The sequence below is a fragment of the Acipenser ruthenus genome, chromosome 3 (assembly GCF_902713425.1).
Source record: "Acipenser ruthenus chromosome 3, fAciRut3.2 maternal haplotype, whole genome shotgun sequence".
NCBI lineage: Eukaryota > Metazoa > Chordata > Actinopteri > Acipenseriformes > Acipenseridae > Acipenser > Acipenser ruthenus.
The window spans coordinates 32,715,238-32,783,852 of NC_081191.1; the positions used below are offsets into that span (position 1 = coordinate 32,715,238).

Sequence of the window (68,615 nt, forward strand, 5' to 3'; positions counted from 1 at the left end):
TGCTTCAGTCATCATTGAAGGTTGGCAGCGGGTTTCGGGGTGGCGGGGGTGGCGGGGGGGGGGGGGGGGGGGGGGGCGGTGGGAGGTGGTGAGGATAATTAAATAAAACATTTCCATATCCTGTAACTTTATAACTGTTGTGTCGATAACTTCTTGTCACTTTACTGTGCCGAAGATTTCTCAGAAATCCTGCCAGCTCTTTCACCCTTTGTCAGATTGGCAGTGATGAGCTTCCACAAGGAAACCATATCTCACAGATAATAACTGTTATATATTACACAGTGACTGAAGAGTAGAACCTCTTGACGAGTGACCTGATTATTATGAATCTGCTGACCCCAATTATTACTTGTATTGGAATTTAACTGTAAGCAGATAAAAGCATGTTAATTGAATACACCAGTGTCTGCGTCTTCCTTATTTAATACTAGTGTCCGTACACAGTAAGTGCACAGTAATAACCTTTTTGATTTTATGGACTCAACAGGAATATATTAAATTAAAGCATTCTTCATGCTTGCCTTTTAAGAGATTTGGCATTGGTATGAAGATTATGAAAATTGTTTATGCAATGTAAACCACCCAATTGATTGACTGCAACATGGTTACTATATTATATTTGAGCAGGTGTAGATTCAGTTAAGAAGCATACAAATTGCAGTTGTTGTAAAACATAAATGAACTTAACTCCACTGTGAGTTACTGTGCTGATTTGAAAGGAGATACTCATGTAAAAGTTTTGAAGACTCTTTCCATGATTCTATGCCTTTATCATGCTTGATACTGAGCTAAATCCAAGCAAAGCCCTCTGGGGAAACTGATGTAGTAACACATTCTGTGTTATGCAGCAAATAACAATTTAATATGTGTATACATAGATATTCACCATAAAACAAGCAAGCAAACAAACAAACAAAACACATTTTGTAGGTAGGTCTTTCTTTCAATTGAATATTGTGAATGGTTTTAACACACACCACATTTTTTTATTTTAGAAGGCACACTGCTTTCATACTGCAGGCCACAATTGCATCTTCACATGGTTACAATTTACCTTTCATTTCCAGATTTCACTGAGCCTGTTTGCTGAGCAGTTTTTTTTTTGTTTACATTTGCATTTCATAGGAAAATCTATCTGATAAGATAGCATTTCTGTATTGACTCTTGCGGACATTGTCTAAAAGGGCTCTATCGGAAGCATGTTACTAAGGTTGCTAGAGTAAACGTGTGTTACTAAGTCAATAAAAGAAGTTGGAGTAAAAAGGTACATGCTGTATTTTATAAGGGCGATGCAATTTAGCACCCCTGTTTAATGCTAACTTATGGGGTATGCATTAACTACAGCATTACATTTTAACTGTACTTTGAACTACAGTACAGAAACATAGTCTTACAATAAAAACAAAAACAACAATTATTGTTATTTGCTTTATTGACCACAAACAATATGGCTGTGAAGCAAATAAACACAGAAACAGAATATATATATATATATATATATATATATATATATATATATATATATATATATATAGATAGATAGATAGATAGATAGATAGATAGATAGATAGATAGACAGATAGATTATTCCAAAGTTGCATATGAAATATAGTTTACCAAAAGGCCTGAATGTATACTGTAATAAATTAGTTAAGAAGGAATAAACTGCAGCAGCAGGAATCTTCCAAACATGAATGCTTTTATTGTTATAACAGGTTACTGCAATTCAGCAGGTTCTTCATAGCAACTGCAAACAGCACTTCTCTAACACGCCACACAGCTAGCATGTAGGCTGCTATTTTAATAATCCCCCAGACAGCAATTTTCAAGTACAGTAATAAGAATACCATCCAATCAGGAGGCTTTCCGTGCATCCTCCCCCTAGCTCCTGCCAGGTGTGCCCAACGATCCTCTGAATACACGACTGCCCTTCCTGCGCTCTGTAGGGGTCAGTGCTAGTGCACCGTTGTATGCATCATCCCAAACAGTAAAACATAAGGCTGCAGACAGAATGTTTCCCGCATATGTGAGCAGCACAGCTGCAGGGTCATGCAATCAGTCCTGCACACGATTTGCAGTCTACTGCAATAGCACAGTTCAGCAAAGTCCGCACAAACAGTTCAAGCATAGCTGCACATAGCAAAGTCCCAGCATCAGCCCTTTGTTACAGTACTATATATTACCAATGATTTAAACTAAAGAAAAAAAACATCTTTCTAGTGCTCTCCCTTTCCAAGTCGACAGACACACTCCCAAACAAACAAACAAAAAGATTTACTGATACTGCACTAATGCAAATAAAGAAAAGATAATATTGTATTCCTTACTGATCACCTTGCTACAGCAATATAAAGCATACCGACTCTCTCCAAACACATTGTATTTATTATATAGATTTACCTTCCAAAAATGTGGTTGACATATAGGTACATTTGTATGTTATGTTGAGGGGATAAAGACTGCTCTGTGAAATCTCCAGTCACAAACATTGTGAGTTTTTTTTATTTTATTTATGTTTTACAACAATTTGTATGCTTCTTAACTGAATCTACTTGGTTTAAAGAGCAACTGGACGTCAAAATCTACTTAAGAATGGTTAAAGAATAAAATCAAGCTTCTGGAATGGCCTAGACAAAGGCCTGATCTAAATCCGATTGAGAATCTTTGGTATGAGTTGAAGAAGGCTGTGCACAAGATAAGTCCTCGGAATGGTCAGAAATCACTAACGAATCATGTCAAAAGCTCACTGCCAAATATCCTAATCGTTTAAAATAGGTTATTATTGCTAAAGTTGCCTCGACTAGCTATTAATTTCATCTTCCTTGTCAGGGTATGAATACTTTAGCATTTTTGGAGTTTTGCAAATGTAGTTCTAGTTCCTTTTTTCCCTCATCCACAAAAGCAAAACTTTTGCTACAAAAGATTTGTCCTATAATTCTTTGTTTTTGAGAAATTTCAAAAGATTATACATTTCCATTGGGGTATGTAAACTTTTGACTATATATAATTGATTTCCATTACACGAGAGTAGATGTTAAAACTTCATGCTGATTTGAACTCGGCTCTCACCAAGATAAGCACCAACTAAGACATAGCTTTACAGTAAACTAATGTGTCTCCATCCATTTGTGCTTCCTTCTATATGATGATGTAGATATCCTTCTGTCAGGTGTTGATGGCTGAAGTGTAATGCTGGCTCCAGGGATCACACAGAGTCACCTCCAAAATTATTGGCACCCTTGATGAAGATGAGCAAAAAAAACTGTCTAAAATAAATAATACCAGTACTGAGCTATATTGTAATTTTCCAACATGTGGAATATATTTGACTTTATTAATCATTCAATGGAATCAACCAAAAATTCACATTTCTCAAATTATAAATTTATTTCCAAAAAAAATGAAGTGTCACAATTATTGGCACCCTTGTTTTCAGTACTTTGTGCACCCTCCCCTTGCAAGGATACCGGCACTGAGTCTTTTTCTATAATGTTTAATGAGATTGGAGAACACATTGGGAGGGATCTTAGACCATTCCTCCATACAGAATCTTTCCAGATCCTTGATATCCTTAGGTCTGCGCTTATGGACTGCCCTCTTCAATTGAAACCACAGGTTTTCAATGGGGTTCAAGTCCGGAGACTGAAATGGCCATTGCAAAATGTTGATTTTGTGGTCAATGAACCATTTCTTTGTGGATTTTGATGTGTGCTTGGGGTCATTGTCTTGCTGGAAGATCCACTTGTGGCCAAGTTTCAGCCTCCTGGCAGAGGTAACCAGGTTTTTGGCTAAAATGTCCTGGTACTGGGTAGAGTTCATGATGCCGTTGACCTTAAAAAGGGCCCCAGGACCAGTGGAAGCAAAACAGCCCCAAAACATCAAAGATCTACCACCATATTTTACACTAGGTATGAGGTTCTTTTCTGCACACACATCCGTCTTTCGACGCCAAACCCACCGCTGGTGTGCGTGGCCAAAGAGCTCTATTTTCGTCTCATCTGACCATAGCACCCAGTTCCAATCGAAGTGCCAATGCCATTTAGCAAACTCTAGGCGCTTACGTTTGTTGGTTGCTCTCAATAAAGGCTTTTTTTCTGGCAACCCTTCCAAATGGCCTATTGGCATGGAGGTGGCGTCTAATTGTAGATTTGGAGACCACAAGATGCAACTAAGTTCTGTAATTCTCCAACTGTGGCCCTTGGATTTCCCTTTGCCTCCCGAACCATCTGCTTCACTGTGCGTGGGGGCAAGATACACTTGAACTTCTTAATTATTGCCCTAATAGTGGTAAGTGGTATATTTAGTTTTTTAGCTACTGTTTTGTACCCATTGCCTGATTTATAAAGGTCAGATTCATTCTCTCCCATTCACAGGGACACTTAGTCTTACCAACATAGGTGTAATTGTTTTGGGGACTTGACTTATATAGTGGGGGAAAGACCTCAGAACACTAACATCTATTATCAATGGACAAAATTAACATATTGGGGAGGTACTTTGATTGGCATTTCCTATTTTCAGGAATTGTTCCCCAGGACAAAACTACTGCAGCTTAGTAGGGGACACTTAGTCCTATTAAGGTAAGGTGAAGTTGTTTTGAGGACTTGGTTTGATATGGTGTGGCAAAAGCCTCTGAATACTTATAGGTGTAATGTAATAGACCTAGTTTATATACCAACTTTGTGTAATTTAGATAGTCTTCTGGCACATTTTGATGTGTAAAAATATTTTTTTAAAGATTTAAAATATAAAAAGAAAATATGAAGACAAGATTTTGTTATTATAATAAAAAATATATATTCTGAGATCTGGCATTCTGCCATTCCGGGTTTTACCCAGTCCCTTTAAAATTGGCTTTAAAATAATTCTGACCATCACAAACGTGATTTCAGGCTCAGAAATCCAGTGACTGTCTGTAAAAAAAAAACAGATTGTCGCTTCAGAAATTGCATTGACTTTGACATTGACATTATCATCACCACAGTTACTTGTCGTATTAGTTAATATTAGGCTCTAATATATATGATATACATAGGGCTTCTGATTTTCGGGTTTAACCGATAAAACCCGATAAAACACCCCTGATACAAAAAATAAATAAATCGGTGGATAGCCAATAAACATCGGAAAAACTGTGGAAATAGTTAACCAATTCACGTTGACTTTACCCTTTCCCCATTAAAAAATAAAACCTACTGCAAAAATAATAATAAATACATTTCCCAGTGCTGCTGGGCAATGTCCCACTTTCCTGACTTGCATCTATCATTGATTTGTTCTGAATACTTTAAACCCACCCCAACTGCCGAGTGACAGCACATTCCTACATTTCTATTGGAGACTCCGCTTGCGAGATTTAAAATTAGATTACAATCAGGATGGAGGCTTGTTAGAGAAATTTAAAGCTGTATTACAGTTAAGATATTGATGATTTAAAACAGAACTGTGGAGAAATGTACAAAAATGCCTACACACAACAACCCCAGAAGAATGTGTCCGTGACCGTAGGGATTTCGTTGTGGAAGACAGCAAAGGAAAGAAGGCACAACTTAAGTGTGCAAGTACTGTTGAGTTACTACTATACATATTTTTACAGAAAAAAAAGAAGAAAAAAAACACTCAAGCATTTTGGAAAGTAACCGAAAACACAAATGTCATATAGTATATCAAAAACGAAAGCCCCGAAAAAAAACGATTTACATAAAACTAAAAAATAGCTTAAAACAAGCACCGAAAAATACAATTTATAAAACCCGAAAAACAGAAGCCCTAGATATACGGTAGCGACTATTTTTCTGTGCTGTTAAATTTACATTATAATTAGGGCTTGAAGTTTTCGGGTTTTATTTTTGATCACATGACTTCCCTTTAAACTTATTTTGAGCCGATTACATTTCCTAATTAATCTCAGAAAAAGCTGTTAATTACAAAACAATGTCACTTGTTTTTAACTTCATATCATGACTCAGGCTCTGTTTTTATTTCAAAGAGATGTGACAAATCACGTAAATTGCTCATCGCTGATCCTAATTGCATTTCATTCTTGCATTTGCCTAGTTTAACTTTTGTTATTTTCATTCGTTTAACAGAGTTATCCAAACACATAAATACGTCTCCAGACTGTGTGCTCTTGGTGCAGGTGCCGTGCTCTGAGTGGTGGTGATTTGTGTGTTCAGGTCTGGGCTGGCTTCTGGCTGCAACTCCCGGCTTCGTATCAGCCGACTGGCAAAAACAAATACAGGCTTTTTTTTTATCAATGGGCACACTTCATTCACCTTTTCCCCTCCTTGTTTCCTCCCATTAACCACAACAAAGGAACCGATTCCAACGTCACGTCCCCCTAAAGTACCCTAAGCCCCGCCCCCTCCGATAGCTAGTTCAATCACGTCTCCTCCAATTAATGACTGAAGCTTCGCTAACCGTACTAGGGTGATGGCTCCAGGTACCGTAACACGGCCCTCTTCCTCAATGGCTAGCTTCCGACTGCCCCCGGAATTAACTGCCCAACCATTCAGTACGAAGCCCGCAGTACCTGTTGTACAGTGCCCTCACCGGTCGAGAGGGAGATTGTTTATTCGGATTCATTCGCTCTTCGTCACAGATACATACCAGTGACAGTAAATATAACACTAACTTCACAACACTGCTCCATGGATGTAAAACACATAACCAGTGCCATTTTGGTCACTCATTAGTTTAATAGTTAATTATTGAAGTATTCATAAACTTGTTATTACACGTATTGACTTTTACTAAAAACAGAAATTACACTATCATTTTAATTTCACACTTCTGGTAGAATATGTTGTGCTGCATACCAAGTAATTATACAGTTTCTTGTCCAGGAGTTTTATAACAATATATTTATATAAATTGTTGTTAGAATTTTAATTGTCTAAAACATCAAGGCATTAAATCGTGTGTATAATATGATTACAGTATATTAAAAGTTCAGTTGAAAACTGTTTTTTTTCCTCAGTAGTCATACATTTGTTTTCTGCATATTCCCCATTGCCATTTGTTAAGATAAGCTGTAAATTGAATTTGATCTCACATCTGCTGCTTCATGAAAACAGAAGCCCTTGTGTTTTAGATATGTCTGGGCCTCAAGTACTAGCAGGGGCAGTAATGAAAAGCTGAATTTAAATTAAAGATTTCTATGTTTGTTAATCAGTGACTCTTGTTTTCTTTTACAATAATTACATTTCATAGTCACAGAAAAAAAAAGATTTTCCAGTCTTCTCCAGATAGCTGATAGGACTGTATTTGTTAGAAATGTTTCTGTAACCTTCGGACGCATTATGGGATGATATTGCCAGTGTCATGTAACCAGTTGTATTAGCCAGGGATTGGCATTATGTGATTATAAAAGCTGAAGCTTTGATGACCCATGGCCTTTGGCAGTGCTGCCCAGTTCTGTCACACTGAGCCACTCAGCACTTAACATTATATAATGCAGATGGCTTTCAGTTGATTATGACCAGTCAACTGTAAATGTTTTTGAACATTTCAGACTCTTATGTCATTATTTATTTAAAGTTGTGAGGGCTTGTACACCTGTTAACATATTGTTTCACATTTTCTTTTTTTCTTTGTAAGTTTAGGATACACATTTACTCAACTGTACCTTCCCTTTCTGGAACTGTCTGTACAGGAGGAGTTTTAGTCCACAAACAAATCAAAAGAATCATAAAAAGGTTAAACAAAAGTACTATTAGTACAGATAAGAGATCATTCAGCTTGTTCAGCGGCCAGGTATTCTACTGAAGATCCACTATTAAAGTCCCTCTTTATTTAAATTATTTTCCTATTTAAATAAATTGTTAATGTATTAATGCAGTATGCCTTAATAGAATCTTCGGTAAATTTTAGAATTGCTGGGTAGATAAGCCATGACAATGGTAATAAAATGCAAACTTCTGTAACAGAAACTTCTGTAACAGATGGGGCTTTGCAGGACAGGTGTTGTACCATGTGCCCAATTGGAAGAAGAGGAATATGTACAGTGCTGAACCAAATGCAATGGAAAAACAGCAAGGAGAGAAATTGGCACTGTTTTCTTCTTATAATTTAGTGCCCAACTATTTAACCCATTCTGCTACCCATTTTTAAAATGTCCAATTATGTTCCCTCACTGTAGCATTCCCCACAACAGCTCAAAAGAAATGAAGGTCAGTGGGTGTCCTGCATTCCCACGACTAAGCCAACTGTTAAACAGCTAATGATGGCCATCCACCGGCCTCTGGAGGACTGCCCTGCAGGTGTCCATCTAAGCTCATCAGGAGCCTGGCCAGTAGGGTCTGCTGTAGCACGGTAAGTAAGTTAGTAAGTTTATTTATTTATAGAGTGCTTCATACAACAATATCTCAAAGCGCTTTACAAGTCAATAAAAATAAAAAATTACAATAAAATGAATTAAAACATAACATGAAAACACAAAAAGCATCAATATTAGTAGAGAAATTAAAAGAGAAGAACACTCTTTTAACATTTTGTCAGATGGTAGTTTATTTCATAATCTGGGAGCATTGTAACTGAAAGCGCTTTCTCCTTTCCTTTTTGTCTTAATTTTTGGGAGGGACAGAAGACCAGAATCAGCTGCACGTCTAGGTACATATAGGGACAAAAGCTCTTTGCCAGGCCATGAAGTATTTTGTAAGTCAAAAGTAAGATATTGTAATCAACTCTATAGCTTACTGGAAGCCAGTGTAGAGATGCAAGCACGGGAGTTATGTGGTCACTTTTCTTTTTTTTTTTTTTTAAGCACCCGCGCCTCTGCATTTTGAACAAGCAGTAACCGTGAAAAGGCATGGTCTGGTAACCCACCAAAAAGAACATTGCAGTAATCGAGTCTACATAAGACAAAATCATGAATTAGCTTCTCAGAATCCAACAATGAAAGAAGACCTGATCTTAGCAATATTACATAAATGATAAAACGACACTTTGGTGACATTAAGGATATGAGCTTCAAAACATAAATCAGAATCAAATATGATCCCAAATTTCTTGCCTCTGACTTTGGGTTTGAATTTAAATTACTCAACTCTATTTTTAGAGAATTGGCAAATTTCAGTTGTTGTTGAGAACCCAAAATCAAAACTTCTGTCTTATCTGAGTTTAAGTGCAAAAACTTTTGAGACATCCAGATTTTTACATCATTCAGACACTCAATTAAATCAGACCGCAGAGGTATCCCCAGGTTTCACAGAAATATAAAGCTATGTGTCATCAGCATAGCTGTGAAAATGTATACTATGTTTATAAAATATTGCCCCCAGTGGTATCATGTATAAAGAAAATAATATGGGACCAAGAATGGAACCCTGGGGAACGCCAGAGGTAATTGTAGATAATCCTGATGCTGAATCTCCCAAGGAAACAAAATTCTGTCTATTAGCAAGATATGATTTAAACCAATTTAGTACAGGTCCAGAGAACCCTACTCAGTTGTTAAGGCGATCCATTAAAATGGTATGATCAACAGTATCAAGTGCTGTGGTTAGGTCTAATAAAACCAGAATGGAAATATACCCAGAGTCTGCATTTACCAATTGGTCATTTACAACTCTAACCAGTGCAGTACTATAAGCAGGTCGAAATACTGATTGGAACTTTTCAAGAGCTTTATTGTTATCAAGAAACATATTAAGATGATGGACTACTACCTTAGATCTCAGCTATAAAAGGTAAATTGGAGACAGGTCTAAAATTGCTAAAAACAGTAGGATCTAAATGAGATCTTTTGAATAATGGCTTAACCACGGCGGATTTTCTTTTGAATTGGATCTAAAAAAACAAGTGGAAGAGTTCATCTACATCACTAACTTATTCAGATCTTGTATTCTAATAAGGGAAAATTATTCCATAAAATAAGTCATTGGTCTAATTGGCACATTAAGATCAGAACCACCCTGAAAAATATGATCCCTAATATTAGTAATTTTACTTTCAAAATAATTAAGCAATGCTTCACAGTTAGCTGTTGTAGCTTCGATATCAGGGGGTGCAATTGAGGATGGGGCAACATGCTGAGTGTAATCATGAGAATTGTATATAATCTCCAAGTAAACGGACCCTACTGTGTTTAGCAGAAAACGATGACAGGAAATTGACTACAATAAGAACAGGTAATTGCATATTTAACATTAGTGTCAACAATTCAAATGAAGAATAATATTCATTGTATTCTTGTTTAATATTGTGATTTGTGTGACAAATAGTGACAAGTCCACCCCCCCCCCCCCCTCAGAGAGCGTGCCTTCTGCAAAATGTATAATTTGGAGAATAAGCCTCTATCAGGGAAATACTGTCATCAGCTCTGAGTCATGTTTCAGTTAAACACAAAATGTCAAGATTGTGATCTGTAATAATTAATTAAAAAAGATTAATTGGATAGAGAGCTAATATTTACTAATGCTAAACAAAGATCAGTTTTTGCAGCTGGCAAAGTTGGAGCAGGCATAGAACAGGAGCCATTTGATTGTATAACTTCTATTTTATTAAGCAAATCAGTCTCAACTGTATTTGTTCTCTCAACCAGCTAACCACTTGTTCAATGATCTTATTCTCCTGTAAATTTCATTACCTTTACCAACAACTGGTAATAAGCCTGATAAATAGTTTTTTTGAATTTCTTTGTCAGAGATTTGAAATTTTCCTTTAGTACTTCAGATCTTCTATCTCTTATATCATTTGTACCAACACATACAATAATCGCAGAGTCTCTTCTGTTGGTGTGAACAATTTAGCAAATTCTCTATTCAATATCCTTAACTTTAGCACCAGGGAGACAGGTTACAGCTCTATTTAAATGGTCTATACAACAGAAGTCAGTGTCTGCATATTGTATGATGGGATTCCCTTATTAATAATACGGCACTCTTACTTTCTTCTGTATCACTAGCTTCACTTCATAAAACCTGAAACCTACTGTCAGACTGATTTCTGCAGGATCCTTATGATTTGCCCTTCCTTTTTTTCTTGTTCCTGGCAGTAAACCAATTTCTTTTCACTGTTTTTTCACTCAGTTCATGCCCTAATTCTGTATTAGTATGAGGAAGACCAGCCTCCTCTAGGAAGTCATTACACATGCCATCGGTCTGAGTGGACCTATTCATAGAATTCAATTCACAGTCCCTTGTGCTCTCTCCTACTGAGTCCAAAACAGTCCACTAATAAAACTATTGTCAATAAATTGTTCATTTAAACAGACTGTTCTAAGTGTATCAATTTGTTTTTCAAGGAAGATCATTTTGAACAGTAATACCCTACTCACAAATAATATGATGCTTAAAACTCTCTTTTTCACCTTCCACCTTCTATCTTTGAATAGGTAAAAAAGATACAAAACAACAATTTCTCCACTGGTATGCTGTGCTTGCTGGAAAGAGATTGCCACACCTGGTTGTGTTATAAATAAGTTTGTCCAGCAAATACAGTTTCAAGTAAGGCAAAAGTCCCAGATGCGCTAAGTGAAATCTCCAGGATTGACAACAAGTGCCCCCTGACTGTATAACTCAACCTGGACACCACACTGTGGTGCTTTTTACCAGATGAGCCACTAGGGGGGCCCTAAATTTGGTACTATTTTGGGTCCAAAAAATGCAGTGTTTGCAGAAGGAGGAATTTGTTTGTGACTTCAATATTATTCTTACTGAATTTTTTAAAAAGCATTTGGATTCTTTTGAGTGATTACATAATTAACATGTCACTGTGAACTGGCTCACTGGTGTGAGTTTTTTTGTGTGGATTAACTCTGAAGGATTTGCTCAATACAACGATTGGTTAGTTTAATACTAATACCTTATTAGAGTTACACAACAGCATGCAATACGATAAAGGCATAATTACCCATTTCAGAGACAACAGTGTAGCAGTCTTCTCTTTTTTTATTCCTTTGGTCTAACAAAAGAGATTTAGCTAAACCTTTTTATAATAAATGCTCTTATTGGGAAATCATTCTAATCCGTTTATCATACTTACTATGTGTTCTTACTGGACTTTAAGCAAATATTTACTATAAGTTTTAACTGCTCTTAGTCAAACTCACTCTTAATAATAATAATAATAATAATAATAATAATAATAATAATAATAATAATAATAATAATATTCTTTATTTTGCTCTTACTTGAATTTGATCTTATTGTATTTTCATAACTGCTCTTATCTGTATTATGATATTCTGTAATGTGATATTTTATCATGCGATACTTTGTACTGTGATATTTTGTAACAATTGTAAGTCGCCCTGGACAAGGGCGTCTGCTAAGAAATAAATAATAATAATAATCATCATTCTTCAGCAATTCTTTTTAGAGCTGTTCTCCAGTACAGCTTGGTATCCTCCCATACCATTTCTCTGCTGGTCCTTCTAATTTCCTGAGATAAACATACTCACAATTGGTGCATTTGACACACAGAAGAGCAGAAGACACCTGCAACCTCCATACATCCTACCCGAATAAGGAATGTGTCTATCACTAACTTTCCACAAGCTTGCCTTTACATTGAATTAAAGAAAATACATACAGACAAAGCATAGGAATATACAAAATGGAAAAACATTACAAAACAATACCTCATCTTGTAACATTACCAACAGGACTAAACATTTGTCCTTCTTAAGAAAGAGTGGCACAATCATTTAGAACTACTTGTAATGAAAAAAAAGCTTTTTTCAAGCTTTGAAACAGAAGATTTGCATAGTCGATCTTATGGAATAATACTGCTACTGAATGTGGCAAATAAGAATGTGCCTTCTTCAGATTACTGAATCTCTTGACATCTTTGGAACACACCTCTTATTTGTTTTCCCAAGTGAAGGTCTGATAAATTATTCATGTCAAGAAGTTGTTTTTCACAATATCAGTTGCAAACATTAGGTATTGGAATAATATCAATTCAATTTCACCAATTACTGCCTCTAGTTATAACATTTACACATTTTGACTAATGATGCTATAATGGTGTGATCCATACAACATGTTAATCCACTGCTGTACTATGGTACAATATCACTATCATGGTTCCTACTGCAAAACGTTGTACAGTGCATTGTGTTACTATTTCTGTGAATGTTGTGGTCATCATTGCTAGGAAGAGGAATCGTGATCACCAGCCCCTTTTCTTCCTTGGCACCCAGTTGACACCGCCTGACTATATCACCCTAGTGGGTGTCACTAGTTCCTCTGCTCTCAAATGGAACACCCATCTTATCAACATCTCCATTAAAGCCTCACAAAGATGTATCACACTAATCGCCTTCTTCCTCAGCTGGCCAGAATCATTCATACGATCAAACAGCATACATGTCCAGTGTGGGAAGACTTTACAAAGACCCAGCTTAGCCTGTAGAGAAGGGCTCTTAGAATATTGAACATGGATGATCCAGTTTCCCACAACATCCACCCATTGTCCGATCGCAGACAACTTACAGCTTTGTCTTTGTTTTATAAGATGTATTAACGTAATTCTTCAGAGGAGCTGATTTACCAAGCCCCCTGCTCTCGAATCTGGATGAAGAAGACAAGAGCATCTAACCTGGCACTTCTAGCATGGGTCTACCTTCTCCCCCAGAGCTGTCAGTCTGGAGCACGGTATATCTGATAAGTTCAAGTCTGCCATAAACCTCAGTCTCCTTTCTTTCTTGTAAATGGTCTTTGTGTGTTTGTTTCTGTGTAATTTGAAAAAAAAATAAACTATACTAGAAAAGTGCATTGGCTCAATAATGATGTATTTTCTCAGTGCACTTATCATCAACTCGGATGTTAACATAGCTGTACTTATTTATGAGAGCCTTAATAAAACATTTTTATTTTTCAAAAAAAAAAAAGTCCTTATTTTGTACGCTGAAATTGCATCACAATGCTTTTATAGTTAACCAGCTAACACTGCCATCAAATGAAGACAGCAACGTCAGCCTTCAGCAATCAAAAAAAAATTTCATACTGGAATTCTCAGTGTAAAAAGCACTCTAATGCTGCTATTATTTTAATAACAAATAGGATCTCTTTTGTGATGTTAGGATGCTAACAGTAACTTCAGATAAGGAATGTCCAAACCTATTGATAGAAAGGTGACCATCCTGCACATAAAAACATCATTATAAAGCAGGAGGATGAGAGCAAGGCTTTTTCGAGAACCCGACATGGAGAGTCTCACCCTGGGAACTTTTTTTGGAGTCACACAGGCCTAATTCCCTCTAGAAGAGGGCACCTTCTGACCTCAATATCATTTGTTCTTAAACCCTCCAGTAGGTGTGCTCTACATGTGAGTGAAACCCAAAGCAAACCAAGAATAGGAAAACCAGCCAAGGGGATTCATTTAACGAGGGGCCCCTGCACAACTGAAAATCCAGCTAAACCACCAGCTGGTTTCAGATGCCTCCACGATGATAAAAGACAGCTCATGATATAGTGTGCTGACGGGATTTACCACCTTCCATTAATACTCAGTACAATTAAGAACGTATAAGTCTTACTTATCATCCCTGCTAATCAAATCTCAAAGTATAATTTAATCTGATAAAAGCTGGCCAGATTTCGTGGATGCTTGCTGTCTGAATACTTACATTACCAGCCTTCTGTCTAGTTGCTTTTTTTCTAAAAAAAAAATATAAACCAATCTTGTTTCGGTCAAGGCTGACTGCAAACTTGAATTACTTGATGGAATCACACAATAGCTGGAAGCTGGAGATAGTGATCAGTTAATGGAATAGCACTTGCTTAATCCATCAACTAAAAGCTTGAGTTTTTTTCCATATTCTTTTTTTTCCAGTAACCATTCCAAACACTTTCTATGATGAGCAACACTGGATTATGGACGCTATTAGCTGGGTACGTGAATGCTTGTCTTTCCTTACTGCCTGACACTGGATGCCTGTGAGGTTCTGTGTTAGTCTGCAATAAGAATCTCCGGAGAAATGTCATGTAATGGACGTCTACATAATCAGTCAGTTTTACAATTGATTTTTGACTTTGACAGTGTGTATTTGAAGAACCAATTATGACATTTTGAAATAAAAACAAGAATAAGGAGTCGTGGACAATATTTGAAACTACAAAACGTGTTACACTTTAGGTAATATAAATATAAATATATTTATGTAAGATATGAAAACAAAATGCCAAGTAAAATATGTAAACGAGTAAAGACTGTACATGCAGGTTAACATCTTTACTTGAAATTCACATTTTTGACAACAGAATTCTAAACTAAGAGCGATCAACCACCAAACCTTTATTTATGTGTAATACAGTAACAATTGAGTGAACAATTGTGCAGTGTAAACTCTTTGTTTTCGGGGTTTTACCAGAGATGAATGATTCAGTGGTGTCCCAATTAAAATGAAATAATAATTCTCTTTAACTCACTTTTAGTAAGCAAAATACAGTATTTAGTGAAACCCCAAAATTCAACAGTTCGGAAATGATATTACCACGGTTAAAATAATAAAGCAAGAGACACGTGCAGTCGACAAACATGTTGCTTGCGTCCCCAAGCACCAGCTACAATCCACAGCCCTCTGCTTGTCAAATCAGTATATCGCACATGCTGCTTCAACATGCTGCTTTCCTAATTAAAGATCAGTTTCAATGGGTTTGGGCACACTGAGAGGTTCTGGGAACGCATCTGAGCACAGTAAAACTGTTCAGTGGAAACAAGTCTTTGTGACTGTGACAATATGACAGCTAATCTAAAGGGGTGAAATTTCAATCCACTGCATCCTTGAGAAAGGTTAAAAATCAACACGTTTTCCACTGTTGTCATCAGGAGCACTATGGGATTCTGATTACAAGATCTAGCAGTCTAGCATATAGACAAACCACTTGAACTCAGATGCAGGTTTCTAGTTTGTTATATCTGAACTACTATATTTAAAAATCATAATCATAAAGGTTACACCTGTGTAACAGGAGAGGTCTGTGCTGGCTATCGGGCACATGTGTACTCCTGCAGGGGGGAGAAAAAAAGCCCTTTTGGGCCTGCCTGTCATTCATGGCGATGACACGGAGAGGTGGGTGAGGGTGTGTCACGTCTTGCTCTCTCTGAGTGGTCGGGAGGTGGGTCTGGTCAGGGTGGTCGACCAATAAAACTAATGCTCTGCTATTCCCTCGGTCTTGCCATTTTAGGAGAAGTGACAGTGGAAGGTCTATACACAGACCTAGAGTAAAAATCTAACGAGAACACCAGAAACTGGACTGAGAGAAAAGGGGCAAGCAGGCTTGGCTGAGGAAGATAGCCGATTACACATTGTTTCTTTTTCACGTACCCCAAGTGGTATGTTATTAGTGTTACTGGGGAAGTCTGGGCAACCTTGTGAGTGATAGTGAGGGAATAAGAGAGCGTCACAGAAACTCAAGCTGCACCAGATAGTGGAGGCTGCGGGATACGACAAGAGGCAGCACCTTTAATTTGTAGTTTTGTTACAGTTTTTTGTTTTCCTATTTTCTTTCATCATTTGGTTTTGTGGAAATTTTTGGTTTACTTCTTGACACTTGCAGGTGTCTCCGAACTGTGCTGTAATACCATTGTTGGTAGTGGCCAACCTTGTGCCTAAAATAAAAAGTTGACGCCGGTGAGGCGGTTTCAAATAAACTTTCTGACTCCCGTGTGTTCAGTGATTCCCTACACCCTCCCACAACCTGTTATTTATAATACACTTGGCAGCAGACACTTGCAGGAAATGTTTATAGTATCAAATGTTTACAGCACCATTATCAGAAGGACAGCTTGCTGTTTTCATGAGAGGAGAATGCCGATATGGCTCAATGTTACTAAATGTGTATCTAACACAAATTGCTGAAAACCCATTACAGAAAATGTGAAAAGAGTACACAGCATTAAATCACTCATAATGTTTTAACACCACTGATGTACACAAATATCACAACAATATTTTATGTATTTTGGTATCCCTGGGCTGCTATCAAGTTGTTACATAAACCCCTTTTTTCAGGTGTCTACCCTAACAAATTGATTTTTAAACAGTACGCTTATAAAAGTTTACCACAAATGTTTTGCAGTTTTCCCTTGGTTATACTATGCATTTACCATTTATCTTGGTTTCCCATGTTTGTTAATATGTTTTACCATACCTCTCTGGGCTTTACAATACTTATGCTTTACCATACTGTGCTTATACACTTTGGTATGCTTTTACTGTCAGAGTATTTAAATGATAATGCTTATAACAGTCACAAGCCAGGTCTGCAAAGGTTAGTACTAAGTGGGCACTATGTGTAAGATAATTGACTGTGGACACAGCTACTGTGTCCTTAGCATAAGACAGGAGTTTGGTGTTTCGTATTGTAATAACTAAAACTGTGTCTGTAATTGTTTGGGGAATCAATGTATTTTTTAAATAATACTTTTAGATTAAAATACTCATATAAATGAATTTTAGCTGTTTGAAATAGCTTTATAAGGTTTTGTTATACATTACTTACCTATACTGTCTCCTCAAAGATTGTGTGGTATTAAATTGTAGGAACTGCATCCACCAGTACTGTGCAGTACTCATGAGAGAACTCTTAACCCATTTTTTTATACACATGCAATATTAACTTCGCTATCAACACCCTGTGAGTTATCAAAGCAGACACACTGGTTTCTGAAGATGGAGCAGAGAAAAATAACCTTTCCACATCAGATGTTGCCATGGCAACAAACAGGATCGCCAGGGTAAACTGTCCAAAGCGCTGTCCATCTCAAAGAGCTTCATAAAAATAAAAAATAAAAAAAAGTTTTTATAATACGAGCCTGTGTTATGCTGTGGACGAGAACCTGCTTAAAATTTCACAAAAAGCTGGTTTAAAGAAAGGTATGAAATAGCTGTTCAGCAGCAACCCTCTCTAAAACCTTACCTAAAAATGGAAGATTTTGGTCTGTAATTAAATACAACATCAGAATCCAATGATTTTTTTGAGAGCAGGTATCACAGATGATGATTGTAGAGCTGCAGGAACTACACCCGTCTTGAGTGACAGATTAATGATGCTAGTAACGTAAGGAGTGAGGTTTTCTACATGCTTACATACTATCTTGGTTGACAAGGGATCAATGGAACACGTGGTAGCATGTGATTTACATATTATGTCCAGGACATTGTTTTCAACTGTCTCCAAGTTACAAAGATTAAAAGGTAAGGAGTGGTTAAAGCTAAACATTTAAATATTGAGCATGATTTGTAATCAAAAGCAAACGTCTCAATTTTATCAGCAAAGAATTTTGCTAAATCATCACAATTTAGTGAGCATGTTGAAGAAGCAACTGCATCCTGTTTGGGATGAAGCATCTTATTAAAAGTTATAAACAGCACCTTAGGATTTCCACAGCTTTCTGTAATCACACTTGAACAGAAACTGGACCTGGCAGAGATGAGAGCACATGTACAGTATAGGTATACTAGTGGTGTTTCCAGATCTCCTTATGAACAATGAAACTAGAAGACCTCCACTTGCACTCAAGTCTGCACCCAGTTTGTTTTAAGTCTCTCAGCTGACCTGTATACCAGGGAGACGAATGGCCATGAGATATTGTCCAAGTTCTAAGAGGAGCAACACGATCAATAATATCAGTCAAGGAGGAATTATAGTTTTCAACTGCCTCCTCAACATGCATAGGAACTATGTTAGTGAGCAGAGAGGATGGCAGATAATCAATCAAAGCAGAGGCATTTAGATGGCCTTTAGGATGGTATGTTATTTCCTTTGATGTTTGATTGGGGGGTGGTGTAGGCACATTAACACTAGCAGTAATAAAAACGTGATCAGAAATAGTCAAATCTTTTATAACAAGGTTTGGAATTACAGTGATACACTGTGACAGAAAGACAATAATTCTTGGTGGTAAATCTCCCTCCTGACCTGTGAGGGCGCTAAGTAATGGGAACAGAGTACCTTGGACTACTTGGCCCGACACTTCGTTCCAAGGTTTAAAAGGAAGTCGGTCATTTAGAAAAGGGGCGGTACTGCGATACACTAACTAATCTACCTGGAAGGGAAATGATGTGGCAGCTGCGGATTGGAGGAACGGCTACAATTGTTTACCAAGGGGTCATGAGTGACGGTATAAATAGGGGTCGAAGCAACGTAATCTGTTCCTCCGTTTTGGTTTATGAAAAGTGACCTGGAAGGACCTGTGTTTTGTGTATCCGTATCGTGAGTGTTTGTTTGTTCTGTCTATTTGTTGCTTGCTAACTCTAAACAGCTAACATGTTCCGGAGCTGTCGCCAGAGGCCAGCACAAACCCAGAACAGCACTGCACTTGTGTTTTGTATGGGTGTATAATACAAATTGGACTATTACTTTGGGACAAACCCAGGGATTACAAATTAAGTAATACATGCTGCTGTATTACTTAACATCATTTATTGTTTACTGTTTTTTTTTTTTGCCGTCAGGCACTGGACACAAAAATATCATTAAACAAACTTTGCACCTGGATTATAATTGTCTGTTCATTGATCACCTGCACCTGCACACTATCAACCACTTTGCCAAATACACCCTGAGAAATAAGACCTAAAGTATGTCCATGGACATGTGCAGGAGAGTACCATAGTAGATGTTTGAGAATCTGGGCTGGTCTTATTGTAAGTGACTCTGCATAGAATGCAAAGTTCACAGCCTACCTCTGTAAAGCGCTTTGTGATGGTGGTCCACTATGAAAGGCGCTATATAAAAATAAATATATTATTATTATTATTATTGTTATAAAAGTGCGGCAAAGCACTGAACTGCAATTATCTGGGTCTGGGTTTGCTATTTCTGCCACTGGCCACTCTTGACCGCTACACCAGTTTACCACATATGGTGATAATAGTGGGATAGTAATTAAGATGCTTACAGCAGGGCAGCAGCAACTGCAGGTGAGTCAACAGCTACTGTTGCAGTTCCTTCAGGCCCTGCAACATCAACAGCAAGTGATTTTGACTCAGCTGGTTCAGACCGTGTCGAGTCCCTGTGACTATTGTGGGGAACAAGGTTACCAGTGGAGAGACTGCTCTGATCTCCCGTCACACTGGTGTGGGTTCTGCAAAGAGTTTGGGCACCGATGGCAAGAATGTCCATAACCGTACTCTGAGGCAGAGAAGCTGCCTGCTAATGCCAGAGCCAGAGCTGCCATCCTAAGAGCCAGAGGGGGAGGAGCCGCTGCTGTCTCCAGAGCCAGAAGGGGAAGAGTCGCTGTTGTCTCCAGAGCCAGAGGGGGAGGAGCCCTGTTGTCCCACGAGCCAGAAGGAGGAGTCGCTGCTGTCTCCAGAGCCAGAGGGGGAGGAGCCGCTGCTGTCCCATGAGCCAGAAGGGGAGGAGCCTTGTTGTCCCACAAGCCAGAAGGAGGAGTCGCTGCTGTATCCAGAGCCAGAGGGGAAGGAGCCCTGTTGTCCCATGAGCCAGAAGGGGAGGAGTCGCTGCTGTCTCCAGAGCCAGAGGGGGGAGGAGCTGCTGCTGTCTCCAGATCCAGAGGGGGAGGAGCCCTGTTGTCCCACGAGCCAGAAGGAGGAGTCGCTGCTGTCTCCAGAGCCAGAAGGGGAGGAGCCCTGTTGTCCCACAAGCCAGAGGGAGGAGCTGCTGCTGTCTCCAGAGCCAGAAGGGGAGGAGCCGCTGCTGTCTCCAGAGCCAGAGGGGGAGGAGCCGCTGCTGTCTCCAGAGCCAGAGGGGGAGGAGCCCTGTTGTCCCACAAGCCAGAAGGAGGAGTCGCTGCTGTATCCAGAGCCAGAAGAGGAAGAGTCACTGTTGTCTCCAGAGCCAGAGGGGGAGGAGCCCTGTTGTCCCACGAGCCAGAAGGAGGAGTCGCTGCTGTCTCCAGAGCCAGAGGGGGAGGAGCCGCTGCTGTCTCCAGAGCCAGAGGGGGAGGAGCCGCTGCTGTCTCCAGATCCAGGGGAGGAGCCCTGTTGTCCCACGAACCAGAAGGAGGAGTCGCTGCTGTATCCAGAGCCAGAGGGGGAGGAGCCCTGTTGTCCCACGAGCCAGAAGGGGAGGAGTCGCTGCTGTCTCCAGAGCCAGAGGTGGAGGAGCCGCTGCTGTCTCCAGAGCCAGAGGGGGAGGAGCCCTGTTGTCCCACGAGCCAGAAGAAGTCGCTGCTGTCTCCAGAGCCAGAGGGGGAGGAGCCGCTGCTGTCTCCAGAGCCAGAGGGGGAGGAGCCGCTGCTGTCTCCAGAGCCAGAAGGGGAGGAGCCCTGTTGTCCCACAAGCCAGAAGGAGGAGTCGCTGTTGTATCCAGAGTCAGAAGGGGAGGAACCCTGTTGTCCCACGAGCCAGAAGGGGAGGAGTCGCTGCTGTCTCCAGAGCCAGAGGGGGAGGAGCCGCTGCTGTCTCCAGAGCCAGAGGGGGAGGACTTGCCATCGCCATATACAGTAATTAAAGTGGAGGAGCTACGGATTTCAGGGATGGAGCAGTCAACGAGACCACCTCCACCGCAGCCCTGGCCACCACCACTGTGCCCCAATCTGGTGCCTATAAATCAGCTTCTGCAACCTGTACGCCCAGACACCCAGGCTTTGTGTCTGGAACTCGTCACTGGGCCTGATTTCCAGATTGCTGCACCACCAGGCGTTGTTGTTCACCCTAACTCCTGTTCTGCTCCTGTTGAACCAGATGTCGCTGCACTGTCACCAGGACTCACACCACTGCCTGTAGCTGCAGCCGCCCGGTCACTAACCTAAGCTCCGGGAGTCCTATCCACGCCACCCGTGTCCAGGGCCGGCCTTAGGGCAAGGCGAGCAAGGCTGCGGCCTAGGTACCCACACCTAAGGAGGCCCCGCGCGCATCACAAATTGTATGACGTCGTCAGAGTCGAAACAGTCTCGCAAGTATTATGTCGGCCTCTCGCAAGTACAAGTCGGGCCATTGTGAAAGGAAAATAAAAAATATGAAGAAACAAGGAGCTCTGCAGCCGTATCTAGACAAACCACCAAATAAAAATCTGCTTCGGGAAGCACAATAATCATCTCCAAAATACTGATTTCTGCTTACCAATGTAACGTTACCACATTTGCACTTTCTGACTGACAAAATGGACGTCCTCATGTGAGTGTACTTGATCAAAAGAAATTTAGGTAACGCTTTATATTGTGTGGCACAAATTAATATTAAATATATATGCAATTGCATATTACATTTACATTAAATTATTCCTTGTTACTTTCCATTAACTTTCCATTTAAGTCAGATTAACTGTATTTTCAATAAGGACATGTAAACAATGGGAAATTATTACATATTTTCAAGGGTAACAAAACAGAATATAAATGGAAGTGTGTGGCAATGTGCCCCGCCCCTGTGTGCAATTGTGTGTTATGTGTTGTATGCGTGCGTATGTTAATGTTGGTGTATAGATTGGTACACGGGATATAAACGGGTCTGTGTTTCACGTATATTTAAAAAGTGTAGATTTGTATGTAGGCACGAGGAGGGCACAAATCACTTCACGTGCTGGTTAAATGTAATATGTGAGCACGGGGTTGCACAGAATTAATTCACGTGCTGGGATTCAAGTGAATAATTAATTAGTAATTGAATCCCAGCACAACAGTATAAATAGGCACATTTTTAGTCAGTCAGGGTTAGGTGTTCGGAAGAGGAGAACGGGTGAGAGAGAGAGGATAGTTAAAATCATTAAAAGTAAACGTAAAGTGTTTGTTCTCACCGTGTTTGTTTGTCTCTCCGTGCACCGTTTGTTTAGTGTTAGTCCGTTTTGTCTGTCTTTTTATTTTGGCTACAAGTGCCGTGTCCTGTGTTTTTGTTGTTTCAAACCTTTTATTTTCTGTTCTGTTTATTAAATGCTGAACGCGATCACGCGTTCAGCCTCATCATCACTACCGTCTCTGTCTGTGTATTCCTTTTCTGGTCTGACGCCACCCACTCTGGCCGTCTTTGTGACAAAGTGATATGCAATTACATTTTCAATCGAAGTTTGGTTAACATTTAGCAAAAAAACAGCTATTTCATATTTATTAAATATTAATTTAACATTAATTTAATATGCAATTGCATATCTATTTAAGATTAATTTATGCCACGCAATATAAAGCGTTACCAAAATTTATTTTGAAAAATGCAACATCTAAGGGTTAGCTGTCTGGTAGGCTAATCAATAGCCTGTCCCTCTTTACATTCCACCGAAGAAAACCAAGACACGGCGCAGGACAGTGCAGCATCGTCTTTTAAAGTTTTACTGGAGGTTTTTCTTAAAGTGAGTAGGCTACTATTAGTCGATAATGAAATCAAGATTGTGTGTATTAAAGTAAGACGGACCACCATGCAAACGGTCTGAATAGGTATCTGCGACAAATTAAATGTTTGGAAGTAGACTTGTAAATGCAGCGTGGTATAAAATAAAGCTGCTTCTTGGCTAGAATATTCAGAAAAAAACGTCATGATGTTTTGTTGGGTATATTGTTTTAGTGTAATTTACACAGCAAAAATTAAATAGCCCTCAAAACTGCAGCTGAATGTGCAGTATCCAAATCTGAAATGTTACACGTGGATTTGATAAATAGATTGGTCAAATATAATTCTAGATTTATATAAAAAGGATAACATTTGCAAATAATTTTTATTTCACTTAAGTGACAGCACACATGCAGTATGGCTTGCCTACTTGATTACTCTGAAGGTGAAAAGTAGCCTACCGTTTTATTGACATAATGTGTGGGGGTATTTTTTTTTTATTTTAAATTGGGATTTATTTTGGGGGGGATCACCACCTAGGGCCCCACACAGACTATGGCCAGCACTGCCTGTGTGCCCTGTCGCCGGTTCTGTCCCTAGGTGGGGGCACCAGAATGTGGATCGACCTGCACTCTAGCCCACCCTCAAAGACAAGAAGAAGGTCTGAAGATGGACAAAATGCGGAGGAAATGGTTATATTTTAAAGGGGGGAAGGGGTGGCCTTGGGATGGTCGTGTGTGCTGTGCACAAGAGAGAGTATATGTGACAGGGCAGTGAGTATGTTGTATTCATGTGGTTGAACTTTGTAGCTTTAAGAGAGTGATGTTAAGTGCCACAGTGCTTGCAGGGATGGTGGAGGAGTTATGGAGAAGTCCTGGGTTGTAGCACTGTACGTAGTCAGGGAGTTACTTTGGCAACTTCAAACCTCAGGCACAGTTACCTGGTTATTAGACCACATGTGACTATTTCCCTGTTTGATTTACAGATATGTTGTTTTTTAACTTTATAATTGTGTAGTATGTTCTATCTCTATTATATATGTCGCATTTCCAATTTAGAGAAATAAATTGATTTATGACACACCTGAATGATTATTATTGTATATGGACACCATGAAGGTGGATTTGAAAAAGAAAAAACAGAAATCATTTTTAGGGCAACATTTTTTTTTTTTTATTAAATACTATAAAGCCATAAATATTTGCGAACAGAATATTTGGCGAATCGCACCCATAAAACCTATTTTGCTCCAGAAATATTGGCAACTTGTTGCAATATATGAAGTATGTATTGTTAGTGGAATTTGATATTTTGAAAAAAAAACGCATAATAAATGGCTCGCAGATATTTATGGCTTACAGTATCCTTACGCCAAAAAAGGGAACAAAAAGTAGTCCCATTTATAAGTTTGAATTAAACACTTAGTAAAGCTGATCCACCAGGAAAAGATCCACCAGGAGGTGGCGTTATGCCACGACACTCTAGATAATACTGTATGTCTACCCAGACCTTCCACCAAGCCGGGAGCCGTTTTGCTTGACAGAGCTTCAGATTTCATACATTTTTCAAGGTCTGTGTTGGCGAGGGGTGGATAATGTGTAGAGGAGTCTTTTTGTGTATTTTTGTAGCGTTTACAAAATCGCAAAAAATGAGGGCTGCTCTGATTTAGCAGATTAATCGGAACAATTAATCAACTAAAGAGTTGATTGCAGATTTTTTTTTTTTTTTTTTTTTTTTTTTTTTTTACAATTTAATCGTGCATAATTTTATTTTTGTATATAAAATTAAAACAACCAATAGAAGATCTGCATTTCCTCCGCACCAGTCCAATCGTAAGTGAGCGGAGGCGGGACATAAATATGCTAGGCCTTAAGCAGTGTAACAATAGCTGAATTTTGTGCCATATTACTTTTTATAGATTGTTACTAAGAATTATATTGAGAATATTGAAGTAATATTTCGATTTACTTTTTACAAATAAAAAAAAATATCAGACAATGGGGGCATCGTAGTCGATTTGGTTATGAATCAATTTTCAAAAAGAACTTTCTCAGAAAATAATGGAGATTGTTAAAAAAGGGAGGAATATATCATAAATACCTGAACTGAAACAGGAAGGGATATACTCTTCCAAAATTTAAATTATTAAAAGGTATCCGTGGCTTACCGGTAGCTGTCAATTAAAAAAAATAATACTGCTGGAACTTTTTTTCAGTACAGAAAAGGTGACATGGAACAGCACTGGCTACAGCAATCTAGCACCATTTTCACACAGAAATGCAGCTACTGTGCCGTCTCTGAAACGTTTTAACAAGTGTGTAAAATACCCTTTCACAAAGCATGAAATTGCGCAATCTATGCCGGTGTAATACCGTCATGACCCTTTCACACAGCCAAAGGGATCGCGCGAGTACAACTTTCAAACCTGTCAATCAACAGATTGTTCTCACGGCAACAACAGACTGTTCTCGTGCAATCTGAAACACTGACAAGACCGAACACATGCACGCAGTGTAAAGAAAGAGGTGCCGGTGCACAAGTAATGACAATAAACATGTTTATTTGAGTATGAGTACAAACACGAGTATTGTATGTAGAGTATCACGTATTCTACATCACATACAAAGTAGTAGTATGAGCAGAGAAATTAATTAAATGCAACCACAGGACAAATAATTAAATAAAAAAAAAGCCTGTATACATGTTTTGTTATGGTTTTGCATTAAATGGTTTAAAAAACAAACAAATTAAAAGGCATTCAGAGGACTCCAGAAGGACGATATTGATTAAAAAACAAAACACACACACCAACATGAACATTGGTTTGATCCACGGTTTGCACTATTATCAGCGATGTGTATGCAACAGAAGCTGCTGCTAGATTACAAAAACGATTAAATTAAACTTAGCCTAGATAGTATGTTTTTATTCTCTATTAATTAAATTATATTCATTGAAAAAGGCAAGAGAACCAGATCGTTATTATTTTTATTGTTTTGGTTTAATATAATATAGCAGGCTAATGTTCCTATTGAAGTAGGCTACAATATATTTTTTTCATTAAAAAGTTGCCGTTGTTCTTTGTTGAAATTAATGTTCAGCTTTCATATTTTGTTGTGTACTACTCATTTAATCAAACCAAGTAGTGTAAGAAGTTGTTTGTATCGTTCATGACGTTTTTCAAATCAAGTAAGCTTATTTGTGTATAAAAAACGACGAGTTGCAGCCAGTGTCAAGCACCGGCACAAATTAAGCACTGCATGCACGCCACTTAACAACCTATGCTATAGTGACATGGCATGTTGACTTTGAAACCACACCCACTATAGTGCTTCAGTGGCGGTATAGCCTTTCACACAGGCAGTCATGACGGTTCAGTGCCGGTTCAGGAAGATGAAGTCAGCACAAAAACATAAGCGTTCCCAAAGTCCCCTGCAAGCCACTGTTACACTCTAAACTTTTGGACAAACCCAGACTGATGTTCAAATGGATAAGCAGTTGTCAATAGCCATAGTATTCTCGGGTACCTCTAACAAGATTTTGAACGAATTAATCTCCTTGGTGTCTCAGGTTTTGCTAGATGCAATACAAACGGTTGTTCTGTGAATTTGTTACATTTACTAAAAATATATATATTGTAACCAGCCGGCACTCACGGTCGTTCGTTTGCCCCTTTTAAAGCAGACCCAGGACACAGGAAATGGAGTTTAAGCGCGGTTGCGCTATTTTTAATAAACAAACAAAATAAACACCTAGCTCCGTGTTGGAGCACTGACTATACAGGCAGGTCCCTGACTAGCTCGCAGGATGGCTAAGCCGTTTACCTGCCAACCAAACACACCAAACCACGCAGGTTTAACACAAAAACAAAAAGGTTTTTACACTACCTTTTCTTTGTACGCTTGAGCACACTGTCTAGCGGGCTTCTAAACACACCAGCAGCCCTGAACAGACTGGCTTCGTTTAAATACCCTGCACCTGGCTCTAATTTATAATGATCACCAGGTGCAGGGGTTCCAGCTCGGAGACTATTCCAGCTCGGAGACTAACGTAGCTTGAAATTTTATATTCTTCCCCTTGGGCATATTTACATTTCCATAGCAATCCCTTAGTATTTTATTAAGATGTGCATTTTGCACAGTTGAGACATTTATTTGAATTTGTTTCTGTTTTAGCCAATCCTGAAAGACGCTAATTACCCACTTTGTCATTTTTTTTATTTCTTTCCGTTTTGCTATCTTCTAATTTATTTAATTGTTCTTCGTCTAAATCGGCATGTCTTCTTAGTACTTTGGGGATTTACTTTGGTGGTTCAGTTTCTTTAGAGACATTCATATTTTCAGGTAGTTGATCACTCAGTTTTATAGTTACTTACAATAACTGTAAAAAAAGATGGCTACCGGTACTATAACTTCAGTGAGACAACATAGTGATTTCTAATAATGTGATGAGGCTCCAACTGTCTGTATCCATCCAATATATGAACAGCTGGAACCTTGCTCGACCAATCACATGGCTTGTTTCATGTTCCATTATCAGACCTGGATTATAAGTATGCTATAAAGCCCGACAGGGTGTCCGTATACGTCCAATGTACAGACATCTCGGGTGTGCTTTGAAGAAAAAAAACAGAAATCATTTTTAAGGCAAAAAATAAAGGAATCAAAAAAGTAGTCCCATTTATAACTTTGAACTACACACTAAGTAAAGCTGAGTTCATTTATTTAATTGAAATATGCTGTAATGGAGTGAACACCTTCCATTACTGAAAACACAGATTGACTTTTTAAAATACACACTGACTTTTCTAAAAATAATGCAGAAATAAAACAAAAAGGTCTTACCTGTCAGGGAAGATGGGAGCCTATAAAGAGCAAAATGTTAAAATCTGAGCCCAGGTTGTACAGGGGTGACAGAGTTCACAGAGCGGGTGCACATGCTCAGTGAACTCACAACGTCCCTGGCTAAAGAAAACTAAATAATTAAATGTACAAATTAAATACGTTATTTAAATGTAATTTGAAGCCCTGATTGTCAATTTATAACCAGAATATCACAGCTAACAAATTGTGAAGCTGGTATTGTTACTTACTTGCTGCGTGCTCTGTGTGGCTGGTGTGCTGTGTCAGCAAGGGAAGGGCCTATTTCAAAGGGTAGCGGGGGTACGCCTAATGTTAAGTCTATAGATAGAGAAGCAGATATTGCAAAACTGAGGTTTTAATGGCTTAACAGATCTGTCCTGGACCACTGAATTCAAATGTATTGCCTATGAGTAAAACAGTGTTTTGAAAGTTGCTGATTTTAAATCAGTCTTGTAAATAGTTTTTATGTGTTTATGCAGAATGGTATATTCTGAGAGAGGCGCTAGGATTTGGGATGTAAATATACCTGGTCCTAGACCTCACTTGAGAGAGAGAGAGAGCTAGAGAAGGTTTATGCTTATTATAGAGGAAAGGGACTGGGGTGTGATATCTGTTGCAGTTGCCAGCTACTACATATATTTATGTTTTTGTTTGTATTATTTTATTTTATTTTATTTGCCAAAGTTATTTATTCAGGTGAAAGTGAGCTCACCCTGCACTGTTCCTGCACTGTTCTAGTTTGTATTCTAATAAAACACCAGCCACCTGGTTGAAACTATCTCCTGTGTAATCGCTTCCTCCTTGCACTGCAACATCTTGTGAACTGGTCACTTGCACATGCAAAAGGGAGTAAATATTTATTTTGATAAGCGTTGAATTGTACATTGGCATTGAAAACATCCACCAGGAGGCGGTGTTGAGACGGCACTGAAATAAAAAAAAAATAATTCTCAGTGCAAGACCTTGTTTCAGCAGAATGAAGGACAGGAGTTTACAAAAAAAAAATAAAAAAATCAACACCTACTTGGATTTCTTTGCTTTTTCAAGGTCTGTGATGTAGTGTTTACAAACCGGTACAAAGACATTATTTAAATTTAAGAAGTCGGGCTGAGTGAGTATATTGACAGCTTCCAGTTCATTTAATTGTTCTTCGTCCAAATCGGCTTCTCTACTTACTACTTTTTAAGTTTTTTTTTTGGTGGTTCAGTGTCTTCAGTTGGTTTGTTTAATAGTTGCTTACTGTAACTGTAAACAAGGTACTGGAAATTCTGTGAGGCAGTGCTGTGTTTTCTAATATGTGATAAGGCTCCAACTGTCTATATGCATTCAATATAGGGATGGTTGGAACCTTACTCGACCAATCACATTGCTTGTTTCACATTCCATTGCCAGACCTGGAAATTACATTTTAATTATACCCACAGTGCATTTCTACTCTGTTGAAAGGTGAAGCTTGACATCAGATCCCAAAAGCCATAAACCCTAAAGGTGCAAAACTTCATTTATATAAATTATTATTGATTGATTCAAGTGACATGAGGAAGTTGTGAAGAAGTAGTATTATTTCAGTTTGCATGGCAAGTATTGCCTTCAAATCCTAGATTTTGACACCTACTCTAGGAATACCAATGCAGTAAAAATGTCAAGCACAGGTAGGTTTATAATTAATGGTAGCAAGATTGATATCATAAATGAAAAGATGTATTCTATTCGGGAAAAATATTGAGGAAGTTGATTTAATAACAGATGTAGTATAATTCTGTATAAAATGCACTGCTCACAACCTAGTAATGATAAGGTTGAGTTTGCAGTGTTTTTCTTTTCCCCTGAGCACACAGCACAATTCCCATGAGTGGTATAACAGCTGATGAAGCCAAGACAGCATCTTCCCTGCTTGATGAATTATTCATAGCACCCTGCTGGCTGGTGCAGCTGAAACACTCCACATATCTCTCACAACTGATTCCAGACATGTTTTTACATAAGGGTACTTTAGGTTTCTCGCCCACCTTAAAGAACTATATAGGATTGGTACAATATGTTTTATATATATATTCCTTGTCCAAGTGATTGACGCAGACTTTTATTAATGAACGCTGGCCCTTTAAATAAGGGACGTCCTAAAACAACTAAAAAGTACAGTAAATGAGGTTACACCAGGCATGGGCTACTACCAAATAACTGAATTGTTAGGCAGTTGAACAAAAAACAGACCAAAGTCATCGCCTCTTTGGAGCAGGCAACTTTTAGGGTGGCTCGACCTGGGCCAGCTACGTTTACACAAACAAAACAAACAAACAAAAAAAAACACCTAAGCAATTTTAGCCAGCTCAAAAGTGGCTAGTGTTAACGAAGTATAAAAAGGTAAAACTAATCCTGCGTGGATTGTGTTATGTGGAGGTGTCAATTGTCTTTTTTTAATTCAAGATCTGGGCTATTTTGCTGGTGAAAAGGGTCAGCTGTGCTGTAGGTTCTAGAAAACACTGTGCAAAATCCAAATAGAATGCCTCCCCTGACCATAACTATAAGGCAATCAAGGTGTTGAAAAATAACATTTTATATATAATTCTAATGATCAAATTTGTATTAATTCTTTTGGGTAGTAAGGGCTATTTATATAGAAATATCTCAAGATATATGTTGTCTTCTGTTTCAAAATGGAATTTTATAAACCAACTTGACACAGGGTTGAGCAGGTATGTGTGCTCGCTACTTGTGAGCTTTTTCATCTGATGTTAAAATACAAGATGGACAAGTTGTTACATCCCTAGATTTATTAAAATGACAATTTAAAAATGCTCCATTTGGAATTTCTTGTATGTTAATCTTTTTCAATACAGTATTTACACATTACATTCCTACATCTTTCTGTATTACTCTACTGCCCTCTAGTGGTCTTGTGGTTGCTGTACATTCAATAACCACGCAGAAATCACAATGTTGAGACTACCTACAGTGTGTTGTGGTCAAGCCGGATTAAAGAACAGCTACAGGCATTTCCACTACACCGTACAGCATTGGGCCAGAGAGAAACACCAGAATGCAGATGCCTTGTCCCACCGCCCCTGTGCTAAGAAGGGCTGCAAGTATTGCCACCGTGGAGATGAGAGGGAGACCACAATACCTGAGCTGGAGGGAGCCGCGTGCCAGGTGCTGTTGCCGGTGGAGATGGGGGGCTGGAGGGTCTATCAAGGCGGGGTCCTGGACCTGAAGCCCGTACTGCAGTGGCTTGAGGAAGGAAAGAGACCCCGCTGGGAAGAAGTTGCCTCGATGTCGCAGGCAATGAAGGGACTGTGGGCCCAGTGGCCCAGGCTTGCCCTCAGAGGCGGGCTGCTGCAACGGCGCTAGATGGAGCCGATGACAGGAGAAGAACGGTGGCAAGTGGTGGTCCCCAGGGGGTTGACAGAAGAGGTGATGGCAAAACATCATGGGGTGCCGGGCACTGGGCACTTCAGGGTCACAAAGATGCTGCGTCCCCCTCGCCAGGCCTTCTACTGTCGCCTCTGCAACGCCTGCACTGCTCAGAAGGGCCTCCTGGGTCAGTCCCGAGCCCCCTTGCACCAGCATCAGGTCAGTTCTTCAGCAGATTTGGAATTCCGGACGAGTTACATTCCGACCAGGGCAGGAATTTCGAATCCAGTGTTCCAAGAGCTGTGCAACCGGCTGGGCATACAGAAGACCCGCACCACCCCCAGAGCGATGGACTGGTTGAACGGTTTAACCACACACTGGGGGTGCAACTAGCGCTCACCACGGCTAGAGACCAGAAGGGTTGGGACGTGCACTTGCCCCTGGTCTTGCTGGCTTGCCATTCTACTGTCCAGGAGTCAACCGCCTGTACTCCCGCCTTGCTCATGCTGGGACGAGAGCTCCTGCTTCCGGATGCACCGGGCGCACCAGCTGGGCCGGAGACTCCAAGACCGCCGGGAGACAGCACACAGCTTCGCCCGTCGAAACCTAGACCGCTGGCCGACGCCAGAAATTATGACCTCCGGACGCACGGGCGTCATTTCAATGCTGGGAATCCAGTGTGGTTGTATAGCCTGAAGAGAACCAGAGGACACTGCCCCAAGTTGGAGAGTAAGTGGGTCGGGCCTTGTAAAGTTATGGAGCGGATGGGCGAAGTGGTCTACCGGGTCAGGCTGCCACCCCGGAGCTGCCTTGTGGTCCTCTATTGGGACAGACTGGCCCCCTACCTGGGCCGGGCAGCCAGCCACCCTCCTGTTGTCGCAGTCACCAGTGCCAGCATCCGCCAAGTTTCCCCTACCTTTGGCGCCGGGCCCTTCCTGAACTGTTTCCTCGCCAGAGGCTTGGACACCTCGGCTCGGGAGGGCATTTTAACTGCCAGGTTGCTTCTCTGGCGAGGAGTGGTTCAGCTCTTGCTGTTGCCAGGCAGTCAGTAAGAGTGATGTGCTACGGTGCTTGGTGAGAGAGTGGGTCGGGGGGTGGGTTTAGTCTGTTTGATATAAGAGAGGGGGAATTGCACCACAGAGCAGGTGGTGAGAGCAATTGCATGAAGACAGACCGTACAGTGTCACATCAATTAAGGCCTACGAGAGTTAGCCAGAGATAGAGCCGGTTAGAGGTGGTGAGGGGGACTGGAGTAGGGAGGTACTGGGAGTCTAGAGATAAGTAATAAGAGAAAGGGGGGGGGGGGGGGGGTTGTTATGGTGTGGTCTCAGCCCATAGGGACCAAGTGTTATTTAGAAGAATAAACAGGACTTACAGGACTTCTGCTTTGTACTGACAATTACAGCATCTGTCCATTCCTTTCCAAAACAAAAACAAAGTTTATAGAGACCCTGTGTCATTACATTCTCCAGATTATGGAGCTGGCCATATAAAAATGTGAGAAAAGTCATCAGCGTGACCCATCTCTTTACTGTACATATTAGGAGCATATTTTTTCAGGTAAGGGTGACTGTTTTGGCAGGCATTAATGAGTACTCAACTAAACTCTTTAAATCAACCTTCATTAGCGCAAGTTTTGGAACAATAAATTTGGTATAAGAAGCAAATATAATCAATATTCTACCGACAAAAGCATGATTAAATTGTATTTTAAATTCTGAGATACGTAACAGTATGTTGCATTTTAGCTGCACTTCCTATGTTTCAGACATTCATATCTAAAACAACATTAGTGTGCACTGCAGTTAAATCGTATCTTAATACATTGTCTGAATTGTCGTGTAAGGATCTACAAAACACTCAGAAGGATCAATTACATTGGGTTTTTTCATTTGAATACTGTATAAAACAATTCAAATGGTTTCTAGAAGACATTAACATACATAGAGCCTATAATTACAATATAGCAAAGACCATTGTTCCTTTGCAAACGAAAAAAAAAAGTTAATGTCCTATTCAAAAGTAAATGTGTTAGACGATTTTAGAACAATCATTTATGTACAGAGGGATATTAGAACATATATTACAAAAGTAGAATGCATGACTATACAAATGAAGAGGTACACCTCATATCAATTTCTGAGAAATAGTCATAAAAGTGGTCAACAGTATTTATCTTAAGAAATAAAAAAACAAATGAAAGAAAAATAATTTCCAAGTTAAATGTACAAAATACATCTAAAAAGAAAGACTTGGAGAAAGTATATTCCCATTAGAAAGCCATAACACCTTAACTACTGGCACAGGTTTTTTTCCACTTGTTTGTGCCTTTGCAACAATTGGATAATGATTTTATAAAGGCAGAATACTTCTGAAATGTTTTAAAGGGTCAAGCCCTCAGTTCAGACACTTAAGATTCCTAGCACTAAGAAACACACTGACAGGAATCAATGACAACAAACAAAGTAAAACCAAGATAACAACACATTGTCCATATACTTTGTGTAACACAAAATTTGAAAGCCTGTCAGACTCATTGATGCCTTTACCCTTCATATTATTAGTCTATTGCAACAACTTGTAATTATTTTTATCTTATTTGACGGCACATGGAGCCCATTTGTGTTATACAGCTGGTAACTGCAGGCGGGACTGTTCTGGTGGTTTCCGATCTCCAAGCTGCAAGTGATTCCATGGCTTCCTTTGGATTGCTTGGTGCCAGATCATAAATAGCATACACTGTTGCCAACTGCACACCCCAGGGAACACCTACAAACAAGACAAAATAGACATAAATTAACACTTCAAGTTAAAATCTAACAACACAGCATCAAATAGCCTCCACATTTGAGATACTGGTATAAATAACACACTGTTTTTAGAATTAGTCATAAAACACCAAAACGTTCACTTTTTACCAACCCAGAGAATGTTCCTCATGGCAAAACAACCTGTCTTTCAGAATTAGTTTCACATGAGTTAATAAATCAGTTTTCTGTGTGTATGTAATTAAAATTATTTCAAGAGATGCATTGTCAGTAAACACTCCACATTTAGATTCAAAACACTAAATTAAATTAAAAAAACTGGGATAATCTGCTTTAAAGAGGGAGCTCTGTCAGAGGCTTTTATCATGTTTTCTTTACCTTCTGCATTAGCATGTCTGCCAAACGTGTTGATGACTGTTGCAACATTTTTCACAGAATCAACATATCTTTTCTTCAGACCCAGCTGTCCTAGACGCCCTAAAAAAAGCAAGATGCAAGTTCTATTTGTATTTATTTATTTGTTTTAAAACAAGAATTGTCAGTGGGTAGGATTATTGTACTTGCCTATTAGCCGCAGGACAGCAGCTACTGTAACATCTGATGTAATCCCCACTTGTTCTATTCCTTTTCCTTGCTTTACCCATTTGTTCATTATTGGCCAAAGCTCCTTGCTAAATAAATAAATAAATAAATAAATAAACAAACAATTGAAACACTTTTGTAAATATGGGAAAAGCAACACCAGCTTTTATACTGGTTAATATTCTCTCTCTCTCTCTCTATATATATATATATATATATATATATATATATACACACACACACACACACAGAGTGAAGTCCGTTTATAAGAATCACATCCGTCCCGGGTGTTTCGATTCTTATAAGCGGTTGATTCTTAAAAGCAGACCGATATGATTACTGTGGTGCAGAATTAAACTTAGTACGAGAATGATAAGAGCTTGTTCCCTGGCTGCAGTGTAATGGGTTGACCACTAGATGTCATGAGTTCCCACGAAAAATCCACAGCTGCTTTCCTTAATGAATTATGGATAATAGTCAATTGGTTAACTGCTTGTTAAAGTTAATGACACCTCGATAGAAATGGCTTATCCAATAGCATTGTGATGGGGGTATAGAGGCGTTAGTAAGAGATCTTGTGTTTGTTCCACACGAAGTACGTTAGTTAGTGCTCCAGCTGAGAGCTAGGTTTATTTTGTTTATTTTACATGTAAAACATCTAAAACTTTGTAAATATCATTTTAATTGTAATAATAATAATAATAATAATAATAATAATAATAAATATATATATATATATATATATATATATATATATATATATATATATATATATATATATATATATATATATATATGGGCAGCTGGCTCTTTGAGCTAAAATATATATATATATATATATATATATATATGGCCACTGATCATTTTGACAACTCCTGGGGCAAAAACAACTTTTTGGCCGGGGGTCTGGGGACCCCACCTAGGCCCCCGTAAGCTCTGGGGTTGACATGCTCTCAGATGCATTCTAAGCCATTTTGGACCACTTTCAGAAGCAAATTTGCACTTGACTTTGTAGAAGAGAAATTCAGAAATGACTTCACTTTCAACTTGTCATTTTACCAGATGGACCAACCTGATAAATCACACAAGGCTGGTTACTCAAACCTTTCACATGTATGCCCAATTCACATAATATTCATTTTATAAAACCTCAGCGCAAAAATCATATGCAATCTCTGCTTAACTCAGTCTGATGTCGTAAATACAGGGAATACAGTTTTTCTGTTACAAATTTCAAGGACTTTTCAAGGATCATTTTGACAGTTTTAAGACCTAATTTAAGGAGTTTGACATAATATTCAATATTGATAACTAATAACCAACTGTAAAAATAAAGCTTTTGCATTAACAGTTTATTTAACTATATAATAACAAAAATGTAAATCGCACTCACCAAGTATAGATAAGCTCTGGATCAATAAACTTTCTTATTCAGTAACACAGAGTCAGTTTTGGTACCTATAGGTACAACCAATCAGTGTTTTATCAATGTTAGAAGCAATAGTCCAAGAATTTTGTGCCTCAATCATAAGCGCCTAACTTTGTTAAAAAGTGGGGGGCAAAATGAAGGACTAACTGCCGAGCACAGAGAGACATTTTTTACAATTAAAAACCTCTAAGAAACCAAGAAAACCTTGCTATTGTGAAGTTACAATTTTAGTAATTGCAAACCCACAAACTTGGCCAGGTGTTTCAGCATAAAATGTTCAAGATGTACTTACTGAGCATGCATTAATTACAAATACATGCAAGTAGCACCAAATGGCACAACCACTATCAATGGCATATCTACACCTAGAATTCCCACATGTAGTTTATTAAAGGAAAGTGTTAAATAAACAAAGAAAAGCAAGTAATGTTCTTTTGAAGTATTCCCTAAGGCAGTTCAAAATACTTGCCATGTCAGAAGCATTGGTTTACGAGAGAGAGAGAGACTTCATTCTGAAGCAAATGCAAACACATTAGTGTTTTGCTGAATAAAACAATTTCAACAGTATATATTTAACAGTATAAACTTAGTTGCAGGAAGGACCAGTGAGGAGTTTTTTTATTCCTCTAAGAAATTATGTCTGTGTTTGCTTCTAAATATGGTCCATGGAGTTAAATGGCAAAGTTTGCCCATAATAAAATAACTTAAAACAATAATGTAACTGTTGCTACTGCACCAAAGTGATTTCTTGCTAGTTTTAAAATATTTATAATTTTTACTTTAAAATACTGGGGCAAGTTTTGCACATGCTTCGGACTGGGTACATTATTTTTTATCTTTAACAAGGGCTGACAGTGCGCAGAACGACAGAGAGAGTAATAGAAGTAAAATATGTTAAATGACCTTACGATTTCATGTACGTACCTTTAAAGTAAGATGACAATGGCTGTGAAAGAAAGACCGACTACTGTCGTTTTTTATACACAAGTAAGTTTACTTGACTTGAAAAACGTCTCAAACGATGCAAGCAAATTCCTGCTTGCTTTGATTGAATGAGTAGTAAACAAGCTTCAATATGAAAACTGAAAATGTATTTCAATAAAGAACAAGTTTTTATTGAAAAAATTGAAAAAAAATTAGCTTACTATAGTAAAAATGGGTTTGTTATTTTGAAATACCACTGCTTGAGATTATTATTAGTGCTTATTACTAGTTGGTGTTGAACTTAAACCCGTTCATGGCCCTGCAGCAACATGAACTAATAACTTCTTCTCTCTCTCTCTTTTTTCAATGCATATAATTTAAATTAAGAAAATAAAAAACTAAACAACTACCTAGCCCATATTTAAATAATCATTTTTTGTAGTCTCCAGCCCAGTTTCTTCTGTTGCAGTCACACCGCTGCTAACGTTAGCTTGTTGTAAATAGTGCAGCACTAACTATGGGTCAAACCAATGTTTGTGTAGGGTATGTTTTATTGTGCTTTTAAATGTTTTAAATTTTTTTTAATCAAATCAGAGTTCTTCCGTCTTCTGAATGACTGTTTTTTTTATTACATTTTAAATGATTTAAAAGCCAAAACTATAACAAAATCTAGAACAGTTTGTATACACTGAGCAAAAGAAGTAGAGGGGCAAAACAGTTTGCCTCCCCTGTGCTCTTTGAGTTAGGTGCCTATGGTCTCAATCCCCCCCTTATTTTTTTTGGCATTTCTACACAAATCATAGTAATGGACCTGGGATAGGCCATTTTAATGGAAAACATTCACCCATTACCATACAGTGGCTCTCAAAAGTATTCACCCCCCTTGGACTTTTCCACATTTTATTGTTTCTGTATTTGTAATTAATTTAGAACAATTTGTAGATTTTATTTTTCACTTTGACATTATGGACTTTTTTTGTGTTTATCAGTGGCAAAAACTCCTAATTAAATCCATTTTGATTCCATGTTGTAACACAATAAAATGAGGAAAAGTCCAAGGGGGTGAATACTTTTGAGAGCCACTGTATACACACACTAGATGAACATGTAAACACATTTATCTATGTGGATGCATATGAGTTTTATCTATATTCACATGTATGCATCCAACATATACACACAGAAGTAACACAGAATGTATTCAGTAGAATGTCCACCATCTTTAACCAGCAAGTCCACCTAGTGATACTTCTGACCTCTAGTAATGCCTGCATCTGAAATACTAGCCTCTTCAAGCAATTAATGATGTGTTAGTTTCCTGCTACAGCAGTCAAACCATTTAATGTAATGGACAGATTTACCATATTAAATTGTCATGTGTCCACTTCCACTGAAGCTGGGAACACAAAAGTTCTGTTGCAAAAATATGATCCCACACAGGAGGGCTCAGGTCTTCTCCACGTTTCTCATGAGGCTGGAATTTCATACAGACGCCTGTTTTTAGAGCACAAATTGTACCAGTAATCAACTTTGCTACATCACAGGGAGGGTTCTGGAAAGAAATAGACATGGTTTGTTCAGTGACATGTTTTAAGGAAATATTACACTAAATTTTCATTTACCATGAACACATTAATAGCATTCTGTTTTCTTTACTAAAAATGCAGGTTTTGTTGCCAATAGGAACAAACAGCAGGTATCAATATACAGCAGCAGAATAACAATCAGGTTTTTTATTTTTATTATTATTACTACTACTATTTTTTTTGAGGGCTGAAAGCATTTCTCTCTTTGGAGAGAAGAAAGAATACTATTATATCAAAAGCCCACACTACATAATCGATCGAGAACTGTACTCTAAACCATTCTAATTAATCCAGCGCAAAGTGTCCACACTGAAGAACCATTTAATGTTTAGTCCGGCTTAACGTGTCCACACACTATTAGAATAGTTTGGTTACAGTTCCTAGTGGGAATTAATACGATAGTATCTGACTATGCACTGTATTTTATTTTAAAACAATGTTATGCTCCATATTAATAGAGGTCCATATTGCTAAAAATAAATAAATACAAAGCATTTTGGGATATTGAAGGATACACAAAAAATGTAGTTCGGTATTTCAGCATCAACACTTCTGATAAACCGCACTACCTGATGCGATCTAATTTAGAACCGGACTCTGTTTTGAGTCTGGTTCTCAAGTACGGTATTAAAACGCTACGTAATGTAGACGCTAACCGTATTTAGCAGTTTTAAGCAGGTTTAAAAGGCAACTAATTTGGTTTAACCCTTTGCGGTCCATTGTCGGACTGGGTCCGACATTGCAATTATTCCTCTCAGGTCCTTTGTCGGACTGGGTCCGACATCATTATAGCAACGCAAAAAACGGGTTTCTAGTCGTTTTTTCTCCGGAAAAAGCCGAGAAAACCATTCAATTGCCGAGTGGGAGCGACAAGTCGGGGGGGGGGGGGGAAACAAACAAACAAAAAAAAAAAGGCGTATCTCATAAATAGTCATACATATAGCCCTGGTATCAGATAACGGGGCGGTCATAGTAAACAAGCTGGCTGAGTGCGTCAGCGCACAGAGACTATCATGGACATTTGCAGAGCTTTTTTCAGATGTTATAGTAATAAAATAATGACTTTGATCGCAATATTGAGGAGTTTGGTGATAAAACAAGTGATCCGGAGATGATTGATCGGTATGTACGACTATTATTTTTATTATTATTTATTACATAGATGAAAGCTATAGCGAACGAAAGGGTGTGGCGGGGCTGGAGAAGCCTAGTGAGTGCTTTGTTGATATGCAGGGCCATTTAAACCCGCTTGACTGTGGAAAAAAATACATTTTAAACAGCGCGTCTAAAATTAACTGCGCGTGTGAAAATAAATTGGACCTGACGCACACTTAATAAATGGACTGCAAAGGGTTAAAAGGCATAGTGTGGACAGGACCAAGGAGCATAAAAACTGAAGTGTAAAATACAAAATCAGGATTAATTGCCAAGGGAATTGAGATTATGGTTGTAAAATAGAATAAAAGCTAATAAATACCTTCTCCCAGCCCAGATAGGCACTGAGACATGTCAGAACTTCTCCCTTAGCACGTTGCCTGGTTACAGCCTGCATTGCTTTATTAATCAGCCCTTGCAAGGAAAACACATTGTGCCAAGTACTTGCAACAAATAAAATCAGCTTGTCAGACTCTGGAAAATCTGCATTAAATAAAAAAAGAAATGTTTAAAATATTGTTGGTTATGTTACGAAGACATTCATTTCTCACATCCCTTGAACCTTCTCACACAATTGTTTTTCATGTAAAAAGTATTAATTAGATGTTTACAAACAAACATTGCTAAAACAACCAAATGCAATGTTGTTTTCTCATCAACAAACTTAAAACTTAAAATTTAATCAATGCTACCATATGATTGTTTAAGGTTTTTGCTCAAAAAAACTTGTCTAAAATGCATAGTCCATAAATGATTCACAAGGTATGGTACCCAATTGAAACGTTTCACCATTATCAGATTAGTACCACAGATTGATGATTGTATAATGCAAGTGAGCATGCATTACTATTGAATACTACGAAAATGATTTAACCACTGACGTTGCTTGCACCCTGCAGATCCATAAAATGCAGATAAAATAAAACTATGGTATCCTATCAATACATTGTCAGCTTACACTGCGTAGCTCAGTAATATCTATATATCTATAATCTATATCTATTGAATAACATAATTCAGATATAACATTACCTTCTTTTAGAATACTGTATGAAAAAAGGCGGGCTCTTTCCAAGTCTCCTTGCTGCCGACAAATTCCAACATAAACTCTACAGAGGGCCTGAAGGTAGCAACTCTTCATGCTCTTTTTTTCAGTCTTCAGTTTCGTGAGAATGGCAACCAGCAAACCTTCTGCAAGGTGCTGTAGAAAAAAAAAAAAAACAACAAATCGTTACCGACTATTATGTCGCAGGGGGGGGGGGGGGGGGGGGGGGGGGCATTGTAAAAGGAAAATAAAAAAAAGAAAGAAATCCAAGTCAAGCGGCAACAAGGAGCTAGACAAACCGCCAAATAAAAATCTGCTACGTGAAGCAAATTAATCAGAGGAGTTGCAGATTTCTGCCTACCTCCTATCTACTGAAAGCAAAATCCATAACTTCACTAAATGCCACCCCTTATTTCTTACTAGTTTAGTAACATTAATGGTGTTGTCCTTTTGTAAATAAATATGGACAGGAGTGTTTTATGGTTTATGCCACTTTGTGATTCTGCATCTGACATCTACAGTTTTGCAATTGTTGTACAGTCTATGAATGTGTTTTTTGATCAAAAATATTCTTGCACAAATCTCGAATACATACTTAAACAGAACATAAACACATATACATGGTTTCCTGTCTTCCACTCCTTTGCCCCTTGTTATTCTACTGGGTTTGGCAGCATGGTAGCACTTTTTAGGTTTTTTTTTTTTTTTTCTGCTGTGCTGTGGCAACTGCCTACTGCTTACTCTGCGTCTAGGCATCACAGTGTAAAAAAATTTAAATAAAATAATAATAAAAAGTTTCCCTTTGTTATAATGTAACCCTGAGAATAAGTAAAATGCTTAATACTGTTACACTGAAAACAAATTAGTTTGAAGAAGAAAAAAGGAACATTTCATGTAATACAATATGCTCTGCAGTGTTTGTGGTTCAAATGCTTTTTGAGAAAAATGATAATAGCTCACCTTGTTTACCACACAGAACTCATGGATGACCTCCTTCTCTTCATCTCTCAGTACTGGTACCTGAGAAATGTTTCCAACGTGCACATGGCTTCGAATAACAGGCATCAAATCAAAACAGCACTTTGCAATTTTTTCAAATGCCTTGGAAATGGCCTCTTCAGTAGGATTGCTTTGTGACTTTAACACTTCAGATGATTTAATATCAACAGGTTGCTCTAAACTCCCACGCAAATCTTTCAAAAGTTCATCTTTAATCACATTACTTTTGGAATCCTCCAGAGATGCAACAGGCAAATTCACCCTTTCTGCTACTGGTGAATCGTTATCTAACCGAAGCCTTTTGGCACTTTTTGGTAAATGTAGATTTACACCTGGTCTTTTCCAGACTTGATCAGGCAATCCCATAGAACTTAACCTCTCCGTGACTTGTCTAAAACAGCTGTTTTCTGCTTCACAAGCTTTTCCAGTTTTGGTGAAAGCTGTTGTTGAAGAATTGATGGCTTTAAAACCAGAGATCTGATTGACAGGTCCTGGTACAATGTTCCCAACGCCAGATGCACATCTGGTGAGCTGAATGTTTCCTTTGAGAATGTTGAGAGTTCTTGCACGAGCTGAAAGCTCTGGATACATGGTATCAAGGATTCTAACAGAGTTCTCCTGGGGAATGCCAGGAGAGGAGTTGATTGCATTCATTGCTGAAGGAGGCAGCCTGCCAGGAACAGGGACAGCATGCTTTGGGGTGGCCGCACAGAACTGCAATGGGGAAGATTGGATCCTTCTGTTTTTGGTTATGTCTGATGGGGATGGGGTGGCCAATAATGGAGATTTGTGCTTGAGTCCATCCGACAGTGGTGACATAAGTGGAGGTATTGGTGTTTCTCGCAGTGGGGAGACCAAATCCTCCATAGGGGAAGGGGAAGGGAAAGATGACCTACTGCACGTGGACATGGGAGGAGAGATACATTTTAGAAATCTTGGTGGGGTGGCTAGTAGCGGTGGCAGTAGTGGACGGAGAGGTGGTCCCATCTCTGTCCTAACTTTGCTTATCGAGTCTGGTGAATGCTTTATTGAGGTTGAGGTGTCAGCAGTGGCTAATACAGGGGGGGTTGTCTGGCTTGGTTCTTTCTCTTTTTGCTTGGCTTTTGTATTCTGCACTGAAGCAGAATGCTGCCATCTGTGACTAGATACAGTGGTTTCTTCTTTAATCTCAGTTTTGGGTACAACTGGGGGTGATACCTTATTACTGGTATCATTATCTTTTATGCTTATATTTTCTGATTCTTCACTTAATACTATCTCTGACGATTCACACAAAAGGCTTTCATTTGATGCATTATCACCATGCTGGGAATCTGGCCCAGTTGTTAACACATTGTCTAAACCAGTCACTTGTACATTGCACTCTGCCCCGTTAACTACTATACTTTTGCAGATTTCCATGTTTTCCTCTGGCTTTTTCTTATATGCCATTATATCCTGTTCTAATTCTGAATTTTCATCGGTTGTAGTTTCTGAAGTACTTCTATCTGAATGTTTGTTTAAGGAAGTATGTTCTGTGGTTAGATCTTTGCTGTCTATTTTTACTTTCAATGCATCACACGTATCAATATTTGGAATTCCCTCTTCAGACATTTCAAGTGCCTTATTGTCATTCATACTCATCTGATTATCTATTGATGCTTGCACATCTATGGGGACCTCTGGCACAGATTCTTTGCAGCTGCTTAAATTGATCCCCTTTTCTTCCAAACCAGAGCTTCCATTACCCTTGCTCTTTGTTTTCTTGACCTTTCTCTGCAGTGTAAAATTATCTTGATCATCCTCAGTTTCTTCTTGGGTCACAGGACAAGCCTTGGAGCAGAGTCTTTCTTCCATCATAATGATGTCACTGGATGTCTCTTCAATGGAAGACTTCACATCAGTGGTACCATCTGTCTTCGTAAAGGAGGTTGACTCTAAACTGTAACTGGTGGGTTTCTCTGCTATTATTCTGTCAGCTCCATTAGGATTTGTTGCATAAGCATTTGGGGTTAAGATGGATTTTTGTAATAAGCTAAAGGGAGTTTCAGTCCTTTTTATCATCTCTGCTTCTCTTCCACATTCAACTTCATATTCGTTACATGCTGAACTGTCAACAGAGGATTTATTCTCTTTTATTGGATCAGTTCTTTCAGTGTTGGGTTTGTGACAAGTTCCTGTTAACTGGTCTTTTTGTAAGCCAGAGCAAGTGTCTGCAACGGTTAACATCTCTGACTCGGCCAAGTGTTCTATTTCATCTTCAGTACATCCTGTGCTGTAGTTTGTGGACACACTCTCAGTTGCTGGATCAGTTTCGTCACAGTTTGGTTTGCAAGTAGTTCCTGTTAAATGAGCTTGTTGCAAAACATAACCATTTACTGCCACGGTTTCCATCTCAGGTGCCTTTGTGAGCCCTGCTTCATCTTCTGTAGATTCTGAACTCTTATGGGAGAGTTCATTCTCTTTTGCTGAATCTGCTCCATCAGAGATTTTTGCATACACATTTCCTTTTAAGTTAGGCTTTTGTAAGACAGTAAAAGTTTCAGCCATGCTTACCATCTCAATTTCTGTTGCGCACTCCACTTCATTTTTAGTAAATCCTGTACTGTGGCTCAACTCACCAGTGCAAGAAATCTCTTGATTCTGAAAACACCCAACTGAAGCTTCATTCACAGTCTCTATATTAGTAGTGCCATTGCTTTGTAAAGGCTGAGATTCTTTGATCTCTGATTCTTTAGTTGCCAGGAAGGTTAAATAATCCTTTGCAGAAGAATCTTGGGCTTCCTTTTCCCCTCGGCTTAAACAATGTTTTGTAGGAGAATCTACGAATAGCATATTCTGATCATCACTAGCCACAGGAGCAGAGCTTTTTAGATTATTTTCTATTATATCCTCATGGTGGCTTAACGTTGCACTGTCTGTTGAGGCATTTATTAAACTTTCTTTAACAGCCTCTATATCCTTTTGAGTTTCTTCTTGCTTTACGTGCTCTACCTCCATATATTCTGTTCCTGAGCTTTCAGGCTCTTGCAGGGATTGTATGTTTTTCAGTTGTTCAGAGTCTGACTTCATAACACCTGTGCTTCCTTCATCAGATGCTGATGAATTTAAAACACAGTCTTCCACCGCCTCAACCTTCACAGTGCTGTGTTGAGAGGTTTCTTTTTGTAAATTATCTACCAATGCATCATTCTCATTAGCTTCAACAGATGAATTAAAGCAGTCACTATTATCACCAATTTGCAAACTGTCACTCTGAACATCCATCATTTCAGTTGACTCTTCCAGGAAAGACGGGTTGCTTTCCCTCATTTGTTGCTCTAAAATTGCCTTGTCATCACATTCAGCCTCTGTAAGCATACAGGGTGGGTGTTTGTGAAATAACAGAGCACTGGATGAAGTGTTGTTAGACAACCCAACTAAAGGAAGATCCATGGCCTGAGCCATGCTTGGTTCAGAAAAGTGCTTATTGATGGATTCAGGGTTTTCACTGGGTTTGTCACCTTCACAGAGTTTCTTTAACTCATTGCTGTTGGATATTACCTTCTCTTCCTCCTCCTCCTCCTCCTCATTTAAATTTGTTGAATTGTCAAGTAAAGTATCCTGAAAAACACAAAGAAGTTACCAGTATATTCACATTTTAAAAAGCATGTGCACACTTTATATTTCACCTACAATAGCCTTATCCAAAGCAAATGAACAAGGATTCACAGGAAAAAAAAAAAACAACTCACAATAAATAAAACATAAAATAATTTAAAAGAATCATATTTAAAAATAGACATACAAAGCGTGAAAGCCACAGGTAACAGATTAACTTTTTTAAAATAATTGGAAACCCTTTAAAATTAACTAATATATCAATAACATTAATTTATTCTATTTATACACCTCACCAAAACATTTGGTCTAATACTAACTTCCCAGTCTAAACGTTATGATAAATACATTTAATTCAGCATGCCTACCTGATTATGAGGCAGTGAAAAGTGCACAGGAGACAGGAGTGGTGGGAGAGGTTTCAACCAGTCGAGTATTTCATCAAGGTTTTGTCCAGGTACTGGACTATGTGCCATTTGTTCATCTCCAGAAACATGCAAAAGGTCTTCATTTAAGTATTTTTGTCCAGTTTCCTTATTTAAGATGGGGCCTTCATTAAAGTGATCTCTCTCTCTGCTACTGCTTTCAGTCATTTGTGTGTGCTTAATGCTTTTGTGTTTTGTGTTGTGCTGCATTTCAGGTACTGCTAGATTATGTAGATGGGTAGAAGCTGCCAGATCGTTTATGGGAATGGGCGAGTGCTTGCAAAACTGCATGTCTTTCAACGGGCTACTGGGAAAGGGTCCATTCTTGCAATGTTGCTGGTCTTTCAATGGGCTACCAGGAAAATGTGTCTGCATGGAATGATGCAAGTCTCTGGGTCTTCTGCGATGCTTTCCAGTCTCTTCTGCAAATGAACCAGTAAAACATACATATTATATATATATATATATATATATATATATATATGTATATATATATATATATATATATATATATATATATATATATATATATATATATACACACACACACACACACACACACATATATATATATATATATATATATATATGAATGGCCTCCTCTGGTTTGTAAACTTTATGTTCTTTTATATATATGTCTTTATATATATTGTGAGATAGCGGGTTGTGTGAGACAGCAGGGAGGGGGTTAAAACCTCCCTGCGAGAGAATGTACCTTTGTTTGTTTGTTTGCTGTATTGTTTAATTTAATTTGCTAATTGTGTTATTGTTTAATTTAATTGTTTGTTAATTGTTTTATTATGTATTATCCCCTGCACCCGTGGGTGATTAAAAATCAGAAACGGGTGCAGGGTATTTAAGACGTGCAGCAGGGCTGCACGAGGCTGCTGAGAAGAAGGAAGCAGAAGAGAGGTGCTCTGCTTCCAAGTAGCCAGAAAAGTAAGTGCTGTGTCAAACGTGTGTTTATGTAAGGGCGGGGAAACAGCTTAGCTGTCCCGTGTTAGACAGGGTGTTCCTGAGAGTTGAGTTAGTGCTCCAAGAGGAGTTAGGTTTTGTTTTGTATTTTGTTTATTTTCTGTTTATTAAAATATAGCGCAAACGCGCTTTAAAAATCCACTTCTGTTGTGCTGGGTCGTATTTTAAAGGGGCACGAACCCGTGAGTGCTACGGATCTTTTACTATATATATATATATATATATATATATATATATATATATATATATATATATATATATATATATATATATAATATACACACACACACACACACACACACACACACACACACACACACACATATATATATATATATATATATATATATATATATATATATATACTTTTTTTTTTTTTTTAAATACCAATAGTCTGTTTAATGCACAACCCATCTTGCAAGATCACTGCTTTATTTACATAGTTTTCTTGCATTATAACTGTTGTCCCACTTACAAAGATGTTGGTTAAGATATACTTGTATTTATCTCTATGTCCCTGTTTATATCAGATTAATCTGTTAAGATGAATTACCAGGTTAAGTCTCGTTATGACTATCTAACTCTTATTTCAAATTCAAATACTCTAATATTATTCTTCTTCTTGTTGTTTAAAAATGTGTTTGTGATTTCATAAACAAGTAGTAAGTATCACGTAGTTTAGATCAAATGTTGCAAATGAAACTTGATTTTAAGAGGTCTTAACTACACCTGTTTCTTGCTTTCTACCAGTTTTTGTGTAGAAGTTGTAAATGGAAACATAAATTGGCATAGATGGCCTAACAATGTACAATATACAGGAATATTGCTAATGTTAACAAGATGTGGGATTAGTTTACCAGAAAAGTTCTGAATGTCCTTCCTCTGTGATACCTGGGCTGAAGGTTCTATACACATCCAAAGTTCTTCCAGAAGCAGCTTCATTTTAGCTACAATAGAAAAATAAAAACAAGATCAATACATTACACAGTTAAGTACTATAACTCCTCCATGGGGAGGAGAAGCAAAGTATTAAGAACACTGGACTAATGTGTGGACTGGCCAAGCCTGGGATTACAAGAAACGTAATAAATAAAATATACAACTTTCATCTAACCATATGTTGAACACCTGGCTTAGAATGTCCACATAACATTACTGTTGTCACAAAATAAGCCTAATAGTGCTATATAAGAACTTTGGCATTATTTTTCAAAACAGTAAACTGTAGAGTTATTCAAATTAAAAGATTAAAATATACTTACTTTTATCAATTTTTGTTTCCTCTGTTGAATTATTTTGAGTCCATGCATGCTTCAATACTGCAAAAGTGATTATGAATTTCGGTTCAACACAAAGTTTGATATTCATCAAACTGTTTAAGACTGTTTCTGCTTTCTTTAACAAGTCTATAACAGTTTCAAGAATTAATATATTTAAAGAATATTTAAATATGTAAACAACTGAAGTAAACTAAAATGTACAGTTGACATTTATTGTGAACGTTTAAAAAACAAGCATAATCAATGGGACTAAATCACACAATGAGAGAGCAAACAATGTGAAATTGTGTAAACTCTTAATTGCTCAAAAAATGACAAATAAAATTAACTAATTTAGTTAATGATATCCAAGATTAGTTTTGTGAATGGATAAAAGTAGTAGTTAACCAAATTATAAAATGACCTTTCTGTTGATTTCGTTTCTCAGTTTTTTCAAGCTGTTTCTGTAAAACAAAACATATATTTCAGTTACTTTAAGTGTTCATAGTCCTTTAAAACCTCCCCCCATCACAATTTACCACTAACTTAATTATAAAGAGTGGAAGAGGTAGGGTGTGGCACCATGCCTTTACTCAGTGCTCCCAATTGTACATTTTCTTTCCCCAATGAACACACAGTAATATCCATATTATGCACATAACCAACCAAATTAGCAACGAAGTTATCTTTTTGCAGTTGGTCAAATAAATGCTACCATTTCATCTGCAGAACTTTTTGCTTCCACCAATTTCTGATGCCTTCATTCAAAACTAAATTAATTATTTGATTTATCTGACAACTAAAGAACTTACATGGGTTTTCTTTAAATCTTTCTCCAATGTCTTTTTCTCTGTTTTCAACTGTTTGATCTCTTGGCTCTGCTTTGTTGTTGTTTCTTAAAATCAAACAAAAAAACATTAAAATCAATAATATTTAGAAGAAAAAATAAAAGTACAAGACTACCTACAACACCCGATTTTGATAGCTGTAGATGTCTGAATGTCTGTCAGTGCATGCACACAAAAATGCAAAATACACCTGGGTGTGTAAGTTTGTATTTGCATGTATGTATATATTATTAGGTACAATAGAGGATGTGATATTCAAAGCAAAAACTCACAACTCTTTAAACTGTATAATGTTTAAGTGAAATAAGTTCTCGGTTGTTGATATAATTTGGAAAGTTTATTGGGAAAAGTCAATTCATTATACACAACTAACCATTATTCTAAATTATGAGCTTGTCAATTTTTAATGCCAAAATGTGTAAATAAGCTCAAATTAGTACAGCATGCAAACACACAAACTATATTAAAAAAAATACATTTAAAACTTTATACTGACCTTCAAGCTTTTTCACTTGCGCTTCAAGCTTCTTATTCCTAAGTTTATAAAAAAGACAATGTTACAAAAAGTTTACAAAGTAAGGTATGATAAAAAAGGGAAACTTTGAATGAAGCAAATCTTACGCAGCCTCAGTTTTATTATTCTCTTCCTTTAGGCTTTCAATTTCCAGATACGTCTGCTGGTAGATCTTTATGGAGCTCTATGGGGGAGAAAAAATACACATGGGAGAAAAAAAATAATAATTAGCCCAAAAACTAAAAAGTGGGATCTCTCTGCCATACATTTTTGTTGGGTTATCAAATATTGTTATACAACATCAGCTTAGCAACAGCATAGCACCAGCAACTGTTAAAGAGCAGAATTACTTATTTGTTTTAACTCAAAATCAATCCAGCAAATAATTACCAAAGCATATGTCATATAATAGCTAGAAATATCCCAATAATACCAGGTCTCTCTTTATTAGTGCTTGCACTATTGAGATGTACCTGTGCTGGCTTTGTGGGCAGAAAGTGAGTAAACTAAACAAAGGCTTCAACCAAGCTGTACTATCATAGAAGTTCATTGAATAGATGCACATACCCTTTTTTCTTCCAGCTCAGATTTCATGGCCTGTATTTCCTCAATTTGTTTCTTATTTTGTTCCTCCAGTGGAGTACATTTCAAGAGAAGATCATCCAGTTGATGATGGAGTGTGCTGGACTCCCTGAAAAAAAATAAAGAGGAAAAGTTCTATTTATTTATGTAAAGTATTTTCTATTGCTGATAAGCCGTAGTCTATTGAACTCCATAACTAAAACATTTACAACAACAACCATCCTTTGCTAGAGAGATGCAGTTTATGTACAGAGTATCCTATGACTTATTTTTAAATCACCTTTAACACAGTGGTTATGCTTTGATTAAACAACAATTTTAACCTTGAAGCACACAGATCAACTGTAAAATGCAGTACAACCATGCATTAAACACAAATAAGTAGTTAGCAGATTATATATATCTATATATCTATATATATCTATATATATCTATATATATCTACATATATATCTATATCTATATATCTATATATCTATATATCTATATATATATATATATATATATATATATCTATATAGATAGATAGATAGATATATATATAGATATAGATAGATATAGATATATATATATCTATCTATATCTCTATATCTCTCTATATATATTTCTTTTAGGGGTGCACCGATAATTGGTAGCCTATCGGCATGGCACCGATACAAGGGAAAAAAAACACAATCGGCTATCGGCAGTTTTTGTTATTTTAGCTGTTATGTACACCGACATTCATGTTTGAATTGCTTACAGCACAGAATTTAATGTTTGGTCAGGCGCGCTTCTGACACAAGAACACAGACACTAATTTTCTCAGTGCTGTGTAACGTGCGATCAAAATGCAGTAAATATGTCTCAAAAGAGCGGTGTTTGGATTTTTAAATTTTTTTTTTAAATATCTGAAGACAACAATAGGATAGCGAGTTGTGTGCAGTAGAACAGACTTGATGCTACATTAAATCCAACGATGAACTGCGAGTAGAATATTATTCTGATGCTTTAAAAAAAAAAAAAAATAGGTTGAATCCTAAATAACATTGATAGTTTAAGGTAGTAGTAGTCGTAGTAGTAGTTTAGAGTTCATGTAGCCTATACAGTTACCAGACTAACATTCACCCTAAGTAATGCTTTGTAGTTGGTTTCAGGCTGACAAAACTGTAATAAATAGGAGCATTTACTATTCGTAAGAAAATAGTATTATCCAGGCAAATTATTGTTCAATTTGATGCAGCATGAATGCGCAGTAAGTTACAAAATTGCCTCTGCAATGTCTCTGCTCTCTAAACGTTAAATGGGAATTACCTTTCGTAATTTTTGTTTATCTTGCTTAATCTGCATTGGTTGCGGGTGTATTAAACAAGGGTGTCGTCTTGTTTAATAACAAATTCAAGTTTGACAGAATTTTGTAACGGGATATTTTCATGACATCTTGATTAAGTGAACAATTTAAGTTGGGTTGCATGTTTAAGGAGTGTAAGCTTAAAATAGTAAATTAAAATACAAAATTAACAAACCTTGTTGTAGTTGACATTGCGTAGGCTACATTTTTTTTCAACTGTAAATTACAGTATAGGTCTAAGTTATAATACGCAACGTTTAACAGTAGTGGCTATAAAAGTTAATGTCACATTATATATTTTTTTCTACAGAAGTGTTTTTACTAGTACAAATGCAAAGTGTTATTTTTGTGTGACTGTTGTAAAACAAATGTATAAATTGCTGTCAAGCACACAATATATAGGGCAGCAGTGTGGCGTAGTGGTTAGGGCTCTGGACTCTTGACTGGATATTTATTATCGGTATCAGTCGATATGGGGAGATAACCATTGGCTATCGGTATCGGTATCAGCCAAGAATCGGTGTACCCCTAATATTGTTTTTTAAAAAGTCTTACCTTTCAACCCTCTGAAGCTGTAATAATTTGTCAAGGAAAGAACTAGCAAATAATTATAATGTCACTGATTATCACATTGTAGAAAAAGCAAGACCACCATATTAAAAACATATTACAGAGGAACATAGAAATCCTGCTGGTTCTGAATTTAAGAAAATCCCTAGGCAGCCATTTTCATTGCTCTTTAATGCAAATTAAAATACTGTATACAGTATTGGTTTTAGCTGTGAGTTTTTTTAAATTCCTAAACACTCACTGGAATAACAGAATTTGCCGATAAATATGAACATAATGTACTTAACACTGCAGCATTAACTAAAATTAGAATGAATTTTAGGCCATTAAAAAACAAATGTTAAAATGTTATTTACATAATTTATTGTTTGAATAGAAAGTACCCTTCTTACACAGGATACTAAATAGTTTTCACCTCAGTGACAAACAGCAACTCCCTTTCTCTCATTATCTCTCTCTGTGTCTCACACACATACCAGTATATTTTTGTTTATACCACAAGCATGGGTATATCTAGCATTGGATACATTTTTGTTATTCCACTAAAGTGGTATAACATGGTTACTGGGACTAGTTTCGAATGGGTCTTTCATTACATTCCAATCCAGTGGTGTGCTGCTGAAATTCAGGACAGAGCTGCACTTCGGTAGTTCCAACAATACCTCCACCGATATGTGTTTCATAACAACTTTAAAATGTCTGAAATAATTTCTGATTTCTATTGTTGTTTTGATTTGAACTTCAAATTCCTTGAGAACAAGTGTAATCAAGAAATGCCAGTTACCGATTTGCCTGCGTATTATTTAAATGCAAGCAGATTTCGTCCTTGAGAGATGTGTACCTAGACAGCAAATTGACAGACTGAGCTCAAGGTTCTAGTTAACAAGACCATTGCGAAGAGGCCATAAAAAGGGTTTGAATTTAATCTGTGTCGAAGCATAGTCTGTTGAAAATGAAGAAAGTAAAGATTTGCCAGGTAAAATAATCGATGTATTAATTGATTTAACATAAATGTACCCATTTTATTGCTATTTATTTTTAAAAAACATTTGTGGTATAAAGCATATATTACATAAACCACCTCGCCCCTTTCAGAGCTTGTGGTTTACCGTGACATCCTCCTGCAGCAAATAAAAAACATATACCACGAACGAAAATTCAGTAGTCTCTATATATTATTTATTAAACTACTCTTAACAGATCTCAGAAAGGATATCATCACACTTCTGCTGGTACTCGGTTAACAGGTGACTGTAGAAAAAAAAAGAGACAATTTAATTCACAAAATTTTGTTTTAAAAAATGTAAGTTTGAGATACAGAGATGTCTCCATATACTGTACTTTCTGATTCCTTACGATTAATAATGCCTCTAGGCAGCACAAGTTTCATCACAATTGTAGAAGCAGTGCTCCTGATATATGTAAAATTGTGGGACGTAGCTGGGGATATATACTTGATCATCTATGTTTTCATAAAGGTTCATGAAACAGGACACTTGTCTTTCAGATTTTAAATTATATACATTGTTCATATTATGGACATCTGCTCAAAAAAACAGCCAGGATTGCATAGTTATTGTGTCCTATTGTGTCCAAGATTAACCATTGCTATACTAATAATGAATATTACTACTATCAATAATAATAATAATAATAATAATAATAATAATAATAATAATAATAATAATAATAATAATAATAATAATAAAATGAACAATGTACACCCAACTGTGTGTAATAAGGCTGTAATTGTATCGAGGGTTTCTGGTGACATAAATCACGAGAGAGCTAGCTTGAGTTATCAGTGTCACCAGAAACCCTCGATAGAATTATAGCCTTACATAGTGTGTACAGTTTTGGTGTATTTTATTTGTTAATTATACATGGTGACATGACAGAAATTGTACTAGCAATGCTTATTTAACAATTTAAGAAGTGTTGAAAATAACACTGGAAAACAGAATTAAAAATATATAAAACAACTTTATTTTTTGTATTATTACTGAGCAGAAAAAAAAAGGCTTTTAGGAGGGTGGAGCTGGATAACTTCACAAGAAATTAGTGTACACTGCCTAACAGGCAGGTGGCAGAAGTAACTTATTATTAGTACTTGCATATTCTTTTCTTCCACACATTTCTCCGTGTTTGTTTTGGTATTGGCAGTGTTTTGTTCTGTGTTCATGTACACAGGGCATATCTAGCATTGGATACCAGTAGGTGGTAGAGTTTGCTTTTAATGACTGAGGTCAGCGGCTTTATAATCAACCTTATTATACTTGGGCAATCTTATTGTAGAGGTCTAGCACCACCACCGTCTATAAGGCTGTAAAACACTGAAGTTTATAGGGAAATTAGTGTTCACCATGTATAATAATAATTATTCTTTCACAAACCTAAAACCATTTCCTTCAAAAGAAAAAAGAATACTTACTCCGTGTCAATTATCTTTTGCTTCATTGCTAATATTGCAGCTACATATTCGTTTAAATTCTGAAATGACATGAAGATAGAAAGTTCATATTATAATGCAGTGGTCACTCAAACTGTTGTTCTCGACCCCAAAGTGGGTCGCAAGTGCCGTTCAATGGGGTTGCAAATAATAATAAGAAACAAGTTATTTTTTTTTATTTTTGTTTTATTGGTACTTTGTTGGCTTTACTCCGAGTCACTCACTTTACCTTCCTGTGTCTATATGGGTTACCCAGCAACCAATTTTTTTTTTTTTTTTTTTCTTCCCCCCGCTCTTGCATGCGAGCCAATCAGTAGAATTCTCACGATTCGATGCTGGTTGAAGGGAGTTAAAAAGAAGTTGATGTAACAGAAACTATTATCACCAAAACAGATTTAAAAATAGTTGCCACTTTATTGAATAGTATCTCACATTCTAATGGTATGCCCATTCAAGTAGGGCATAATTTTAAAGCTTGGGCATTTCTCTTCAAAATAGACTGCAGGGTGGCACAATCAGGCATTTACAGGCTATTCCATGAAATATATACCCCCCCCCCCCCCCCCCCAATCCCAATTTAAAAGGCAAAGATAATTCCTATGAAACAATTCAAAAGACATGATACACAGTCAGTGCTAAAATTATAGTAAAAAAGCCATTATAAAAATGGGTTTTCAATGCTGCTTTAAAAGTAGAAAGATTTCCCTGCCCAGCCCCACAGCCTGGAGAGTGCAACTTGGATTGTAACAATTCCTGTACATAACCTGGTGCTAATCTATTTAGGGCTTTATAAATTACAAGCAAAATCTTATAATCAATTCTAAAATGCACAGAGAGCCAGTGCAAAGAAGCTAAGACAGGAGTAATATGCTAATTTGTTTGGTTTTAGTTAGAATTCTGACAGCAGTGTTTTAATACCAGTAAACAGAATTACAATAATCTATTCTGGATGAAACAAATGCATGCATTAGCTTTTCAGAATCAGGTACAGAGAGAATGGGTCTAAGTTTGGCTATATTCCTCAAATGATAAAAAGAAACATTAGTCATTTTTTTTAGTATGAGACTCAAATGATAAATTTGGATCAAAAGTGACCCCCAAATTCTTCATTTCCAGTTTTTGATTTGATGAAAACCTGCTGAACCCTAACTCCTGTAAGTCAATGTTTTTTATTTGGTTCCGACTGCCCAAAAACATAACCTCTGTTTTGTCTGAATTCAACATAAAAAAATTGAGACATCCAACATTTTATATCAGCAAGGCATGTAAATAACAACACCCAAGTAGAGGGGTTCCCTGGATTTACAGACAAGTACAGTTGTGTGTCATCGGCGTAACAATGGAAGCTAACTCCATGTCTGTGAATAATGTTGCCTAATGGCAACATATATAAAGAAAATAACAAGGGGCTTAAAACTGAACCCTGAGGAACACCGCAGATGATATTATTTATTTCTTAGCAGACGCCCTTATCCAGGATGACTTGCAATTGTTACAAGATATCACATTATTTTTACATACAATTATATTATTTTTTTTACATACAATTACCCATTATACAGTTGGGTTTTTACTGGAGCAATCTAGGTAAAGTACCTTGCTCAAGTGTCCCCCACCTGGGATTGAACCCACGAGTCAAGCGTCCTGAGCCCTAACCGCTGCTCCACACTGCCGCCCTAATAATATCAGAAGATAACTTCTGATAACACCGATTTATTCCCCCCAATGGAGACTACTGGAAGCTGTTGGAAAGATATGACCTAAACTATGATAAGACACCACCTGAGAAACCTACCAAGCTTCCAAGATGATTCAATAAAATTAAGTAGTCAACAGTATCAAATGCAGCACTTAGATTAAGGAGAATTAAAATAGAGGGAAAGCCAGAGTCACAGCTTACCAACAGATCATTTAGTACACTAACAAGGGCTGTCTCAATGCTACATGCAACTCAAAATTCAGACCGGAATTTCTCATACATACTGGTGGTAGCTAAAAAATGTTGTACTTAGTTTACAACAATTTGCTCAAGAACCTTTGCTAAAAATGGCAGGTTGGAAATTGGCCTAAAGCTATTGAGGTCTTTAGGGTCTAAGTTTGTTTTTTTAAGTAATAATTGATCACTGTTACCTTGAGTGCTAAACAAACTATGCCAGAGGAAAGTGATTAATTTATAATTTCTTGTATGTGTGTATTGAGAAAACAATGTACTTCTATTAATAATTTAGAAGGGATGGGATCATATATGCAGAACTAGCTCAGTCAAGTCCTCTAAAGAAATCATTGAAAAAGACTCCATCATAGCCTTAACTGGTCTAGATAAATGAGTTAAGCAAGGTTCATCCATATTAATATGAGTCTGTATGATTTTATTTCTAATATTTCTAAATTGCCAATTTCTAAGGGTCAAATCACATTGATAGCCTGGTTGTGCCACCTCAAGTAGGGCATCATTTTAAAGCTCAGGCATTTCTCTTACAAATAATACCCTTGAGGTGGCACAACCAGACTATCAATGTAAATTAACCATTAGAATGTGGGCTAATATTCAATAAAGTGGCAACTATTGATAAGGGGGGTCGTGGCATAGCCTGTGAATGTCTGCTTGTTCCACTCTGCAATCTACTTTATTTTGAAGAGAAATGCCCAAACTTTAAAATGATGCTCTACTTGAGGTGGCACAGCCAGGTTATCAATGTGATTTAACCCCAAGAATTAAACCCTTAGAATGAGAGATACTGTATTCAATAAGTAACTGTGCGAATAAGTAACCAACTTCAGCCTCGAATCGGGAATAACAAGTAAATAACTTCGGCCCAGTTACTAACCTGACGATTTATTATTTGTACCTTTATAAAACGCCACCTGATCAATTTCATTTAAAATGTGCCACTATTAGTCAAGACGGCACTTAAATCTGGGTAGAAAAATGTGTTCTTAATGACAATAGTTGTGACTAAAGCCCGTATTTGACATAGACTGAGAAGGGATATTCAAAAGTATGTCTGTTATTGCATGTACTGACTAATTAAAGTGTGAGTGTTTACCTACCTGCTGCAATGCAGTACAGTTCTGACAGGTTCCTATCGTGGCGTCAGACGCGATTCCCGCTGTTTGAGAGTGAGTCTCCCCGGGCATCATGGTAACAGAGAACAAGATACAAACCGGACAAAGCAAAATGTAACGAAACAGTTGTCACGCCTTAAACTCTTAAACTGTAGTAAAAGATCCAACATCACCACACAAACGCAACACACAACGCGCACCAAATTGATTCAGGACCCCAAACATGCGGCTACGGGTGTTCCTGAAATGCCTGTTTGAAAAAAAAAAAAACCTGTTCGCAGTACACATTTCAGCAAATAAAAGAAATAACAGAATGTTTTAAAGCAGTATTTATTTATGATGATTTATTTTAATTGTATATATGTCTTTATTAGTTTATTTACATTAGAGAAAAGTGTATTCGAATTAGGAAAGTATTAAGGCAACTAACAACAAGGTCCCAAACGGCGTCATTTTTTTTTTTTTTTTTTTTTTAAAGAATTACGTATGCAGTACGGAATCCCTGAACCCACCAAGGAATGTCCTCTGTCCTGAGGGCCAGATGATTTTTAATGATTGGGTTTAGTGTTATGTATTGGGTTACTACGGTTAGGTTTTAGGGCTGGAGTTGGGTTAGGGTCAGAGTGGGTTGTTTTCGTAGAGTTACCGAGCTCTGGAAGTAAAAGGTGGGAGTGCTTGGCAAATGCCCTAGAATCGTCTGATGCCCTCAGGACACTTTCTAGGGGATGTTCCTTTACGCTGCGCCCTCAACCAAAGCTATTGGTCGTGTTCTGTTACCCAGAGCTTGCTGCGCCGGCTGCTCTTTTTTTCGGCTTTACGTTCGCTCAGTTTATTTTACTCGAGCCAATCGCCCTTTTTTTTAACTGGAGACATTTTTCTCGTGTAAATGTCTCCAGTTTAAAAAAAAACAAAACAGATAAAAAAAACTGGCATGTAAATCGAAGAGCACAGCGTGTGGTTTTCACTAACTAATGAGCAGAATAAATGCATTTTTTTCTTTGTGCAAATATCGGAATTTTCTTCCTATGCATTGGGACGCGGAGCATTTGCTAGGAAACCGGGACTGGCATCTATGATTATTTATGTACTTATTTTAATAATAAGTAAAATTGTCTAGTAATTAAAAAAAAAAAAAAAAAACATTCTTATTATTTTACATCTCATTAAATTATGTATGTGTGTGCGCGTGTGGGTGTTGTGAATCATTTTAACATCAAATTAACCATTATGATCAAACATAAACAATATTCAATTTATTAATCATGGTTGATAATTTGTAAACGTACTATATTTACATTTGTCTGGATTATCTACTGATGCAGTCAGTTTGATGTAATTGATTGATATTAACTTTATCGTAACATTATACATCACTTATTACGGATTTAGTACGTTGTTTAAATAATTGATTTATGTATTTTACAGCGTTGGCAAGGCTGTTCACGGCTTCATTCTATTCAGTGTTGAACAAAGAAGACTACGCTATGATCTGATTCAAGTATTCAGAATTCTTAAAAATACTGACGATGTCGACCCAGGGGATTTTTCTGAAAAAAGAAACAAGTACCAGATAGGGTTGTGTATTTCATGGCATAGCCTACGAATGTCTGCTTGTGTGCAAACTACTTTATGTTAACGGTAAATGACCAAGCTTTAAAATGATGCCCTAATTGAGGTAGCAGAACTAGACTATAGATGTGATTTAACCCTTAGAATGTGAGGTAGTAGTCAATAAAGTGGTAACTATTAATAAGGGATGTTGTATATGGCGTGGCATAGCCTGTAAATGCCGGATTGTGCCACTTTGCAAACTACTTTATTTTGAAGAGAAATGCCCAAGCTTTAAAATGATGCCCTACTTGAGGTGGCACAACCAGTCTATCAATGAGATTTGACCCTTAGAATGTGGGCTAATATTCAATAAAGTGGAAAATATTGACCGACCCATCACTGAAAAGCCTGGCCTGACTTTCTACACCCATGCTGCCAAATGTTTTGGCACAGTTTATAATATTTGTTTTTACACATAGAAAAAGAATACAAGAAAAAAAAGTAAAAGTATATTATTCACAAATGATTTACTTCAAGTAGCATTTATTTTTGTAAAAGGAAAAACAAACTTACCTAGCAAGCAAGGATATCTGAAATGACCCTCCTGAGTTACTTATTTCTACCCATTGTAATAACTGATGCAATTCATGCTTAATACAGTACATTATGACATTGAAGAAATAGCTTACAACTTCATACACGTTTTTATTTACTTGCATCTTCTTATGGTGTGTGAACGTTGTGTATACTGTTTGTACCTTCTGCTCCTGTTGTCAGTGGGGGGCCTTGTACATTAAATGTTGCATTCCCAGCTGGTTTTATGGTACTTAATATCCTGTAGAAATACATTATTTTAGATATCTGTACTCAGCAGTATATCTATTATAGATATGACCACCCAAAAGGAAGTTCAAGCAAGTGAATTCAACAAAATCTGCATGGAGAATGGACACCCATGGTGGCTTAAGGGAAGCTGCTGTGCAATTTGTGAACGGGGAAATTAATAATTGCAGATTTCCAGGACAGATCATATTGTGAAAGTATAAGGCCAAATTCCTTTAGTGTCATAGAGTTTAAGATTGCACACAGTAACCCTTGTAATTCTGCAGGCCATCTTGTGACCATTTTTTTTTTTGTAATATGGATTTGGTACTCTATGTACAGTAATAAGGAGAATGATACATTTTAACAAACCAACCTTAAACTTGGTAGAAGGTAAGATATCTTAATTGAAAAGCAGTTGGATTACAAGTTCCCCAGTTGATAAAATCTACCTAAGTGGGTAAAAAAAAGAATTCTCTTGAAACAACAGTTAACTCTAGTTTTCTTTTTACAAAAAAAACTATAAATCCCCCCCCCCCCCCCCCCAAAAAAAAAACAACTTAGTATTGGGATAAATAGTATGTGAATATAGTCTAACATCTTTTTAAATGGGGACAGGCTTGTGTTAAATTTTAGATCCAGATGTTTCACTTTTTGTCAGATAAACCTTTTCGCTTGGATCCCAGCCAGTGCATTGAAGCATTAACAAATTCTGCTCTGCAGGTTTCCAGACCAGAAAAATGAAATCATTCCAGGGTACCTTACAGTAATTAAAGGAGACTGTGAGATCTATATATTAGGAACTGAAAAGAGGCCAGGAATCATCAGTAGCTAATATCAAATTCCACTTTCTTTAGGTTTTTTTAATTGCTTTATTTTTTTATGCTGGACTAGCTCATGTTAATTGGACAGGCTTGCTATAACATTTTATTAATATCAGATTTAACAGATCTTAAAAACAGTAAAAAAAAAAAAATTGTTGTTGTTTTTTTTGCGCTGAGGATGCGCTATAAAAAAAAGCTTTAGTCTTCTTCAGAGCCCTGGGAAACATTGTGTTAGCACTACCACTCCATTGATATACAGCACAGACAGTGACATTTTATAAGGGCACCTGGTGTGTTTGTTTTGCGTTTTCCCTGCCCGGGACAGACCTTGCTTTTGGGGTGGTGAATAGTCTGATGGCTAACTGGTCTCCCTGTAAATGTGCTCTTTGTTACTGTGTTTTTAAGGCCACTTACACCAATGAATGTCATTGCTACTATCTGTTACCACCGGCAATATTACAAGAATAACCTGAAAACATGTTCACAAAACAGCCTGAAACTTGGTAGAAACCACGGTCTGGATGAAACAGCTGACCAACCTATTGACTGACAGGCTTTCAGCCAGTAACATGCTTTGCCCCAGAAGACACTGCCTTATTCTCAAGAAATCTGTTTCACTTTCACTTCCCGGGTCATTCCCCCTCAGTCGTGTCTTCTGGGTCAAAGCATCTTCTGGCTGAAAGCATGTCAGTCAATAGGGGAAGCAGCTGGTTTGTCAATGACAGGAAAGAGGCTGTTGAACAGATGGGGACAATAAGGTATGGAATCTGATTGTTTTCTTCAAGTTAATGTAGTAACAGCTATCATGTTTTAAAATTATATCATGTTTCAAAACTGCTGATTTAGAAAATATGTAGCTAATGGATGTGCAAAACATGTAAGATTTCTGGAATTGTTTTGTTATCTACAATCAGTTTAATGCTGAGGACCAGGTCCCTGTCTCAAAAGCAGCAACACAATATCTTATTAATAAGTGTTTAATTTTAGTCAGTGAGATTCTCTAAAACCTTAGAGAATGCAAGTGAATTTGTTCAGAAATGTAAAGTGTTTATGTAGGGGAGACTTATTGCATTGGGGACAGGATTAAATTACACACATTCTTGCATTGTGGGGCAAACTATTTCAATGAAATGGTGCCAAGTAATTTCTGTCAGCTTATACTTGGCACCCTAGAGAAAACAATGCTCTGTGTATACTATCAGTTACAGTTTCATGTACACTGTATTTATACTCATATAAAAATGACGCTCTGATTTGCCTTGTGTAATAAGACATATATATTTAGAAATGCAGGTGTAATTGTGATGTATTCAAATTGTGACGTCCAAATGGTATGGACTGTGTGTGGTTTATTAATAAGATAGAGTGACTGCATATTTTACTGTGTAATAAAGAGAACACTTTTGCATGTGGTTGCCATCATCCCTGCACAAGTCTCAGCTGTGTATCACTGCTGAGAGACGTGAAGGGTCAGATACAGTGGAGGAATGCACTAATTAAAAAATGTTGTCTAAAAATACAAATGACTTTCTATTTTTGCATTAATGTGTCCTACAGTATGTATTAAAAACCTGTAAGGAATTACTATGTAGATTAATTTGAATTTTTCTAAGGATGCAATTTTAACTATGGCTGTTTTATAACACCATATTTAAAAAGTAATCTAAGGGTATGTGCTGCAAACCTATACATAGCAGCGATACCACTATGGCAGTTGGGCATTTGCTGTTTCAGCACCTACAGGCTTAAGTGCGCTCCCTTTTTGTTAAAAACAACCCCAAAGCTAACACATTTTACAACAGATATTTTTAGAACAGAATTCTACTTATCCTCACAGTTTACATGTTGAGCCTTGCTCTTGTAATGAAATATATTTACTGATATGTATTGCAATAATGATGTTTATTGTCTGTATTACATGTTGATGACATGCATCGTGTGCTTGTGTAACTGCTGCTGTGACCCCAAAGTTACATTTAAGGACCTGTGATCCTTTCACTGTGTTAGTTCTTGTATGCTATAGTGTAAATACAGGTTTCACCTTTTGTGGTGGTAAGAGAGAAAGTTGTCAGCCCTTTGTACTTTCTATTTGCTGTTTCACTTTCTAAAGGTTTGCTGTCATAAATGTCATGAACAACTTTAAAACCCTAATTTAATGTTTGGAATAATCATATGTCATCAGAATGCTGTATGTTGTACATTGTGATGCAAACATACAAAGGTTCTTCTGTAAATATGAAGAGCAACCAATGTGCCTTAACCCGACCCCCATAACCCCCTTTTTTTTAATTCACTGTACAGGTGATATCATACTCTACTGTGGAAAAAAAATCTGGAAAAAAAGCTTATTAACAGTCATCTTGTATATGACCGATTAATTAGTATGAATTGTATGAATTAAAGACAAACAGCAGAGGGCACTCTTACCCATAAAATTAATGGGGAGGGATACCATTCATTTAAATATGGAATTTTTTTCAAATCTGCGAAAGTTATTTTATATTTATTTTTATTATATGTGGGGATTTGTATTATAAAAAAATAAAAAATAAATTCTAGTCAGTACTCGTAAAGAATCATAATAGATAAATGTGCGCTTTTTAGCAACTTGGCAGGGGGTTACTTCAATTTAGCAAGAATCTAGTCATGTAGCAAGTTCTCACTAGTGGTTCTGATGAATAAAGTTGCCATTCGGCAGTTTTAGCTTTTGATGTAATACCTAGTGGAAAATGTTCTCATTAGTATTGAGAATTATTTCTGGCACCACATTTTAATGAAAGTTTCCAGTCAACCTGACTAAGCTTAAAGTACTATTGTAAAATGCACCTTCTATTAGCCGATGATAAACACTGGCACCAGATAATTTGATAGATTGTCTGAGGTTATGGTACGGTACATTGAGGTACAATCTGGCTGTCCATATGGAACATGGAACTGAGAAATCTGTTCGGAATAAGATAAGAGGATCATAACAGTTTTATGAGGTTGTTGTGTTTTTTTGATGAAGTGTGGTACTTTTGAAAGAAACTTTGTTGCCTTTATTGTAGTCTGGAATCCTCTATATTTATCCACTGAGCTAAGATAATACAATCAGTGGCACTGAATCTTTTCCATATTGCCCAGCAAGGATGCCTCATGTGCTCTGTTAAGCCTCCAATCCCATCCTGTCTGCAGCCTTTCCTTTTGTTCTGTCCCTCGTCCCAATTCTCAGGGATTGTTTAGTGGTTTTGTGATGTGTACTACTGTTGAAATCTTCAGATTATCTTCTGCTGTGACACAAGTGTTCAGATACTAGTGCATTACCCACTTAAATGATTTACTGTGCTCATCAAACACTGATGCCCAAAGACATTACAAGTTTATTATTTCAAATTTTCAGAATGCCCCAGCTCATTTGCTTACTTCATTCACTCATATGATATGCCTGTAAATGAGGGCGACCTATTTTAACATTCTATATGCAATAAAAAGTGTTGACCTCAATTCCTTCCTTGCCAACCCTTTTGCCAAGGATGACGGAGGGCATCTCATCAAAGTTCCCTGAATAGTTTATTCCCAAATCTGCATAAATGCATATATTATAGAAACCTGCTGTCTTAACAAAGTCTCCTGATATCCATTTTTTGTAACACATTATGGGGCTGATGTAAGTATAGGTGCAGAGCTGAGAGTCCTTACGGCTGAGGTCGCACAGCATAAAATTGAGTTATTTGGAAAAGCCTCAGCCAACATCAGTTATGCTACTAAAAAGGGCCATATGGTCATCTATAAGGGAGAAAGTCAATGCTATCGGTGTTACCAGGACAGTCAACCAGGTGATGAAAAGGTGGCAGGACCTGCTGCGTCGAACAAAAGTGAAACTCGCAATGCAGCACAGGTGGAGGGCCGCTATACACATCACAGCTGACACTGCTGGAGAGGCAAGCGGAGAGGACAATCCATCCCAAACAAAGCCCTTCTCCTCCAACGGTTTTCCTGCCTATCCTCAACAAGAGCCAAGCATCAGGAAATGTACCACAGCAGCCATCCTGAGGCCAATGACAGATCTCTAAAGGTGTGTGCTTTAATACAGCTCTTAATTACTCGCTTCTACAATGGTTTGCACCTTGTCAGAGTAGGTGCAAAGTTTTGGAGGGTCAGCAACTGTGCTAATTTGATAACGGGTGCAGAACACAGGTGAAAACCATTCTTTACATACGCTGCATTTTTAGTGACCACTAAAGTCCCACTTTACGTCAGCTAAACACAATTTTTTTGGCAGCAATATGGATGATTTTGGCCGCAAATCACATTGCACGTATCCTTACATCAGCCCCTAAAGTGTCTCTAACTGCACTATAATCATTTGTGGTTAAATAGTAATCACAATATAAATACACATTTACATTTGTATTGATATAGTGTAATTACAAAAGAAGCTAGCAACTGATCTTTTCTTTTGTATTTGTGTTTTTACATTGCAGCTACAAAACCATATATGTGATGTCTGTGTGCTGCAGTGTAATTACAGTTTGAAGACACTCATGTAAAGTGTCGGAAAATTTTCTGTCATAAACGTGATCTATAAAAATGTGTTTGATTTATTTAGTTTATTAAGTTTTTTTTGTTTGTTTTGTTTTCAGAGCACATGTAAAATGTGATACTGTATTTGATGATGCATTCAGACATATATTTGACCACGGGCATCCTGAAAAGTTGGCATGTTTTCTTCAGCTGAATTGGATGACTACAAATTCACTTACAAAACAAACATTTTTTAAGTCTGTTATCTTAAAATTCAAAAGAAGCAAAAATATAAGTGATGGTTCAATACAGTCGTCACCACAGGTTTTTTTTTTGTTTGTTTTCATGGTTTGGAAATATTCATCTCATCTTTATAAATCTGCTCCTGAGATAACTGGATAACTTTTTCCTATTAGATCTTTATGTGACTCCTGTAGACTGTTGTATATGAATCCTGACAGATTAACTATGTAGTAGGTGGAAATGATCTTCCAGTTTTGTTTCCCAAACTCATCTGGTTGCCATGACAATGGCTATCTTGTGCAAGTGCTGAAAGAGGTGTAGGAAACAATACAATGTGTGGAGGTCATGAGGTGATGACAAATAATAAAAGACTGTGATGCTGGTGACTGACAACACACTTGTATTGTAACCTTGCCCAAAGCTGGAATTAGTGAGTGTTTCAACTGATTTTTTAAACAGATAAAAAACAAAACAACAAAAAAGTATAACATTTTTTAATTAACACAGTAAAGTAGTTGGTGATGAACTCCTGGCAATAATTCAAGCCTGTATGAAGGAGATGGGATGACTCATCCTGTCACGGGTAACAACAAGCCCTAAAATGACCTCACATTAGCATAACAATTCATGAAAGTCTTTCATTTTCTTCATATTGTTTATCGTTATCGAAATGATCAACAGAAGAATGATAGGGGACTTGTAAGGATGTTGTTAAACTAATGAAAGGTAAGAACATTAATTTATTGGGTTATTAAGTGCTCAGAATTAGCCATTTAGTAATCCATTGAGGTATCTCTCAGAATATCTTGCATCTGGTGATGCAAAGTCTAATATTTTAAAATAAAACATATACTGGTACCTGTCACATAAATTCTTTGTTTCCTGGTTTATTACACTGAAATAAGGTACACATTAAATGCAACACTGGAACAATTGCATGTCACACTGATATGGCACTATGGTGATTACCAGTGTGTATTGGTTCATACCATTGTGATAGCAATAGTATTGCAACCTTCTCATTCTACTCAAATCATGTGACAATATTACCAAATCAGACACCTCATTCTACACATGTTATTGTGAATAGAAAGTTCACGTTCTGCATTCAGCAAACTTAACATCATGCCTTTCAGTGGAGTTATGTGCAAAATATGAACATGCAAAGGAAAATTTGGGCAGCCTGGTTCAAGGCAAAGTAATTCTGACCAAAAATTGCAAAACTCTGGTAAAATAATCATCATAGATTCCTGGTTTTATATGACATGGATTCAACACAACCTCATCTAAACCTACTTCATGTTGCCAAGAGATATTGCTTACTCCTTAAGTCTCCTTTACCTACTGATGGCATGAATTAAAGAAATCAAGGTGTTGAATCAGATGACTCCTTGATAACAAATAAGCACGCATTACCCTACAACTAGTCTGTAGCTAAAGTTTTGGTATATTTTGTAAATCTCTCTCTTTCTTGTTTCAACCTGGTGTGCCCCCTCTCTATTTTTCAAGAACACACACCATGTATTCAGTAACATTAAAAACACAAACTGAGAATATATGCATTTAAAGATATGAGCATGGAGTGAGATTAGAAATGGGTTGTTTTAATCATTCTTATTTAGACCTTAAACATTTAAATATATGTCAGTGTAATGGGAGACATGTACAAATAAAACAAATCTATACGTAGCAAGAACTAAAACAACAGCCTCATACTCTATGTGCACATATTGGCACGTGTTAAGTGTGTCTTTGTTTTTTAAATGTAAAGGAAGGATAGGGGGAAACTCAAATCGTACTTTTTTTTTCTACCAATTTTACTCTGGATGATTTGCTAACATTGGCTTTTATGTTCATGTTTTTAATGCCAGCACCCCAGATGTAAGCCTAAACATTGGCAGTCTGATTTATACAATTCCATATGGCCTAGGCTTATACAAGTGACAGCATTCATGCCTTTACAGCACATTTCACCACTGTATAATATGTCCCATTTGAAGAGCCCTTGCATGGCACCCATATACAATTTCAATATTGTGTGAGGTCCAAAATGAAAGGGGAAGCTATGGCAGTTTCTGCGAGGGGATTATAAACCATGATTAACGTTTGGGTCAGCTGAGATAAGGTCCCATTTCCAGAACACAGAGTACCCCACTGAAGTGTGACCTTACATAAAATGTTCTGAATGCTCCTAATGGTGATCTGTCAGACTAAACATCACTTACATCACTGCTTTAAACTTCATGGATTTACAGCCCTGGGGTGGAGTGCACCAAGCAGACGTAAGACTTATTCAGGTCGTAAAGGTTGAAATGTATTTGCTTATGATTGTAAGTCGCCCTGGATAAGGGCGTCTGCTAATAAATAAATAAATAATAATAATAATAATAATAATAATAATAATAATAATAATAATAATAATAATAAAAAGGGGTTGTAACTGTACGCCTGCTAGGGGGTAGGTGTAAGGCTGGTGTAGACAGGCAAATAACATAGGGGATAATTAATTTAGTTAATTTAAAGGCCACAAATCAAAAGCCACAATTGAGCTATTTCCAGCCTTTTATCTATCAGGGAGAGCTTGCCATACTGTTACTACTTATAACAATATTTTTTAGTCTGTCATTTAGAAATACTAAAAGAAACATAATAAATTAGAGGACAAGCATTTTGAGAAAGACTTTTTGAAACATTTGTCACTGAATTTATTTTCTTTTAGTATTTAATATTTAATAGTTATGGATGATACATTTTATCTATATTTATATTTGAGAATAAAAGGCCCAGTCTTTACTGATTACAATTCCAACACTTAACATATTCCTTAGTACTGTATATCAGAAATATAATCCCCCCCAAAAATAAAAAAAGCAATTAAACATCTATAGTAGGCTACATTTGAAATGATTTTAATGTAACTACATGTACACTGCATTTGTATACACAAAGAGACTAAGATTATTGTTTAAGTATTCACATAAATCACATAATGTATATATTTCATGCCTGCATTTTGTCTTTACTCCTAAACAAAAAGCAGGGTTAAAATGCCACATTACAAAAGTTCTAATGAGAACAAAGGTCCTCATGTATGAAAGGGTGCTAAACTTTATGGTGCATGATAATTGCAATTATTGTGCACGTGCATGATTTCTGTATTTACTACTGCAATTGTATTCATAAAATAGCTTGTAGTTT

The 68,615-nt window shown here is 37.3% G+C and overlaps 1 protein-coding gene across 1 annotated transcript; it reads right to left on the reverse strand.

Moving 5' to 3' along the window:
• Positions 1-33,428: 33,428 nt before the first annotated feature.
• ice1 (KIAA0947-like (H. sapiens)) lies at positions 33,429-57,691 on the reverse strand. Its single transcript, XM_059012813.1, has 19 exons — positions 57,460-57,691; positions 54,391-54,449; positions 53,175-53,210; positions 51,945-51,962; positions 50,045-50,168; positions 49,585-49,661; positions 49,460-49,497; positions 48,928-49,010; positions 48,540-48,579; positions 48,119-48,175; positions 47,714-47,803; positions 45,825-46,303; positions 41,839-45,459; positions 40,866-41,034; positions 40,156-40,316; positions 38,454-38,644; positions 34,722-34,828; positions 34,536-34,634; positions 33,429-34,158 (listed from the first exon to the last, which is right to left on the reverse strand). Exons 1-19 carry the CDS (start codon positions 57,547-57,549, stop codon positions 33,980-33,982), a joined length of 5,718 nt encoding a protein of 1,905 aa, XP_058868796.1. The 5' UTR covers positions 57,550-57,691; the 3' UTR covers positions 33,429-33,979.
• Between the last annotated feature and the right edge of the window lie 10,924 nt (positions 57,692-68,615).

Bases quoted from the DNA above. Each gene is read 5' to 3' on its own strand.
- ice1 (XM_059012813.1), bottom strand. From the start codon at position 57,549: ATGATGCCCGGGGAGACTCACTCTCAAACAGCGGGAATCGCGTCTGAC. The intron at 49,662-50,044 runs GTATGTGCATCT...TCTCCCCCATAG, and splicing joins CTGAGCTGGAAGAAAAAAGG to AGCTCCATAAAGATCTACCA. The intron at 49,011-49,459 runs GTCAGTATAAAG...TTTGATTTTAAG, and splicing joins GCAAGTGAAAAAGCTTGAAG to AAACAACAACAAAGCAGAGC.